Source organism: Cupressus sempervirens, chromosome 6 (assembly GCF_028749045.1).
Source record: "Cupressus sempervirens isolate cs-2001-9-10 chromosome 6, ASM2874904v1, whole genome shotgun sequence".
In the NCBI taxonomy this organism is placed as follows: Eukaryota; Viridiplantae; Streptophyta; class Pinopsida; order Cupressales; family Cupressaceae; genus Cupressus; species Cupressus sempervirens.
The window spans coordinates 101,421,020-101,493,108 of NC_143123.1; the positions used below are offsets into that span (position 1 = coordinate 101,421,020).

General features: G+C 31.7%; 1 protein-coding gene across 1 annotated transcript; it reads left to right on the forward strand.

Moving 5' to 3' along the window:
* Positions 1 to 27,438: 27,438 nt before the first annotated feature.
* LOC149551442 (uncharacterized) lies at positions 27,439 to 30,117 on the forward strand. The gene is made up of 2 exons (XM_089789689.1): positions 27,439 to 27,868; positions 28,519 to 30,117. The coding sequence occupies exon 1, from the start codon at positions 27,476 to 27,478 to the stop codon at positions 27,827 to 27,829; it is 354 nt and encodes a 117-aa protein (XP_089645815.1). The 5' UTR covers positions 27,439 to 27,475; the 3' UTR covers positions 27,830 to 27,868; positions 28,519 to 30,117.
* The last annotated feature ends 41,972 nt before the right edge of the window (positions 30,118 to 72,089 follow it).

Sequence of the window (72,089 nt, forward strand, 5' to 3'; positions counted from 1 at the left end):
AACTGAGTGTGACAGAAACTTACTACTGACATGTGACATAATTTTTGAAAAAAATGTCGTGTGATATTTCTCATGAAAGCGTGCGACAGAGTACCAATTTTGTGCAAAAAATAGTCAATTTTTGGTTTGAAGTTCGTTTCAATTTGTCAATCAGATAGTCATTTCAATTAGATAGCATTTCGTTTCAGTTCGTATCAGTAAACAACAAGGTTTGCAAACAGTAAGTGTTGTAACATGTCTCAAAACAATTGATCAAGGGTAAAAACAACCTTGTCAATACTCATTTGGGATATCAAGACGGCCTTCCTAACAACTCTTTATCAGAATGTTTATGTTGCAAGAACGTTAACACTGGTCAAAATATCGAAAACAATAGCCAAGCAATCTACCTTAGAGTCACGGTTCATTACTCAACAACTTGGCCCACACTTGATGCTCCTTTGCCTCACACCAAGTGGTTTCCCACAAGAGATATTGGCTTTGTCATGGAAGTGTCATAAGCACAACCAAGAGAACACATATGGTGAGTGTAAATCTTGAGGTGATCCGGGTAGTCCACTAGGATCGATCCTTGCACCAAGAAGTTGAGCGGCTAAAAAAAGGTAGTTACTAACTTAGAGTTTTTAGATCGGGCTTCCGTTCATAGTGTTCCTCTTGCTCCCAATTACAGGACACCTCACCTTGCGATGAGTAACCAATCTCGTGATCACAAGAGTACCTTAAGCATTCTTGCCTAGTGATATCCCTATAGTCAAAATCCCATAAGCAATCACACTAGGCGAAGACAAACACTACATCTACCAAAGTTTTGTGTCCTTGGTAGCCTTGAGTTTATAGTGGGTTGAAAGAGCCAGGTAATCGGCTTGTCTCCACTTGGGTCATTCCTCTTAGGTTGTCCGAGAGTAGGCCCTCTAAAGGATTCTAACTACACAAAGTAGATCAACTTTTGGAAGTAAAGATTTTTGGTTCACCACAAGGGTGAAGAGCATACTCTTTTATTCCAATCATTTTCTTCCAAACACACCAAGAAGATTCAGTTACCCCTTGCTTTTGAAACCAAATGGCAAGTCAAGATTTCTGATTCACCACAAGGGTGAAGATCATACTCTCCTATTACCAAAAGAATCCAATCACAAGTTTTATGTGCTTATGAAAAATGAACAATTAGTCAATGCCACACATGAAAACAAAAAAGCAAGAAATTTTGGGTTTTTATGCTTTGGGTAGCCCTGCAAACAATGTTAGTAGCCCTTGCGCATTTGAAGCTTTGACATGCGTTCTTTTTATGCAATGTTTCAATTTTTTTTCATAAGGATGGCAACCTGTAATCACAACTTGTTAGCACCAAAAGTTAGTGTGAAATAACATAAAAATCTGCAATAAAAAGTGGTGAGTTGCCTCAAAAATCCAATTTATCTTCCAACCAAGTGCATTCAAAGAAAATGCAAGTTAATCACAAATGCTCTCATTTTTACTTTTTGATTTTGACCTAGTCAACAAGATTGGACTTGTTTGATATGATTTTGTATCCAAAAATAAAAATAAAAAGAAGAGACCGCTATTAAAAATCAGAGAGCTTTCCAAAAATGCAAGAAATTTTAAAAAATCTCTTCATTTGAGCTCTAGAGATCAATTTTGTCAAAACAGGCCAAATTTATCAAATCGAGTTTTTGCTCCTTAATAGGACCTCAAAATTCAAAACACAAAGAAAGAACCCCCATTAGAATTAAAAACCCTTTCTGAAAATGTAGGTTTTTAAAAAAAAATCGCTGATTTGTGATCAAAAATGGCTTTTTATGAAAAAAAAAAGAAGAAAAACTCATAACTCTCAAAAATCACATCAAAATGCTCTAAAAATAGGATTGAGACGTTTTGAGCATATAACCAACCTGCAAAAAAAAATTCAGAACCAAAGTCCAAGCGGTTTAAAAGATATGATCAAATCTTTAAACCAACTAAGTTTTTGGCCTTCAAACCAATTTACTTATGGGTTGGCCTTAAAACCAAAGTGATAATTCTACAAAAGCATTTGATTAGATCCAATATGCTGTTGTAAAAAACCAGAGATGAAAAATAAAAGCAAATGGAGTTAGAAACTTGATTCAAGCCCCACGGTGGGTGCCAAACATGTACACTCGAAAGTGTCCCACTCTAAACCATTCTATCCAAATGATTCCATGAGTTGGAATGTTTGGATGCCGGCTTAGAGCTCCCTCTCCATGGAGTGAAAGAGAGTATATTTCAAGAATAAGAAAGCTCTCAGATGAGCCTTAGAGATACTCTTCTTGCTAGTAAACCATGCAATGGGAGGTTCCAAAGACAAGATGCAAGAATGCAAATGTCTCAAGGAGTTCCTCAAGAATGCAATGCAACTAAAGATTAAGCTAGAATGAATATGAAAATTGCAGCTATTCTAAGAATTGATGAGAGTGTTACAATCCAAATATTAAGCTATGTGAGATAGATTATTGCAAAATAGAAGCCAAACTAACATGCAACATGAATCTAAGCTAAAATGCCATGGTATGAGAGAATGTAGACAAGAAATAGAAGTTTTCCACAAAGCTCCAAAGAAACCTATTAGAAAACCTATAGCATAAAAATATTCAAAATGAGGATTGGATTGAGGGGGGAAGCTCTCTCCCTTTTAAAGATGTATGGACGGTAGAGATCAAGATAAAGATGGTGGATGATCAACGGTGGAATTCAAAAATAGGAGTGACCCATGTGCACACAAAAGTCAACCAATAGAATATAAGTTGACTTGTCATATAAGACAAAAGTCACAAAGCCTTTTCTTTTAATTGCAAAATAGAAAAAGGACTTTATGTGTGCACTTTAAGTGGGTTAGAAGAATGGGGTCTTTTATTTAAGTAAAAGGGGACATGTTCTTTTAATCAAATAATGAACTTAGGATAGCATAGTCAAACTATAGGTTATAATCAAATAAATTGATTATTAGCAATTTGGTCTAGGTAAATGATTGAATTAATTTAGCCAAAATGTTGAAAAGGGGGCTAATAGTCTAGATGACCATTTTTAGGTGATTACAGTAGTCATGCGTAGAGGTAGGTTCTCCCATTTTAGGAATAAGGGCTATGCAAATCAGGTTGGTTATATATTTCATAATGCCCATTTTAAAGAAAAGGCCTACAATCGTAAAAACTTCTTCTCCTATAATTTTTGAGTACTCTTGAAAAAAGGCAAGTGGAAAACCATCAAGACCCAAAGATTTGAATGCTTGGAAGGAGAAATCATCATCTTTAACTTCTTCTATTTTGACCCAAGAAGTTAGTATTGCATTGTATTAAACATTAGAGATATGGGCATACACCCAAGGAAGTCCTTATTGTCTTTCATTCCTTGATCATGAGCCCTATTTAAAATGAATAAATTGAACATCTTAGTGTTGATATCTTCCTATTCTATGACCTTCACATGATTAGCAAAAACAAGAGATATTATACAATTTCTACTTCTGTACTTCAAAGTAGTTTGGTAAAAGAAACTAGTATTTTTGTCTCCTTCCTTTAGCCATCAAACTTGGGATTTCTATTTCCAAAAGGTCTCCTCTTGAATAGAGAGGGTAATCCATTGGTCTCTAAGGGACACTTCCTCTATGCTTAGGACTATTTCAAGATGATTATTTTCTTGTAAAACATAAAAAATTTCCAACTTTCCCTCTATGACCTTTTTTTATCAAAGATGTTTCCAAAAGAGACCTTGTTCAATAATTTGACTTTATCCCTCAACTCCCTTAGCTTCATCTCAATGTTAATCATCAGGGAGGACTTAGCAAACTTATCCCAACAAGAACAAATTAGGTCCCTAATATTGTGATTAGACAACCATATATTTTCAAATCTAATGAGGTCTACCACTATTTTAGTAACTTTTCACTCTAAGAGGGGAGCATTACATTTTGTTCCAGTACAAATTTTAGCTTCTAGAAAAAATAAAATCATAAAAAATAATCTAATTAGAAGAGAGAAAAACTTTGTCAAACCAAACCTAGATAAGGCCAAAACCTTGTCTCTTATTAAATCATAGTAAACTAGCCCCCCTTTGATCAAGATAATACTTATCCTTGATAATACTACACCATCTACTCTGGGAGCACAAAAATTTCCAACCAATCTTAGCTAGGAGGGAATTATTCAAATACCTAATTCTTCTAATGTTCAATCCCCCCATTGACATATGTTGTCAAACTTTCTCCCAACTGACTAAACTTATTCGGTGCTTGTCCTTTATTCTAGACCATAGGAAATTTCTTTGAATTTTTTCAATAATATCTTTATACCTTCATAAGAGTTTAAAGAGACAAATAAAATACATAGGGATGCCTTGTAATGAGGCCAAAATAAGCTGAAGTTTTCTTGCGTTGCTCTAAATTTTACCTTTCCAGCATGCAAGCTTCCTCTGTAAGCATTCCACGAGCCCCTTCAAATATTGCAAAGTTTCTTCTTTCACTATGAGAGGGAGACCAAGATAGGTATCTAGTAAGCACACCTCCTAGCATTCCATAATTCTAATAACTTTTCTCCTTAGGTCCTTGTTTTTATTAAAGAAATTGTATTGCCTACCCCTAGTTTACTTTTCATATTATATTGCCAAATTCTTTTAGGCCAACTTATGGTTATGATTGATGATTAGTTGTACTTGGTTACCCAATTTATTTGGATTTTATTTCATACTTAGATAACTTGTGTGATGACTTACTTGATACTCAGTTATTTTGTGTGTGCATGAGTTTTCTTTCAATGATGGTGCTTGTATACAATGATTTTAGTTATTTCATGATGATAGTTAGATGGATGATTTATATGGCAATTTTTATGGATACTTATCCCATACTTGCATGTGTATGGTGAACATGTATGATTTACCTTATATTTTGCATTTTTGATGTGTTTGAGGGAGGGAGTCATAGTAACCTACTAGTCAAGATCTATGCAATGCACCACTCCTATCCATTGTGTGTTTAGTTTACATTTATATGTATATGTACATGCTCAAATTTTATGCAGATTCCAAGTATTGGGCATCGACTTCCCTGAATTGGTAGGATGAGCATGCCTTATTGTAGTATCTCAATGCTAAAAGAGGAGAAAGAATTCTTGAGTCCAAATCCTAACCCTAAGATAATTGTCCTAGAAAGCAAGACAAGTATCTGAGTTATTTACCCTTTTGAATTAATGATTTTGACCCTTCAGATTAATTTAGTCCTCTATCCTTTATTATGAGTTTTCTTATTTAGATTTGTGAGTCTATTGTAATTTTTAGTTATAATTAAATCAAATAAAAGATTATTAAATGATTTAATTTAATGAAAATTTTATAAAGAAAAATCAATATTTAATTATATTTAATATTGAGAAATTAACTAAATAAAAGAATTAAATTTAAAAGATTTAATTAAAGTTCTAATTTTGGTTTAATTATATTTATTTAATTTAATAATAACTTATTTAGGAGTTCTATTTTTATAATAAAATCTAAATATTATTATTAGTTAAATTAATAAATAATTTATTAAAGGCATCTTGTGATTTAATAAAAGAGAGAGAATAAATTTAATAAAGTTTATTTATTTAAAATACCAAAAGTTGCACATGAAATTAAAATAAAATAAAATAATAAATAAAGAGGGTTCACATGATTTCAAAACTAAAATCCTAAAGGGAGAAGGTTCTTTATTAAGAAATCAGAGCTCATTTCTACACACATAGGTTTGGAGGAGCATATTTTGGAGAAAGAGGATTTCCAAAAGAACAGGAATTTATTGAGAGCTCTGAGCATTTGGTCGGTTAGCATCAAATTAAGGTAGGATCTTGTTGAGCTCTATGTAGTAATTTACTCTTTGAAATCTCTTTATCTTCTTTTTGTTTGAATAGATCAATTTTTTGAACTTAATTTGGGTTGAAACCCTTGTGTTGGAATTTAACATTCATGAAAATATTTATGCAAGAATTTGAGATTGGAAACCCTTGTTTGATAAATTTGGGGATTCATAATTTGATTGTTTGGATTTAGGATGGGGCTTGAAAAAGAATTTTAGAAATTAAATTTTACAACTTGGATACTTTCTATTTGTTTTCCTATCAGACCTATAATATTTATTACCATAGTAATTAAAAAGTACTATGGTAATTTTATTATGATAATTTTATTGTGTTTTACTATCAATGAATATTTTATATAAAAAAATATTTTTGTATGGGGAGCAATTGTTTTATTTATAAAAAATAAAATTGGAAGGGGAAATTGGGGGTCATAAACTCCCCCTCCCCCCCTCTCATGTTGCATCACTTCCAACTATGAAGACAGCCAAGGTTATTGACAAGAGCTATAGCTACTATGACAACTAAGGCTACCTAAGTAGCTAGAGCTATTGTATGCAGCATAGCCATTAGCTTTTAAAATTTTATGTATGCAATTCATTTTTTGGTTATGTTTTAAAAAAATATTTAATGAATTTTTATTAAATAAAGCTTAATATTTTTAATTTAATTTTGACTGGTAAATGGCCAAAACTTGTTAATTATATTAGTTTAATAAAAATAAACATACATTAAAGTATCTAATTTGTAACATGCACTAGGAGGAAAGAACAGAGAAGAAAGCCTCCAATCTTGCTCGAGACTATACTCCTTTATTATTACAAGATTAAAAGGGGCATACCCCAGTCTCCAAATAATAGTTTTTTTTTATATACAATATAATTTCTTGGGTTCCTTCTCTCAACATTTTCCAGTAATAATGATCTTAATACCGATGTTCTTTTATTATCAAGTTACTAGGGTGTAAGTGACAAAGACATTCTAGTCTTAATTTTCTTGAAAAAAGTTCTACTTCTGTAGTTTTGGATAGAGTGAAAACATGTACTTATCTCCTAAAAAAGTAAAACACCTCAAATATAATGCTAGTTTTGTTAGTGAATAATATCAAAGTTAATATCCCTAGTTTCCTTACTAGGTATCCTTTTGTTTATTATATTCAACTTCTAATGTGGTGCAAGGTAGGAGAATCCCTAGAGGAGATGTCCAAGTCTCCAGCAATAACCACATAATGGAAACACAACACAAGATAATAAAAATGCAAGATCTATACCAAATCACAACTCTTTATTTATAAAATAAATGTATACATGCAATATACCTAGCTGTAAGGCCTTCTAGGTTAGGGCTAAATGCAATAGTAAATACAATAACAGTTTTGTAAGATCCCAGAAGATCCAACTCACAACACTAATCCTAGCTAGTTTAGATCTACACTTTGGTAGAAACCTCCAAGGAAGATCTCAACTTCCGCTCATAAGCCCACCAAGCAATCTCTTTTTTTTCCAAGACAAAACTACTAGCTCTTCAAAGTTCACTCCTCCACTTCATATCCTTCTCCAAGTTGGATGATCATTATCTATAAAGACTCCACAAGGCTCCTTACTTATGCTAGCAATTATAAATTAACTAAAACCCCTTGCATTAAATGCATATTTTAGCCACAAGTCAACTTACAACAAACATTAAATACAAAATGTTAACTATCGCATTAACCCAAAGTTAATTGGTGATAACCACACAAAAATACTTAGGACAAGCCCTAAGTTTACAACATATATTAAATGCACATAGAAGAGATAACCAAGATCACTCATAGGTCCACATAAACTCTCAGATCAATCCACATCATGATTACATGCCAAATGCACCAAGAACTCTAGTTGGCACCAACAAACTATCAAGTGTTAGCAAACTCCCAAGCATTGCCTAGTAACCAACACATGTTGAGAAACCAATAGATGCCAAGAAGCCAACACATGATGAGCACAATATTGAGTACCAAGAAATAGCATTTGTCAAGCTCTTTAATGAATGAGCCCCTTTAATGACCAAGTACCTCGACTAACACTACTTTTAATAATGACTGAGCACCACTTCTTTGGTGATCAAATCCACAACTCCAGAGCCAAATACCCCCAACATGCAAGATCAAAAGAAAGCCTAGGATGCTCTTGCATTAGACACCCCAGATTTGAAAAGATGTTCTAGAAGTTGGAAGAACATCTTCTGGGATTCAACACATAAATCCCAAACTGGTTCTTCACATACATGTCCTCCAAGTTTTCAACTTGCACATTGTTTCCCTTATTTTTCTTCTTCTTTTTCACATAGATCATAGTTGTTCCATAGTTCTTCTTTCCATGATGATCTTCAACCTTCTTAGAATTTGACAACTCAATTTGACTACCAATACTTAGGTTTCTCCTACCAAGCTCTTCATTCTACAAAGGAATAAGGGAAAATTTCTTGCCACCTTTCTCAATAGTAAGCTCACATTCCTGACACAATCATGCACAACCCTACAATAGCACTACCAATGTCTACCAAGTAACACATGATAACTATTGATATCCGCAATATCACACAACACTTAATCCTTATACTACCCAATTTGAAAATCAACAAGGCATTTCTCGTAACTTCCAAAGAATGCTCAACTTGCAACTAGCCAATCCTATAAGGATAAGGCTATTTCACTCTCTTCAAACCAAGTTTGTGAACCATCTCCTTAGCAAAAAGGTTATCAGTACTACCACCATCAATAATCACCTTGCAGACTTTGCTGCCAGACTCACAACAAGTCCTCAACGTACTAGTCCTCTGAAAAGAATCCAATGTTCTCTAACCCACCAATACTCATTGAGCCAACAAATTCTCTCCTTGCTCAGGTTGACTATCTTGGAATTCAACCTCATTCACAACAACAACTATCCTACCAATCAAACAATCAAAAGATTTATGTGTTTCTTTGCCACATTTAAAATAATTACCTCTAAATAAATTGCCACCTATCCTCCTTTACTGATTGATAGGTTTTGGTTCACCTTCTGCACTTAGTTTAGCTTGTGCCAAGCTATCTTACTTCTCCTTTCCTCAAGGATGACCGTGATGTTTCCTCTTCAGCTTCTCTTCTACTCTCAAAAAATACTAATAAGAATCCTCCACCAAAGAAATATTTAGCATACAACTTCATCTTGAATATTGAATCTTAAACCCTTAATGGAGCAAGCTACCTTCTCCTTTGACAATTCTCTATGCCTAGACCAAATAGTCAACTTGTACAACTCCTTAGCATAATCCTTCATAGTCATAGCTTTTTGTTTTAGATTATGTAACCTCTTAAACAACTCAAGTTCATAATTAGTAGGAATGAACTTAGCCTTTAGGTTAGTCACCATTAATCTCCATCTAGAGTTCTTCATTTCACCTTCCTCCTCTCTATCTCTTTCTAATTCCTTCCACAAAAGAGTAGGATGTCCCTTCAACTTAATTTGTGCCAACCTCACTATGAGTGGATCCTTAATATCCTTAAGCTCAAATTCTTCCAATTCACTAATCCAATCAATCAGGTCTTTAGGATTCAAAGTACCTAAGAATTAGAAATCTCCATCTTATGCTTTAGCTTCAACTAAGATCTAGGTCGAGCAAACTAACGAGTCCTAATTCCAATATGTTTCTCCATATGATTAGTTCTATTCTCACCACTCAATCCAAAAACTTCAAAGTATTCAAAAACTTCCTCATAACTACCTTCAGTACCCACATGCCTATGTAAGCTACATAAAGCACTGATGATTTCACCAATCATGTCACTCTTCATCAATGTAATCTCTGATTTGACCTCTACTCTCATCTTCTCTAAGATCCGTTCTTCCATAGCATCACTAAGATCATCAATCATCCTAGGGTCCAATCTTCTTAGAAGCATCTTCCAAGATTTTTGTAAGCCCTAAGCAATAGATCCACAAATCTAGAAGATTAATTGGCTCCACCAAGTCAACCTTCTCCAACCCACAATCCTAGTGCAAGCTGCCTCAACTTTGGCAGTCTATCTACATGCTCAAGAACAACCTTTTCTCTAATACCACTTGATGCAGTGCAAGGCAAGATAATCCTCAAAGGAGATGTCCTAGTCCCTAGCAATAACCACATAGTGGGAATACAACACAAGATAACAACAATGCAAGATTTGATACCAAATCAGAACTCTTTATTTATAAAATGGTTGTTTATGTGCAATATGCCCAATTGTAAGGTCTTCTAGGTTAGGGCCAAATATAATAGCAAATACAATAACGGTCCTGCAATATCCCACAAGATACAACTCACAACACTAATCCTAGCTAGTCTAGATCTTCACTTTGATGGAAACCTCCAAGTAAGATCTCAACTTGTTCTTGCAAGCCCACCAAGCAATCTCCTTATTTTCCAAGCCACAACTACTAGCTCTTCAAAGTTTTCTCCTCCACTTCATCTCCTTCTCCAAGATAGATAAGTATTATCTCTAAAGACTCCACAAGACTCCTTATTTATACCAAATTAAGCCACAAGTCAGGATAGAAATTAAAAATTACATAAAACCACTTGCATTAAATGCATATTTAAGCCACAATTCAGCTAACAAAAAACATTAAATATAAACTGTCAACCCTTGTGTTAACCTAAAGTCAACATGTAATAACCACACAAAAATACTTAGGACAAGCCCCATGTTTACAACACATATTAAATGCACTTTGAAGAGATAACCAAGACCACTCATAGATCTACACAAACTCTTAGATCAGTCCACATCATGATCACATGCCAAATGCACCAAGAAATCCAATTGGCACACACACACAGCTAAATGTTAGCAAATTTCCAAGCATTGCTGAGTAACCAACACATGTTGAGTGGCCAACACATGTCAAGCAACCAATACATGGAAAGAACAATAGTGAGTGCTAAGAAATAGTATGTAATGAGCTCCTCAGTGATTGAGCCCCTTCAATCACTGAGTACCTCTTCTAACACTACTTTTAACAATGACTGAGCACAAATCCTTTGGTGACTGTGTCCACAACTCAAAAGCTAAATACCCCCAACATGTAGGATCACAAGAAAGCCTAGGATGCTCCTACATCAACTCCATGGTATATATTTTGTGTTTTTGCATTTATTTGTATGAAAGACCTTACTGAAGCTATAATTTAATTCCACCTATGCTTCTTGCATATTCCTTTTAGTCTCTTAGATTAGTGTCTAAAACTTAGTCAAAAATTATGAATCCCTATCCAATAGTTTGAATTGATAAACTTCTCCTTAGAGCTATGATCAATTAAACCCTTGGTTTCAACTAAATAGTCTACAAAGCTAAATTGAACCCAAGCTATTTGGAATGTCTCAGTTGTTGCATTTATTATTACAGTGTATGATTGGATTTAGTTGATAATTAAACTAACATTTAATTTATGAATTTAATCCCTTTAACTTTTGTCTGATGCTTCCTCTTCTTAATTGAATATGTCTTTTCTCGATTCTAATTCTGGTTATCCCCAATTTGAGGAATTAAGTTAGCAAATACTACTCCAAGCTAATCAAGGTTTCATTTTGATCTTAATTAGCTTCTAACATTCCAATCTTATATAAACTTATGCTTCAAAATATAATCAATCTAGAGGATGTCTGGGAGTCATCTTTATCCAAAGAAAACATTATATTGATATAAGGCATTTTATCTATGATTATGTGAGGATTAAAAAATAATTATTTTATATACTTAATTACATTATTAATTCCTATTTAAAACCATCATTCAAGTCTACTAAGGTGAGATTCATTTCTAAACCATCTTAACATAACATTGCTGAGATATTAGGTAAACCCTTAACTAGGGATCAATATGAGATGAACAAAAAGGAATAAAATTGAGACACACTGAGATAGATCATAAACATGGTTATATTATATATTGGTTGATAATTACATATCCGGCTAGTGAAAGAAGATAACAATACCCCAATGAACCAATACTAAATTTACAGGGCTAGGTATTACATCTATGATTAGAGGCCTGGTAATCCTTGAGAAGTTAGAGCGTGGGATACAAAATTTTTGATATCATTCTTCAAGAGACATAATACTAGACTCCAAAAGAAGCTATACAAAAATCCTTATGCTACACAAAACTAACATCAAGATAACCATCAAAATATCCAATTTACACTACATAAATCAAAGGACTATACCTCATCCCTCTTTACATAGACCATGATGATTTATGACACCTCCTTGATATTTGACACTAGGTATCCAAGTGGAAACACGTACATCATCTTCTATTTTCTATATTTGAACAAATTTGGGAGGATAAAATCCAAATTTTTCAATATATCAAATTCAACCTTTGGTTCAATATAGTATAGATTCAACTAATTTTTAAGCCATTTCATATTCTACTCCTTTGCTATCCCCCTCTAGCACAAAAGAAAGTTAATGTTGGCCTCCATCTTCAGCCAAGCTTGATAAAATAAGACATTATCTATAATTGTCAAAACAAGGCACCTATAGACCTTTTCTTTACCTAGACTACTAGGCATGTGACTCATGTAAACTTTAGGAAGAGGAATCATCTATTGATTGATGCTAAAGATAGCATGCTCTAAGCTCTCTAACCAAGTAGCATAAAAAAAATTTGACAGAAACTAATGATTTTTGCATGCTCTATATTTTCCCTATCCAAGCAAGCTATAAAAGACCATATTATCAAGTTGTTGGTGTGCTAAGTGAAATAATAATTGAAGACTCTCTCTCCTAAGAATTTATTTATTACAACCCTAGATAAATCATCCATTGGGTTCAAGATTATGTTCCAACTTTCCAGCTTGACGTTACCCCTAAAAGCCAACATTCCAATTTCCACAGCATGGAAAACAATAACTATAGCCTCCATGCTAACTCTAATACCTACCTAGAAAACTATGAAATAAAGCAACACATAATGAGCTAAGATAATAACACCTCATTTTTAGAGCTAATCAGGACTGAAAGCTCTAGAAAGCTTGATACTTCAATGATTAAAATAACCCTACTAATAGATCTTTCCCACTAAGATTATCTATATAATACAATATTTGTACTCATTCTTAATTAATCTCCTAATTATCATCTATTCAAATAATTTAAATTATATTATAATTAACTTACCTAATTTTAATGAATACTAATAAGTCTTTTTTAATGGATTTTGACACATTAATATATCCTCACCATTTGCTCCTTTGTTTGTCAGATAGTCTGCTTTTTGATTGCCCTCTTGGTATATATGTTGTATTTTTGTTCTTTCAATAAGATCAAATAATTTTAGAACTCACTCTAGTTTCAAAATCAATACTGAATTTGGGGCATTCCTTTTCCTTAGGGCATTGAGCACAATTTGGGAATCCCCTTCTATTATTAGTTTTTTGATACCTAGATCTATACTTAGTTGAAGTCCCTCCTAAAGGGTTTCTAATTTTGCTAAGTTATTGTAATAATCCCCATAGATTTGGCTCTTTTAATGATCCATTTTCTAGAGTCCATATTAATAATGCACCCTATTCCCAAATTCCCCCTAGAAGCTCTATCAATGTTCAATTTTGACCATCCTCTTAGAGGCAGTTCCCATTCACATTTTCCCCTTGCCTCTTAGTTGTCATTTTTATATAATTTTTGTAGATTGATCAATTTACTCTAATTTATTTTCATCTTACTATCCTATTCTATTAATGATCCTTCCTCTTTTACTATTTTTTCTTAAATGTGTATTCATTACCTCTACTATACTTGCTTCTATTTTGTTTATTAATCTTGTAACGTTTATTTCCCCCTCTCTAATAATCTGTCCATTCTTTCTTTCCAGATCTCCCAAATAAGGATGGATGGGTTGATGTTATAGATTTTTTGTAATTGTTATAGTAGTTACCATTTTTCCAACCTATCAAGTTTCTTTCAAGGTTACTTGCTAGAGGAAATGTCCAACTAGCTTTTTGTCGAAGCCATTCCCAACATTCTTCTATATATGAACATTGAAATAATAGGTTTTTAGTAGACTCACTATCTTTATTGCATAAATAGCATCTTAAGGCTCCTTCTATACCTATTTTCCTAAGCATTTTTGTTGTCAATAACCTTTTCTGAAGGATTGCTCAGAGGAAAATTCCTACTTTAGGTAGGTGAGCAGTGTCCTACCTCAGTTTGAGGGGAATATTAATTGCTTCCCATCTTTGAGACTGAATAATTAGATTGTATCCTTTTATGACACTTTATATACCATCTTTAGAGGCTCCCTATATAAGTTTGTCCCTTCTATCCATTTGATTAACCTTTCTCTTTCAAAGAATTCCTTCCAAAATCTCCTTTTCTTCAGGGTCTAGTTCTAAGTTTTAAAATGATTTTCATGTCCATATTTCTTTCCCATTTTCCACCTTGAAATGCTTATAATTTCTTACTTTATTCCCCCATAATTTTATTAATATATTTTTAAAATTTGATAGAATACTTAAGCTATCCAAGGAGGGAAGACCATCCCATGAATCTTCCTAGAACAATGCTTCTTCTCCCCTACCTATATCCCAAGTCATATATTTAATAATCAGATATAGACATCTTACTATGAAATTCCAACTCTCAAAATCTTTGAGTATATTACACATTTTGAAAAGAGAAGTGAGATCTGCTTCATTTAAGTACTTAGTATATAGTAATTTTATCCATTTTTTATCCCATTCTTGATATATTTACCATACCAATTTTGCTCCTAGAGCTTCATTTTTCCAATTAAGGTTTTTAATATCCAACCACACTAGCTCCTTGGGTTTGCATATTTTTTCTAATTTAATGAGTGTCATTTTCTTATGATCTTTTATATCGTTCTAGAAAACGCTTCTGAGCTTTCCTTCTAGCATTTTATATACTTTTTAAGGTAGCCAGAGGCATGACAATTGATAAGTTGGTAGTTCTGAAAGTACTACTTTAATTTTTTCTACTTTGCCTATTTATGTTAGCCACTTTCCTTTCCAATTGCCAATTTTCTTATCGATTCTTTCTAGGACATTATTCCAACCTTTATAATCAAGTTTAACATTTAGTTTTAATAAATTAGTTTAATTAATATATAATATTATTATTATATTATTATATTAATAACTATTTTTATTAACCAATAAATTTATATTATTTTATTAATAATTTAATTATTTTTTTTTTTTAAATAATATTTTTTTAAAGAATTAGTTTTATACTAATCGGTAACTTGTGTTATTTAGAAAAAATTGAAGAAATTATTTCAATGAATTTTTAATTCTACTATGTAATAGTTTATTATATACAAAAACTTGGTTTTCATATCTAGATGATTTTAGGGAATTTGTTGAGTGTTTGAGGTTCTTGTGGACTTGAAAACCTTAGAAAATCTAATACTTGAGAAATGAAAAATATAACTCTTTTTCTAAATCAAAATCATTTGTTTTCAAAATCAAACAAATTATGAAACTACACTTGTCACTAGTACATTAGAGGTCAAATTTCAACCCAATTTTTTGACCAACTCAGGTTCAAATAACAAAATCAAAAACTTTGTTTGTTACTTTTTTTCATCTTTTCATCTCCATGCTCTATCAGATCTATTGGCACTGAGCATCTGGTGTGAAAATGACACGTGAAATATGCAGTGTTAATTAAGGAAATAGTGCTTGATGGAATAGCCAAATAATTCCATATAAAAATTTATCATTTATCTCCAAGAAGCTAGTTGTGTACATCAAATCTATGTTTTCTATGTTGAGGAGCTATCGAGCAGAGATGTTTTAAGGTTAAATGTTTGATTAGAGAAAATAGGGATTCCATCAAGAAGAAGATCGTGCAAAATAATAAGATAGTGGAAAGCAATTTTATCATTCATTTACTTCTATAGTTAATGCCTACCTTGCAAGTGTTCTTGATTTCTTCAATTTAAACATTAATCGCTTCTATAGTCAATGCATGTCTTGCAAGTGTGCTTAATTTCTTCAATTTAAGAGAAGATCTGGGTACTAGGAAGAGAAAGGTACAACAACCAATCTTCAAGTATGGTTTCATAATTTATTATGTTATGATTTATTAGGTTATTGTGTCAACATTTTAAGTTGTTGAATTTTATTGTGTATATCATTGTACAAATTTAGCTTTGTCCACTTATCTACTGAATCCTTCCATTGCAAGCATTCTTAATTCCTTCAAGTCAAGCGTAGATTTGCACACAATGAGAAACAACCTACAACCACATATCTTCAAGTATGATTTCATGATTGATTTCTATTTTGGAGGTGAGAACACCAATAGAATGTTTGACTCAAAAAGCCTTTATACAACACCATTAATTTTCTCTCCTTTTGTGTGTGTATGTGAATTTTTTAATCTAGAGGAGCTACAGGTGGGTAGAGTAGATGGAGAAAGATATTTTCAGATTTCAAATAGCTAAATGAGTAGGACTTAGTTACTCTACACTAGTGTGTAGCACTTTTCATTTTATTCTTAAAGAGAGATCTACAAAGAATTCTTATTCAAACTTTAATACCTTCTCTTGACAAATACCTTATAAGACTAGGGAACTCAGATCTTCTAGTCCAATTTATTATACTCTAAATGAAAGATACATGTTCTCTTTTGTATCTCATTTCCAATATAAGCTTCTATATTGAATTCTACTTCTATATCTTATGTTTTTAGAAAAATTTATAACTTATGTTTATTCTAAAATATGTGGCAACACAAAAGTAGCATTAATATGATGGAAGATTGTTGGAAGCATGAATGCTAATGATATTCCTATGGGGGATTATTGTAGATATGTTACATCCATGATAGAATTTGTCATTGATGTCAACATAGTTGTTTTCTATGGTATTGGATAGAAGAACAATGAAAAGATCAAGTTGGTATGGATGGCTAGTTGAGTATTCTCACTATCTGAGGTTATGGAAGATACTTTTGAGTATCTAGTATATGTAGTTAACATTAGAAGATAAATGATAAGTTTGGCAGAATTTATGTAGGTTTTCAAGATATCTATTTTGAGATAGAGTTTACAGTTGCATGTTTGGGTAAACTTGTTATATCTCTTAGCAGAATTGTTATTCTAAGAATCAATGTTGAGGATGTGTAGAAGACATATTGATGATGACATGGTGAAGCTTGCTCATCATAATATTGTGTGTACAAAAAATAATTCAAGTTGTAAGATAGAAGATTAATGTTATTGCTAAGTGTAACAAGTTCTTAATGTGGTCCTATAATAATTAATTGAGAAGGTCGAATAGCCAAATCATGGAATTGTTTTATTCTTGGTATAAAGGAAGGATATTTTTCTTTATCATATATTGATGGAAGATGTACGGATGTACCAAAGAGTGGACTTGGTATAAAGGAAGGAAATTTTCCTTTATTATATATGGATGGAAGATGTATGGATGTATCAAAGAGAAGTGATTGTAAGCAATAGAGAGAGCAGAATGAAAAGTTGAGTAGAATAGATCAAAATTGAAGGAAACTTCATTACCGAGGTTTTATTGTGATTCAAGGTTTGATATTTGGATCCAAGGTTTGTGGCCTAGTCTACAAGGTCTAATAATCATTGGTTCGGTTGACAAAGCAAAGAAATGAACAACATAACAGTAAATTGCATGTTTGATTAGTAAGCTCTTCTTTTAGTTGAAAATCCATGTTTGGGTAGTGGGCTCTTCTTGCATACATTGTGACAACACAAGCATAGTAAATATGTCTAAGAATCTAATGTTGCATTCAAAGACCAAGAACATTTCTATCAAATATCACATGTTTAGAGAGAAAGCTGGAGAAGAGGAAATCAGATTGGAGTATGTGAGCACTAAAAAGAAAATTGTAGATATATTTTCTAAGCTTCTTCCCAAAGAGACTTCTAAGTATTTGTGAGGTATGGTAGGGGTTATGCTCCTCCCTACATTAGAGTAGAAGTGCAAGGATGCATCAATCTAGTGTAATAGAGAACTATTGTTGTTTGGACTAAATGTTGATGCTTCCTATATGGGGAGTATTTTTGATGGATAGAGTCACCTAGGACTCTTGTTGGATGTTGTTTTGAACACTGTCTTTGAATGCTTGAGCTAGCGTGAACCAGTTGTTGTAGAGTTTGATGCAATAAAGTTGGTTGATGAAACCTTTGACATTGATGTCCATGGGGGAGAATATTGGCATGAAAAACATAGGAAGAAATGAGCACATTGAGGTATACCAATGGGGGAGAATGATTGATGAAGAGAATTTGAAAAGAAAGATTAGCAATCTTTTGTTGGTATTCTTGGAACTACATTTTTTTCATCTATGTTGCCATCAATGCCAAAGGGTGAGATCATTGGAAGATTGTTGGAAGCATGAATGATGATGATATTCCTATGGGGGAGTATTGTAGATATGTTACTATGATGATATGTTACATTCATGATTGAGTTTTTCATTGATGTGAATATAGCAGTTTTCTATGGTATATGATAGAAGAACAACAAAAAGATCAAGTTGGTATTGATCGCTAGTTGAGTATTCTCACTATTTGAGGTTATAGAAGATACTTTTGAGTATCTAGTATATGCATTTAATGTTGGATAAAGAAATGATAAGTCTGGAAGAAGTTATGTAAGTTTTGGTGATGTCTGTTCTAAGATAGAGTTTATATAGGCATGTTCTAGTAAACTCAGTAGAATTTTTATTATGAGAATCAAGGTTTAGGATGTGTAGAAGACATATTTTTGATGGCATTTTCAAGCTCTCTCATCATAATATTGCATGTACAAAAAGTTATTTAAGTTGCAAGGTGAATGATCAATGTTATCACTAAGTATAATTTGTTCTTAATGTGGTCCTATAATAATTAATTGAGAAGGTCTAACAACTGACTTAGGGAATTTTTTTATGGACTTGATATAAAGGAAGGACATTTTTCTTTATCATATATGGATGGAAGATGTACAGATATATCGAAGCGAAGTGATTGTAAGCAGCAGAGAAAGTAGAATGCGAAGTTGAGCAGAGCAGAGTAGAAGTGAACGAAACTTCATTGCCAAGGTTTTATTGTGTCATCCGAGGTTTGATATTTGGATTTGATGTTCATGACCTATTCTAAAAGGTCTAACACTAATTGGTTTGGTTGATAGAACAAAGAAAAGAAGAACATAACAGTAAATTTCATGTTTGAGTAGTGAGCTCTTCTTGTAGTTGAAATTACAAGTTTGGGTAGTGGGCTCTTCTTGCATACATTATACTACAACTTCTAATAGGATTGGCACAACTCCTAATAGGGTTGGAATCTCCTAATAGGGATTCAAAGTCTCCTAATAGGGAATCTATGTACTGAATGTTATAATAGACTCCTAATAGGGTCCATCCTCTAACAAGGAATATTTATGTTAGTAGAACATCTTATGGGCATCATTCCAACCGAGGTTTTCCCTCTAATCAAGGGTTTCCCTAGTTAACATATCTAGTGTAATTGTGTATATTCATCTTATTATGAGTTCTATTTACTTTGGTTGAATGGTTAAGTTTTTTTAGAGAAGATAAATATTTTAATTGCTGGATAACTGATTCACCCCCCACCCCAGTTATCTTGGTGGACTATTGTTTCTAACAAAATCTACACAAACTTCCCAATCTATAATATATGATAGTACAAAAGGAGCATAAAGTCCACTCACACATCCTAGTCTCTAATATATGGAAACACAAAAGGAACATAAATACACCAAGTGTTCAACTCTCCTATTAGAACTGTAGCTAGACCTAGTTTATGCTTCTAAAGATATGCCATGGAGATTTGAGATCTTAGTCCCAGGTGAGGATATCATTTCATAGATATTAGTTACAAAAATAACTATAAGTTCTCAATGGTATCTGTTAGATTCAAAGAACAAGAAAATATTCCCATAAAAGTACATCTTTACAAAAGTCTTATCCACATTTATAGAAATAATAGAAATACATCATTTTAAAAAAAACTAATTACACGCAAGCCTTAAAAGAAAGGTTTAATAATATGATCATCTCTATCTCCCCAAAAGTTGATTATGATATGAGCATTGTCCATAGTTTTTCAGCATATTTAGATTTCCCTTTTTTCTTCTCCCCTCCTATTATTGAGGAATTGTTCAACTAGCTACATACTCAACCCCCATTTCCTATTGATTTTGGTTTTCAATTGTGTCAGAATATGTTTGGGAATCTATGTTTTATATGGCTCCCCCTCCATCTTTACCATTTGATGATGTTGAAATGGAAGTGGAAGAATTTTTAGTTTCTTCCAAACAAATAGAAATAGAATAAACTTGGTCATCCTTTTTGAAGTTTTGATATGGCTCGTTATGTGATATTTTTTGAATTGTGATACTTATATTTAAGTTCATATGTTCTATATTAATGCTGCAATGTAGTCCAAGTTTTACAACACTTCTAATTTGAAGATTATTTATATATAATTTTGTTTAAAATATGTTGGAGTTTAAAATATACTAGATACACCTGATTTTTATGGGCTTCTTCCGTACAAAAAATAAGAAGTTGGATAGGGTTTGCATTATTTTTGAATTGTTGGATCATTTTTTGGCATAGTACTAATGTTAAGAGTAGTAAAGTGGATACTAGTGTTTTTAAGGTTAATATTAGGGAGTTAAATGTTAAGATATTTTCTTATGTTCTATATGTCTAGAAAAGGGATTGGTTAGATAGTAGGGCGTAACTTCTGGTTGGTCTCTAGCCCTCTATACCATGGGGTCAACCACCTCTTTTGGCTACTATATAAATACATTAAACACAAAATATTATCTTTAACAAATTCAAATGTCCCTTTGTAATCAAATAAATATTTTTTTCTTAATACATTGAAATTTAAATTTTTTTTAAACAAAATATATTATCTATCTTTTTTAATTGAGATAATTTTTTATCTCATTTTTTAATAGGTAAGAACTAAGTTGCTTAGCAACCTTGTTACTTAATGAAAAATTATTATTATTATATTTAATTTTAAATTGATAGAAATTTAATATATATATTTTTAAATAATTATGAAAAGGTTCAAATTTAATATAATGTTCAATTTTTTAAAATCATCTTAAGTAAAACATTTTATTTATTATATTTTGTTATAAGTTTTAAAAAATCAAATGAAATTACATACATACATACATATATGCATACATATATACATCATGTATAGATACATGTGTATGTGTGTGTGTGTATGTATATTGTGTGTGTATGTATGTATATATATATATATATATGTATGTATATATATATATATGTATGTATATATATATATATATGTATGTATATATATATATATATATATATGTATGTATATATATATATATATGTATGTATATATATATATGTATGTATATATATATATATGTATGTATAGATATATATGTACGTACATATATATATATGTACGTATATATATATAGGTATATATATATGTATATATATATATGTGTATATATATATACACATATACATATATACAAAATCACATTTATATATACATATATACATACACGTACATGCCCGCACATGTACGTGCGCACAAGCACATGCACACACATGCATGTGCACCTGCACATACACACGCACACAGACACAGACGCATGTGCATGTCCATGCACACACCCATGCGCGCACGCACACACACACACATGTCATGTTTATGCAATATATTAAAATTATGTTTTCCCTCGCATTGTCATGCCCATTCGGATCTCATTTATAACAAGTTATGTTATGTGCAAATTTATCCTCTTCTCTTCTTTGTGTAAAGTAAGCAAGTGATTGTGACTCTTTATTCTTGATTTTGGGTTTTATTTTCTGTTTATTTGTAAAATCAATGATGACCCATACCTCATCATTTGTTGCATTTTATTCCTTACAAATTATCTGTTATATGAGCTAGAGTTTGGTTGAAGAAAGGTAGGGATTTTAACTTTTAATGAATTTTACTTTAGTGGGCTCAAATAATGCATATTGAATGGACTTGAAAGCCAAATGAAGAAAAAAATATGTAAAAAAATAAACACAACATGGTATTTATTGTTATTCACCACAATTTATGGCTATGTCCACACTAATAAGATTATTGTAGTGATTAATAGAATTTGATTACAATGATGCAAAAACTTCATATATATAGATATAAATTACATAAAGGCTCATTGATTTGAAGAGTCACATAATTGGAGGGAATCCAATTGTGACTATTGACATTCACATTAATCATCTCCCACCTAAAGGTCAACTAATGCTACAACTAATAATCCAATATGCTACTTAATAGTCTCTTTATCTATTCTTCACAAGTCCAAGTGAAGTACTAGCACATTCAAACTTTAGTTTGACTACAGCCTTTGTGAATATATTTTTCTAATTGATCTTTAGATCAATCTTTACAATTCTCAACTTGCCTTCTTCAACTACATGAACAAGAAAGTGAGCATGCATGCCAATATTCTTAGAGCAATGTTGTGATGATTGATTGTGATGATAAAATGGCACTATGACTATCACAAAATAATGTATAATCACTTTTCTAAAATTTCAAGCCACCAAAAAATTGTTAAAGCCAAATAATTCTTCTTGCCCCCTCGGAAAGAGCCAGATACTCGGCATCAACTAAAGAAAGAGAAATAGAATGTTACAACTTGTAAGCCCAAAAATTAACAGCTCCAACAAAAATGAAGTTTTAACCAGTGGTAGACCTATGTTTATCTAAATCTCTAAATCAATGAACTCTTGTAGATGATCTTTATCACCTCCAAATTAAGCATAACACATAATTTGAAGTGCCTTTTAGATATCATAATATCCATTTAACAACTTCCCAATGAGCCTTTCTAGGATTTCTCATAAATCTACTCATAACTCCCAACACATGAGCAATATCAGTGTGAGTAGAAACCATGGCATACATAATGCTACTAACTACAAATTTATAAGGAATTTTATCCATTAGTTCCTCTTCTTCTTCATTTTTTGGGCACAATTTAGAGCTTAAATAGAAATGACCAGAAAATAGAAGAGATGTAACTTTTTCCATGAGTCATGCCAAACCTCTCAATAAATTTATTGATATATTGCTTTTGAAATAACATGATTTCTCTCTTTTTTCTATCTCTTGTGATTGGCATGCCAATAATCTTCTTCACTTCCCCTAATTCTTTCATTGCAAACTTCATTTCCAATTTCTCCTTTAACTCATGAAAATTTCTTTTACTTGTGCCATCTACTAACATCTTCTTAGCATAAAGAAGAGGAATGAAATCATTAGGAAGTTTATTTAAGTAGACAGATGGATCTAATTCATACCTTGTGAAATTTTGGTTAGCCATAAAGTGATTAAATTTCAAGTACCATTGTCTTAAGTCTTGCTTTAGCCTAGGCAAGATGTGATTAAGTTTATAATATCTTGATACTCATTTCCTTTCTTGATGAGTCCTTTAAGCTAATCTATATACAATCCCTCTTGTACATCACCATGTAGAAGTCTAGTCTTGGCATCAAGATGCTCAACTCAAGTTCTCATGTAGCGGCAAATCCCAAAATTTTTTGGATAGTTATTATCTTGATAACCAGTGAGAAGATTTCATTGAAGTCTATTCTCTTTTCTTGCTAAAGCTCCTTTAGCTCTAACCTTTCCTTTAAGTGTTCTCTACCTTCCTCTTCTTGTCTCAACTAGTATATGCACTTGTTCTTGAGTAGTCTTCAATTATGTGGGAGAGTAACAAAATCCCAAGTTTGATTCTTGATTAAAGAATCCATCTCCTCATGCATTGTTATGTAGTGCATGCCCCTAGTCTACATTTTTCTAGTTACATTCCTGATATCATTGCCAAACTCTTTTAGGCCAAGTTTTATGTTTGATAATTAGTAGCATTATCTTGAGATTATCGATTGTTGTTTTACACTTAGTTTATTATATGATGAGATTACTTGGTACTCTATATTTCATGCATGTATGATGATTATTCAATGTTTTTAGTTATCAATGATGATTAGTTACATGGTTTATTATCACATGCGCTTTCTTATGGATACTTACCCCATACTGCATGTGTAAGGTGTGTGTGTTTGTTTTCTTTATGTATGGTGTTTCTGATGTGGTTAAGGAAGGGAGTCGTAGTCACCTACTAGTCGGGATCTACACGATGCACCACTTCCTACCATTGTCTGTTTAGCTTAAAATATTGTGTTTGTGCATGCGTGGATTTTATGCAGGTTGCAGGTACTGGGTATCAACTTCTCTGAATTGCCAGGATGAGTGTACCCTATCGCATTATCTCAATGGTAAGAGAGGGGAGATAAACTCTTAAGTCCAAATCCTAAACCCTTTAGCCAATTGTCCTAATTGATAATTAGGACAAGTATCTAAGTTAAGTACCCTCTGAATGCATAAAATGATGTAATTTCGTGATTATAAACCCTTTTGTTTGATTTAGTACGTGTTTTTCTATGATGGGTTTTCGTATGTTGCTTTATGAGTTCTTGATGTATTTTCTATTAATTAAGTCTAATTAAAAAGATTAATTAATGATTTAATTTAATAGAAAATTATTATGATATTTTAATATTTAATTATATTTAATTAATTAAATAAAAAGAATTGAATTAGGAGATAAAAGTTTTATGTATAATTTTAGAATGTGATAATATTTATTTAATTTAATAATAATATATTTAGAGTTCATTTTTAAATAAATGCTAAATATTATTATTAATTGAATTAATAAATATTTTATCAATTAAAGTTTCTTAAATAAATTAAAAGTGGAAAAGATATTAAATTATTAAAGGTTTCTAGATCGCATGATCTAAGCATGAGTTTAAATATGAGAAATTAATTAAAAAGATAAAATAAGTGAAAATAATAATGTTATTTTAATTTCATAAAGTGCACATGAGATTAAAGTAATAAATTAATTTAAAATAGAAGTCAGGTGGAATATTAAATAAAGTTATTTAATAATTCAACTTAATGTGCATGAAAAGATGAATGCAAAATAAAAGAAAAGATAACAAAAGTTAATTTTGAGTTAACTCAGTTGAGCAAAGAGTCTTCTCGGGTGAACGCACAATTAGTGCCCCGATTTGAGGAAAAAACTTCTTATCACAACTTTGGGGTTCATTTTTGGGGGGACACGAATTTGGATGGGAATTTTTGGGAGACAACTTTTGGAAGTGAATTTCAGAAGGCTAATTTCAAAGAAAGATTCTCGGAAGAAGGTTATTGAAGAGGAGCGAATTCTCTTACATTTCTTGGGGATTGCATAATAGCATCAGGATCAGGTAGGGTCTTGTGTTTTGATCATCGATTAAATACGCAATTATCCTTTCCTGTCTTCTTCGTGCTTGTGGATTGTATATCCAAATTCTCTATGATGAAAGCTTAAATATTTCAATAGTGTAAATTATTAAATGCTTGTCATTATATTCAGCATACATAAAAATTAGAAGAGTGATCAGGAATTCTTATTTGATAGATTAATGAAATCTAAATTTAATCGGGGAAGGGTTAAATTCTAAACTTATAAATGAAAATTGTAGATTTTACATGTGGTTCAACATCATGGGATCTTTAAGGAATGCAACCTATTAAGTATGTTATTGCTTCCGCTACTTTGTGTTTGATGTGTATGTTATACTTTTTTTTTTTTTTTAAAATGTTTAGCAAACTTAGTAAAACTTTAGGTTAATTCTTTTGGATCCCTTGGCGAGGCGTTACATGCTAGTTGTCATTTATCATTGCTTGAATCCTTGAGAAAATCTTTATACATTGTTGATTCTAAGAATTTTGAAACCAACAAGGAAAGATCTTCCTCTTTAGTGAACAATAACTCATAATCAAAGAACATAGCAGGCATCTGTCTTTCCTTCGTACATCTTCATTGTTGGGGTTCTATGTTCTCTATTTGATCTTGGACTAACTCAAATGGAGAACCAATGATTATGTGAAAAGTCTTAATTGATAGGGTGATGGATTTTTTGCTAATTTTAGTTTAGACTAGTAGTGCATCAAAATTTTAAAACTATAACTAATAAGTGTAACTACATCTAATTTTGTAAAGGTTAAATTCTTATGTTTTTATCAAATTTTACATCAAGTTTTCTTACATAAGGTTACTCTTTATGTAAAATTCTAGAATTCACTTCTTTAAATATCCACAAGTTTACATCTTCTTACATGATAGTTCTCCATGTCATAATGAAGATATAATTCATGCAAAATTTATGAGTAACATATTTTCATCACATGATAGATTTCAAATTGCAAAATCCTTTGTTTTTCATTTACCACACCTTCATAAGAAGGTAAGCACCATTTGTTGAATAATTGATTATAGTTAGAACAATTAATATATTTATAATTAAAATATTCATTATAAGTATTGTAATAATATTTAGTTACATATAATTTAAGTATATTAAATTTATTAATCTAATTTTAAAATAAAACTAATTATTTATTATTAACTTAAGTATAAATGATAAATTTAAAAAAAAAATTAGTAATACTAAAAAACTATATATTTTAAAATTATTTATTTTAAATTATAAAATAGTATAGAAAGTTAAATTTCATTAAAATATTAATATGTATATGGTGGCTAATACTAAAAAAACATAATATCATGTAAATTACTTAGGACATGTGAGCAAACAACATATAACAACCAAGATAATCACTATAATATTGGATATCATTTAGGATTACATGTAACCTACATAATCATCAGTTACAAATATTAGGTTAAAAAAATACTAATCAAAAAATAATCCTATAAACCATAATAAATGAAGACTTCAAATGTTACATTATCTTAAAGCTGGGAAACAATGAAAAATATATTGAATTCAAATATATTAAATAAAACAATTAATAACATTTAAAATTTCTTACGTTTACTATTGAAAATGAGTTAAAATGTGTGATATGATGTTTGATGTAGTGGTCATGAAACCTTAGTGATAAGCGTTAGACTAGCAAAAATATTTATTGATAATATTTCCAATTTTCCATATCTGATTTTAAAAAGTGCAAGTTAAGACACTCCACTATTAAATTATTTCCTCATACCTATTACCTATTATTAAAACTTTTTTTAATTGATTTCTAAACTATAGACATCTTCCAAAAACAATGTTTGCATTTAAAGTTGAAATTCAATTAAGAAGAAAGCTAGATTATGAAATGGATCTTAGAATTAATTCAAATTGCCTTATACAAGTAAAATTAAAAAAAATTAAAATCGAAATTCATCATTTCCAATCCAAAAAAGGAAAAGGCGATTGTAACAAAATAACCAAATTAGCTGCAGCTACGAGGAAACAGATGCGCATGTTTAAAGCGGCGCTCAACAAAAGTTTGTCTGATCATGGAAATCGACAATTCTTAATCGTAAATGACACGCGTTTTCCCAGTAAAACACTCAATTTAACTGTGTCAATAATTTTTTTACTTTCCTCTTCTCTTAAAATTTTGGCTATAAATTCCCTTCCCCACTCCTTTTGCCTTGTCCTGCATTTTCTGCTGCTTTTGTTGTGAAGATTTGTCCGCCATGGCCAAATACAAGAAGCTTCTTTTTCTGTTCATCACGATGCTGCTGTTTTCAGTTGTGTGGAGCTGCGCAAAGTCAAATGCGCCGCTTACAAAGGAGCCTTCAAATGCATATTTGCCGATTTTCCCCAATTCGCCATTAGCGATCCTCATTCCGTACTGGTTACTGTCGCTGATCGTCATTTTCTACGCGTTCTTTCTTGTGCTGACCCAGCCTTTGCGCGCTTCGCCTAGGTCATTTTCGCTGCTCGTCAATCTGCACGGCTTATTTTCGTTGTTGATCCTTGTGGACGTCTGCACAATCATTGTCCATTTGTTCTGGTCGCGAGTTCGAGCCCGGGTGTTCTCCTCTTAAGGCATCTCATCATCGCTGCATTGTTCCTAAAGTGTCCAGGTAAGCTGTCACTGCTCTACTTCGAAAGGTTTAAGCACTGTTTTATGGCAAGCTTGCGTATTTTCCATCTAGTTTGAAATATTTAAGCACAGTTTGATAAATACTAGTGTCGCTGCGCTAGTTTGAAGTTTTCAAACATAGCTTTATGGTTAATTTATGTATTTTCTTTTTCATCTAGTTTCGAAGATTTAAATATAGTTTATAAATACTGTCGCTGCACTAGTTTGAAAGGGTTGAACACAGTTTTATTGTAGATTTATGTACTTTTCCTTCCTCATCTAGTTTGAAAAGGTTTGAACTCGTCGCTTTATAGTAAATTTATGTATTTTCCCTTTTTCGTTAGTTCGAAAGCTTTAAACAGAGCTATATAAATACTGGCACTGCGCTATTCTGAGAGGCTTGAACACAGTTTTATAAATTTATGCATTTTTTTCGTCAACTATGAATGTTTTACATACAGTTTTATAATACTGACACACCGCTATTTTGAAAGGTTTAAGCACAGCTTTATGGTAAGTTATGTAAATTTCATTTGGTTCGAAAGCTTTGACCACGGTTTTATAATAACTTCATGTAGTTTCATCTAATTTGAAGGTTTAAAAACATTTTACAGATAATTTATACTTTATTCTTGTTTATTATCTGTGCAGGAGATGATTTGCTATGAAGTGCCCTAAACATTGTTTAGTCGCCGTATTTTGTTGTCTTTGAGCGTTTTTTTTCGCTTCAGAATTCAGAAGGTCCACACTTTTTTACCTTAAAATCCATACAATAGCACAATAAAAGTAAAGTTGTCTCAGGGTGTTAAATTTCTGTAATAGTCCCAACTAAAAAGGAGATGAGCTCTGTTATTACATTGACTGCATTGTTAGTGGAGTTTTCGCCCCAAAGATATTCCGCAAGTGAATCTATCAAGATTGTATAAGATTTTTGTAATTGAAAAAAGTTAATAAACACAAAATTAAATAGTAAAAACAAAATTATAAACAAACTTATTTATTATCTGAACACAATTTCGGTAGCTATTGAAATTGATAATAAGCTTTTCAAAGATCAAAATTTGAATAAGTCGGATTAAGTCAAATGGATTTTCTATAGAAATTTTAGAATATGAAGGTGGATAATTTGCGCTATTTGACCTACTTTTCCGATAGAGCCAACTCCTGGTTGATAAAGTTTGCCTGAATCAATAAAAAGTGGATGAAATAAATTAGAACAGTTTTTCCCTATTATTAGTAGGCGGCGAATATATTTTCATAGTGAAATTTTACGTAAGAGACATCCTAGTACTGCCATGTGAAAGCAGCTGCACTTGTCTCGGTTTACGATTATACACTTAGCTACCATTCTTAAAATTGTTAAGATGATTTGTTATTATTATTAGTAGCGGCGTTTGTGGTTGCAGTGAGCAGCTCTGAAAATCTCAGTCAAAATTCAAGGGAAGCAGATGCAGTGAGAAAGGGGAAAACATCGGGATCTTCGATTGTACGAAATTATCCTCATGACTATTCTTCTTCTCGAACTTCTCAGACCGTTATGCTTCTTCCAGCGGATGAATTTGCGTTTTGCCTTTTTTTGCGTAATGCTATGTGAAAACAGCTGCACTTGTCTCAGTTTAATATTATACATTTGTTTGCCATTGTTAATATTGTTAAGATGATTTGTTATTATTATTAGTTGCGGCATTTCTGGTTGCATTGAGCAGCTTTGAAAATCTAAGTCAAAATTCAAGGGAAACAGATGCAGTGAGGAAGGGGAAATATTGGGCGCCCCGATCGTACGAAATTATGTGTGGCTTAGTTACTTGCGAACTTATCCTCATGACTATTCTTCTTCTCGAACCTCTCAGACTACCATGCTTCTTCCAGGGGATGAATTTGTTTGTTGCCTTTTTTATTGTGCTTGCTTTGAAGCTTCTACAGCCACCACAACTCATCATCTGCGGCATTTGATGCGTTACAAGCTAGCTATCATATGAGCTAGGTTTTGAAGAAAGCTAGGGTTTTGAGGGTTTTAATCTTTAATGAAGTTAATTAGTGACCGCGAATAATGCATACTTCAGTTTTTTTGGAAGCCAGGAATACAACAAATTTGAGTAGAACTCAAACCCTGAACGTCGAATAGAAGTCTCACAGCTTACCCAGCTGTATTGAGGGGCATCTCCCACATATTTCAGTTTTTGGAATCCCAATTTTATTCCTTAACATTGCTGTCTATATAATAATTTATTTATTTTGTTTGTTTAACTTTAAGATCAGCAGTTTGTAAAGATAAGTCTTTAATTTTAAGTTTAATTTTTTTCAAAACTGAATTCAATCTTGTAACAAATATTGGTTTTAAAATTTTCTGTTAATTTTCAATTGAATATTTTTCTCAATATTTTATGAATTTCTTAAATTATCAAAATATTTTATATATTCTTATTGTACAATAAGAAAAATATATCTTAAATCTCTTAAACAATCATAATCTTTTGATATTTTCTCATTTCACAAGAGCACAAAGAATATGCTTACTTTTGATGCTTCTCTTTTTTCAATCTAGGTGTTCAAGTGACCCTTTTCAGTTAATATTAAAATTTCAGCTCAAAAATTTGTAATGTAGCATATATAAACAAGAAAGTTCTCACAACTTATTCCTATCAAGTTGGATTTAGGTAGTTACTAGAATATTTAGTAATGAGCAAAGATCCTAAAGTGCCACAATTGGAAATGGAAAAAGAAAACTATTTATTAATATTCTATTTATGTCAAAATCGAATACCTCCACAAAATGTGATTCGCTTGTTAAAGTAGTTTTATAAGATTATAGATAAAAAGTTATATAAAGTTATATAAAGTTAACTCTAAATTTTAAAAACTCAGCAATTTTTTTACAAAATCAATAATTTTTTAAAATTATTTTTTCTTTCAAAAAGATCAAATAATTAAAAGGCAATAAATAATGAAGGGTTTATATTTTATGTAATAATGTGATTGAAAAATATTTCATAAATCATTATAGAAGCTTACCTTGTTTCCTTGATCCTTTTGAGAAAATGGTTCTTCTCTTCCCCTCTATTAATTGACATAGTTACATCTATGTATCTTTCCCTCTTCTTTTATATCACTTTCAATGCATCTACATCCCTCTCCCTAGATATGCTTCTACCTATATCTTCCCCTCTCTCTTTTATTCTCCTACCCACTTCACTCCTTTTCTCATCTCATTAAGATCTCTTTGCCTTTAGAGATTTGTGCATCTAGGTGGTCTCTCTCTCTCTCTCTCCTATGAACTAGATATGATGAAATATCATACTAGATGGTCTCAAGATCCATCTTGAAAACATTTTTCAATCTTTCTTGATCTTTTCCTCTTTATATGTGTCTCAAGATACATCCTCTATATCTATCCATCTTTAAAGAGATATATAAATGGATTTATGATAAGTGCAAAAATATGTAAAAAGGGAAGGATGGTAAGAGGAGATATATTTAAAAATGAAGAGATGGGGAAAGAGAAATGAGGCCTTTAAATGTATGACTGGGGGAAATATAGAGATAGAGTTACAAAGGGATAAAGATGTAGAAAAACAAAGGGAAAGGGATGAATATAAGTTTAGAAAAAAAATATCACATTTTTCCTCCCTCTGATCATACCTATTTATTACTTAGATCTATATCTACTGGCTACTTTCTTTTTGACCCTTGCCCCTCTATCTCTATCTCCCTATAGATCTATCTTCATGTCTATATCTCTTATTCACTTCCATCGATTCTAATTAATCAATTATTTTTTATCTAGATCTATCTCTTCCCCCATCTCCTTGTGTCTTTCTTTCTTCCTATCCATATGTATTTATATCTCTCCGTATAAATCTATTTTCATCTATACATAATTAATCTATCTCTCCCCTCTTTCTCTCTCAACCTCTCCTATAAACATATTCACATCATATTGTTTGTCTCTATTGTTAGGGCCATAGCATACATTTTGCACTCAAAGACCTCTTTAGATTTCTCTATTGTCTTCTTTTTAACCTCCCAATCAAAGTCTCATAATACATGTCTCTCTGAATCCCCCTCTATCCATCTCACTACCCATTCTTTTTTACAAGTCCATCTCTCTCTCCCCTATATATGTCTCACTCATAACCCCTTACATGTCTTCCTTTATGAAGGATTTCATTGTCTTCACTCTCTCTCCTTTCGTATGACCTCTCTCTATCTCCCACACACTTTCTTACTGTCTCTGTGCATGCGCACATGTGTGTCTATGTGTCTATATATATATATATATATATATATATACATACATATGTATGTATATATATATACATACATATGTATGTATATGTATATACATATGTATGTATATGTATATGTATATACATATGTATGTATATGTATATACATACATACATATGTATGTATATGTATATACATACATACATATGTATATATATACATATACATACATATGTGTATATATATATATACATATGTATGTATGTATATATATATATATACATATGTATGTATGTATATACATATACATACATATGTATGTATGTATATACATATACATACATATGTATGTATGTATATACATATACATACATATGTATGTATGTATATGTATATATACATACATATGTATGTATGTATGTATGTATACATACATAGTATGTATGTATACATACATAGTATGTATGTATACATATATATATATATATATATATACATATATATATACATATATATACATATACATATACATATACATACATACACACACACACATATATACATATGTGCATATATATATATGTGTGTGTGTGTGTATATATATCTATCTCTCTCTCTCTTTCTATATATATATATGTATACATATATATACATACATACATATACATACACACACACATAATTATATACATATGTATATATGTGTGTGTGTGTGTGTGTGTATGTATATATCTATATATATACATATATATATATATATACATATATATATATATGTGTGTGTGTGTGTGTGTGTGTGTATAAATAAATACACACACACACACCTCCCTCCCCCCCCCCCCCCCCCCTCTCACTCTCTCCAAAAGTCTTCTCTCTCTATTGTGTCTTTTTTGAGAGAGAAAATAGATAGATGAGATGTAGAGAAACATGAAAAGAGGAAATAATATAAGAGAATGAGATAGGGTGAGATATAGATAAATTTGGAAGGTAGAGATAGGGAGATAGAAACAAGATCTTTGTGCATAGATGAAAGAGATAAAGAGAGATAAACAAGATATTTGTGCATAAGAGAGAGGGATAGAGATGGATAGAGACATAGATAAACAAAGGGGAATGATATCTCTCTTTCTCTCTCTGGACAATAAAAAAAGATGTAACTAGATAGAATTAGTCAATAATTTTTCTTGTGGATAATTTAAAATATAAAATTTAGATGAAAATATAATCAAAGTGTATATCTAAGAAAGTGTAACATGAGAAATGATAAAGTCTATGAGAGTTAGGTATAGATAGCTCAAGAGGGACAAAGGTGGGTAGAGAGGGTGAGAGAGAGGATATATGTAAAGAAATGTAAAGGGTTTGGAAGAGAGAGATGGGGTTGAGAGGATGGAAGAAAAGATAAAGGAATGGAGAGTACATGAGAGAATAAGGTAGGTGGAGAGGGCATATATAAAGAGATGTAAATGGTTTGGAAGAGAGATTTTGGAATGAGAGTATGAAGGGAAGGATGGAGTGAGAGAGAGTAATAGAGAGAATAATAATGAAGGGAACTGAGAAATTAACAAGGGAGATAGAGACAAATGTATATAGACAATTCTAGATCTTTAGGCAAAGAAAAAGGTAGAGGAAGGAGTTATAAATAGGTAAAAATATAAGTAAAGATTTTTTTGGGAGCGATAGAAAAAAGGAAGGATTGAAATAGATATATTTACAAAAAGAGATAGATAAAGAGGTAAAAAGTGAAGGGGTAAAAGCACAAACCTATGTCACCTTTTATAAAGCAAAAGGATATCAAAACTTGAGCAATTCAATTTTAAGGATAGAAAAGGGGCATTTGTGTTTAGAATTTCAAGATGATGTAAGGTAATGAAATGTGTAAAATTGGATATAGTTTATGCATGTAATTATTGTTTCTTAAATTGATTGAAAATTTTATCATGTTTTTTATTTTTAAAGTCTTTTTTCTTTTTTCTTTTTTTAAACTGAAAATATAGAGTTTCATTCCCGCTAAACAAATATATGCAAATGATCATATTTCAGTTTGATTTTGTAATATTTTATAGTTAATATATATACCTTTTGGAAAAAAGAATAAAAATTGATTTTGGATTTATATTTTTCAAATTATAAGTGGTCAAAGTTGAACTTATCAGAAATTGACAGTTTTTTTTTTCCCGCAAAGCATTTTCTATCAAATCTACATTTTTTTTTAAAATTACATTTTCTCTAAGATGACTCTCTCATCTAAAGGTAAAGATGTTATTTTCAAAAACATGATTTAATATTTTTTTCCTTTTTTTAAACTAATATCTTTTTGAATATTAAAATACCTAATTGTGATATTTTAAAATTATAACTATTCAAAATACTATAAAATTTATATGACCATAATCCTAACTCTAATATCCACAAAATTTTATTTTAAGTTTTTGAACAAACTTTACTTTATATGGAGAAACAAGCCTTGAAAGTGAAAATTTTGGAGAAATTGCATTTTTTTCTTTTGTGGCTACCACTTAGGAGACCACATAGATAGTTATGGCTGAAACCCTTTTGGCCATAACTGGTTTGATCGGAATAGTTTTGGCCATAACCCCTATCAGCCCAACCCAACCGCTAGTGGTCACAGTGGTGGTTTCATATAAAATATTATTCTTTTCCACTTTATAATAAATATATTAAATAGTGAAATATAAAGGAGCATTTTTAGAAGTAAATATTTCTTAAAGTTGTATTTATCAATTGTTTTGTGGAGTTTAATGACAACTGCAAAGGATCGTCAATATGGTATTTTTTTTCACCTAGTTATTTTTATACTCTATATTGAAGCATTCAATTATATTTCTAGTGGAATCTAAATTAAAATATTATTTTGTAGATCAAAGTATTCAATGTGTAATAAAAAGGCTAGATCAAGGAAATAGGATAGAATAAGAGATGACAAAATGAAAGTTCATACTAAGCATGATAAAAACCAACCTATTGAAGTTCATGAGGAAGATGAGACTCATGAAGAGAACACAATTCATGAAGAGAATGAGATTGAAGAAGAGAGAAAAATTGGTAGTTCTAATGATAGAAAAAATTATTCCTGGCATAGGAAATTTGATGAGGAACTACTTTTTAGTCAAATTTCATCTAACATATGGTAAATGAGAACACTATTAAAAAGAATTATGAAAACATGTGAGATGAATATTTGAAAAATAAAAGTATATTTGGAAACGCACAATTATTTGTCAAGTTATTTAGGAGAAAAGATATGAGGACTATTTTGAAGTTGTAAGGTGTTGATAACAGGAAAAACTATGTGCATAATATTAATAAAACAATAGTTGAAAATTTAAAAACTACTTATAACAAAATTGACAACACAACTCGAGGAGGCAATTTTAGCACTGGACTTAGAGTGTTGATGACTACTATATCTAGTAGAAAGTTGACACATAGAAAACAAGTAAATGCAATTTTTTATTCACTACATATATCTAGCAGAATTGTTCAAATATACATTAGGAGGAGAAATATGCTAGATGAAAACATTGAGATTAATTGGGTCAATATTTTCAGATTTCATCGAAAACACAAATTTTTTTAAGATGTATAAAGACTAGTTATTGTATTTTGGACCATGCATCCTCTCATGTTTCTTCCAATAAATATGATACTATAAAAATTAAAGATCAAGAGACAAGGGTGAAAATTGAATATCCAAAACATTTTATAGGTACAACAAAAAGTGAATTATTTCGAACATTCAAGCAAGAATTTTCAAATGTGAAAATATGTTAGAGAATATTTGAGATCCTATGTCCTTCTTTTATATGCATAAATATGATACGCGATAATTGATGTTGTTTAAACCATGTTGAATTTGGTCTACATTTACAATCATATAAAAAAGTTATGGCAGTACTTGATCCAAATTTGGTCATCCCTAGTAGTATGACATAGTCCTCCTTAGTAGTATAATACAATTTGTGAAGTCTATATTTTGTGATAAATTGGAGATAAATTGGAATATTTGGATGAGTTCAAAGTACAATGCATCAAAAATTAATGTGGAGATTGTGGAGATTTATAGAAATTTCCACTAAAAATTGAGAATATTAATGAACTGACACTAGTTTCATGGATGACATATGAATATGAGACATGCCAAAATAAGACAAGACTGAGGAATTCAATCCAAAAAAATTATATTGAAGAAAAGTGAATTGTGGTATGATGAGTTTATGACCAAGTTTCCTTCATTGATATATCCACATATCCAACATTGTCATGGTGCATGATGGCAAGGTAAACAATTTCATGATTCAAAAACTTATTTTCCACCTAGTTATATTCTTTCAATTGTAGATTTCTATGAGAACAACTATATATTCTCACCTCAAATAGGGCTTCAAGGGAAATATTATCAAGGGCAATATTATCATTCTAAACAAGTTGCAATATTTGTGCAAGTAACTTATAGATATGCACAATTTGAGATGGATGAGATAAAAAGTTCAAAGGAAAGTGAATGCATTATTATTGAAGATCTTCATTTCTATATTAGTGATGATAGAGTTCATGATAGGAGTTACGTGGCTCATTATTTTTCAATGTTCACTGACGAACTTAGAAATCGTGGAATAAGTGTTTCAGAGCACTAGATTTGGTCTGATGGTTTTGGAGGTTAGTGTACATATGTATGTTTTTATTAAACTTATATCAATTTGTTCACGTATTTCAATTTCATGCATATATTTATTTTTAATCTCATTAGATGTATACAAAAAAAATTAAATCTTCAAAAACATTTAATTGGTTAGCCATGCAACATGCTAGAAGCAATGTTAGGTTTCAATGAACTTCTTTGAATGTGGACATGGAAAAGGGGAGCATGATGGAGCAAGAGCATATATGCACTCTAAAAACATGAACTTGTGGGTACATATGCAATTAGTGTGTTCTTGATACTTATAACATATATCTTCTCTAGATCTAGACATATATATATATATATAGGATATAGAGTGCAAATGGAATTTTTGAATGGTACAAAGATCATTTTGCTACTCGAGATACTAAATACGATAAGCACTATTTTTGGGAAGTAAAAGGTTTTACACACACACACACACACACATATAGATTTAGTGTATTTTGAATTATATATATGCATGTTACACATTCAAGTAGGATATAGAGTGCGAATATAATTTTTGAATGGTACAAAGATCATTTTGCTATTCGAGATACTGAATACAATAAGCACTATTTTTGGTAAGTAAAAGGTTTTACACACACACACACAAATATACATACATACATACATACATACATATGTACATATATATAGATATATACACACACACACACACACACACACACACACACACACATAGATATATATATATATATATATATATGTTCTTAAAATTCAAGTTTTTAGTCATATTTATTCTAAAATGTGACAATTATTTTCTATATTTATAACAAATATAGATTGATCTAATCCTTGCAATTTCCACATGATTTCTGGTATTAGAATTCTACATTAAGAGGTGACAACTAAACACCACAAACCTCCAATGATTAAAGTAAGAGAGAAACCATGTTTTTGTGATGACTGCATTAAAGAAGTCCAATGAGTGTATGTGAAAATATTGCTAATGGATATGTTTCACATTGGGATTTGAAGGAGATAGTCAAGAGGTCTCCTTTTCAAGATGTTGACATTGATATTGACATTCATGATATTGTATATTTAGGTGATTATGACTGTGTTTCTAATTATTTAGGATAGGTTTGTGCGTGTGTGTGTGTGTGTGTGTGTGTGTGTGTGTGTGTGTGTGTGTGTGTGTGTGTGTGTGTGTGTGTGTGTTTCATTAAAATAAATTTATATACTTAATTTTCTACTTTAACAGCATCTATTTTTATGTCCATGTAGGAGATATTTTTTTTGTCCAAGCATTAGCAAATAATGTAGAAAATGTAGATTATTATCTTCTAAGATGTACAAAAGAGAAACACAAGTTGCTAAAAGAAATTATTGATGTTAACGGACAATCATATCCAATTGGATCAATTGTTGTTGAAGGAACATATTATCAACAAACAAGGATAACTGATAGTGGTATTGAATACATGCCTAGAGAAAAAAAAATTACACTACAATAAACATGTTATAGCAACAAATTTTCAATTTCACAAAATATAAAGAAGATGAAGTCACAAAAATCAAAAGTGGAAACTATCTATTGAAGATCATGGAAAGATTCTAGTGATAATTAAAAACAAAAGGATACTAACAATACAATGTTTGTGGAGCTCTAGTTCAGGTATTTGTACTTATTTTCTATATATCTCTCATACTTTCATATTACTTGTACAAATGATTTTGGATATATATTTTATAAAGTTTTATACATTGGATCATGGATCTTATATATATGCTAAATTATTCATGTGTTGTTATTTATAGTTTGTGTGTGCATTATCTATAGTTTGATGTATATATGTCTTTTGGAAGATGCAATTTAAGCTTTAATAGTTTATATTTTTATGTATGCTATCCTAGGAAAACCTCTTAGGGTCTTCCCTTAAGACACCCTCTTAGGACCTCCCCTTGTTACCTCCCCTTAAGAAAACCTCTTAGATTATTCCCTTTAGACATCCTCTTAGGACCTCCCCATAGAAGCTCCCCTTAAGACAAGCTTTTAGGACCTCCTCTTAAGAAAACCCCTTCTGAAATCCCCATAGGACCTCCCTTTAATGCATCCCCTTAAGACCTCCCCTTAAGACATCATCTTATGAAATCCCCTTAGGAACTCCCCTTAAGACAACCTCTACCTCTTAGGATCTCCCCTTAAGACAATCCCTGAAGACATCTGATTAGGACCTTCCCTTAAGGCATCCCATTAAGACCTCTCCTTAGGACCACCCCTTAAGATAACCTCTTAGGACCTCCCCTTAAGAGAACCCCTTAAGACATCCCCTTAGGACCTCCCCTTAGGAACACCCCTTAAGACAACCTCTTAGGATCTCCCCTGAAGACAACCCCTTAAGAAACCCCCTTAGGACCTCCCCCCAAGACTTCCCTTAAGACAACCTCTTAAGACCATTTACTGATTAAATGTTCTTGTCTATTCTTTAGTGTTATTCTTTATGTTCACATGTATTTATTTCTGATTAAATGTACTCTTATCTATTATATAGTGTATTACATTCTTTACATTTGTATGTATTCTTTACTGTATTCTTTTTGGTCTTATATGTATTGACTTTAGTGATTAAATATCAAGTAACACATTTATTCTTTATTGTACTCTTTATGTTCTTATGTACACATGTTCTTATTTATGATCTTACCTATTCTTTAATCTACACTCTTATGTATATTTTAAGACCTCCCCATAAGACATGCCATTTTATAGTTAATTAAACTTAAATTAAGACATACATATATACAAAATGAACATGTGTAACATGTGAACATAAACATGAACATAATATGTACATCTATAAACTAACACATCTATGAAATACCATTTACATATATATAATAAAATGTCTCTAGAATGCCATATCAAATGTATCCAAAAATGTACCCATGTAAGACATGAACATAACATGTACACCTAAAAAATAAAACATATATAAAATAATGTACCCATGTAAAATGTATCCAAATAACACGCACACACACACACACACACACACACACACGTCTCCATATCAATGAAATAGACATCTAAAATAAGACAAGCTTGCCACATATACATGTAGATCAACCACATCCTACTCTTGATCCCTAACCCCAAAAGGCTCGATGATCTAGGTCTAAACCCTATGTCAAATGTAATAAATTTGATTTAAATCTAGAGTTATAAAATTATGTAAGAACATTATATCACATGTAATATAAAATATACATAAATTTTAACATACCTATGACTCATGCTATGTGGGATCTTTCGAAGTCTGAAGGTCTCAAAAATGTAACATATTGTCAATAAGACCCTATAGCACATATGTATGTATAGAAGTTAGATTGAATCAAGATTATATGTCTATAAATGTAGAGCTAAGATACAAGTATATATGATAAAGATCTATATCTACACATGCATATATACATATAAACATACTTGCACAAATAAAAATAAAATTGAAAATTTTAGAAATTATGGTAAATCATGGTAAATTCTAAAAGAAGCAATTCTAGAAATCATGGTAAATCAAGAGGAAAGTCAAAGGGAAAGATTTCTTAATCTAGAGAACCAAGAGATTGTTGGTACTATGGGAAGCTAGGGCACAAAAAGAAAGATTGTTGGACTTGAAAGAAAAATGAAGGAGATAAACCAAAAGGGAAATGGGAGGCAAATGTGCTAATTAACAAATCTGAAGTGGATGCTTTGCTTCTTTCTTTAGAAAGTGTTCATTATTCTTGGGTTTTAGATTCTAGTGCTTCATTTCATGCTACATCTCATAGAGGTTCTTTTATTTATTATGTCCAAGGGGATCTTGGGCTTGTTTATTTAGGGATAATGAACCCTATTAGATTTTTGGAAAGGAAAGAATTAAGATTAATTTGTAGAATGGGAATCGTTGACTACTACATGAGGTAAGACATGTTCCAAAATTGAGTAGGAATTTAATTTCACTAAGGAAACTCGACGATGAAGGTTGTGTAGATACTTTTAATGACAAAAATTGGAAGGTTTCAAAAGTCTTTGTATTAGAAAAAGGTCTGAAAGTAGGCACCTTCTATCTTTGTACAAGTTATGTTATTCCTTTTACTTTAATTATTTTAGAGAAAAATGAATGTTTAGGAATAGTTATTGTAGTTAAGGTAGGAGAACAAATAGATGTTGTAGATTTTGATAAAGCATTGTGGCACTATAGACTTGGGCACATGAGTAAGAAAGGTATAAAGTTATTTCATTCAAATAAATTTTTCCTGGGTCTGAAAATTTTCCATATGGATTTCTATGAAATTTGTATATATGGAAAACAAAAGAGAGTGAGTTTTGTGAAGAGGGAAGGAAAACAAAAATGATAAATTAGAGCTTGTACATACAAATATATGGTGACCAACTCACGTATCTTCCCTTTGTGGCTCTCATTATTATGTTACATTTATTGATGATGCAACTCGAAAAGTATGAGTATATTTCCTTAGATATAAATTTGATGTATTTCAAACTTTTAAGAAATAGAAATGCTTCATTGAAAATGAGATTAGTAAGAAATTAAAATGTCTGAGATCTGATAATTGTAGTGAGTATTGTAGTCATGAATTTCAATATTATTGCTCCACTACTAGTTTTTATAGACTTAAAACTCTTTCAATGACTCCATAGGAAAATAAATTGGTTGAATGCATGAACGGGACAATAATGGAGCATGCAAGGAGCATAAGATTTCATGTTGGATTTCCCTTAAACATGTGGGATGAGGCTTTCAATACTATTTTATATTTTCAATTAATAGAGGTCCCTCTACACCTTTGGACTATGGTATTCCAAAGGAAGCATGGATAGGTAAGAATGGGATTTATTTATTTTCGAAGAACATTTGGTTGTGAAGCATTTGCACATATTCTCAATATAGAACCAAGCTCAAAGTGTAGTCAAAGAAATGTATATTTTTTGGATATGGTATTAATGAATTTGGTTGTAGGCTTTGGGATTTTGAAAACCATAAAACTGTAAGAAGGGATGTCAAATTCAATGAGAAAGTGTTGTACAAAGATCTATTACAAAAACATAAGAAGAAAGAAGATGATTATGTAGTATTGGATGATATTCCAATAATTTCTCATGATCTGCAACAACAACAACAACAAAAAATACCACATACCCCAGTGAATGTTAGATGGTCAACAAGGCTAAGTAGACCTCCAAAAAAAAAATCTTCCTCTTTGTACTCTATTTTACTAATAGATGCTGGTGAACCTAGATGTTATGATGAAGCTATGTAGGTGGATACTAAGATTTAGTGGGAGTCTACAATGAGAGAAGAAATGGATTCCTTGTTAAAAAATAAGAATTGGAATTTATGTATGTTTCCTATGGGTAAAAGAGATTTATAGAATAAATTGGTTTATAGGTTGAAAGAAGAGGATGAAAGAAACAAAATATTTAAAGCCAAGTTAGTTGTAAAAGGATTTTCATAGAGAAAGGGCATTGATTTTGATGAGATATTTTCTCCTATTGTTAAAATTACTTCTATTCACACTATTTTAAGTATTGTGGCTGCTAAAAATTTGTATTCACATAAAGTTGATGTTAAAACAACCTTTCTTCATGGTGATTTGGATGAAAAGATATATATGGAACAACCACATGGATTTGAGTTCAAAGGTAAGGAGAACTTAGTGTGTAGATTGCAAAAAAAATTATATGGCTTGAAAGTAAGCACCTCTATAATGGCATATTAAATTTGATATTTTTATGCATGACCGTAGATATAGTAGGTGTTGTTCAGATCATTATGTTTATTTTAAGAGGTTGGATGATGAAAAATACATTGTTTAATGTTTATATGTTGATGATATTCTTGTAGTTGGGTCTAACATGGATCACATTAAGGTGCTAAAATGCCAGTTAGCACATTCATTTGCTATGAATGATTTGGGGGAAGCAAAATGAATCCTCAGTATGAAAATTTATAGAGATAGGAAGAACTAACAATTGACATTATCTAAGGCTGATTATATTGCAAACATGTTGCAACATTTCTCTATGGCGAATGATAAAGCTCTCAGAACATGTTTACCTAGTCATTTGAAGTTGAGTAAGGACAATGTATGCTATGGTATGTACACGACTAGATATTGCACATGTAGTGGTCATCATTAGTAAGTATATGAGTCATCTAGGGCTTTAGCATTGGAATGTGATTAAATGGATTCTCAAATATTTGAGGGGAACATCCAATAAGTGTTTACATTTTGGGGGCTCTACTATTGATTTATAGGGCTATGTTGACTCAAATTTGGCAAGGGATATTGATATCAAGCAAAGAACTATAGGTTACATATTTGATGTGTGTGAGGCAACAATGAGCTAAGTTTCTAGGTTATAGAAGGTGAATGCTTTATCTACTATAGAGGAAGAGTTTGTTATTGCTATAGAGATAGCCAAGGAGATGATATGGCTTCAATTATTCTTAAAAATATTGGGACACCCATAGAAGGATAATTATTTGTGTACAAATAGTCAAAGTGTCATTTATCTTATGAAGAATTCTTCTCTACATTCAAAGAAAAAATACATATAGTTGTAGTACCATTTCATTCGGTTAGTTTTGCATGATGGATAGTTAAAGCTAGATAAGATACATATACATGACAATCCAACATATATGTTTACAAAGGTAGTGAGAAGGGAGAAGTTGAACTCCTCTTCATCTTTGGTTGGTATTCTAGACTAAATGGAATAAAAGAACAACAGAGTCTAGGGTGGTTTGATCTAGTGTGATGCTCATCGAGTAGTGACATAGCTAAAGAATCAATCTCAAAGTGGGAGATTCTTTTCTAGTGTGGAACTTGATCAATCCCCAAGTGTTAGATTTTTAGTTTGTAGTGACTAATCAGGCAAGTACTCTACATAGTCTGGAATTCCTTTTTTTTTTATGGTCAACATGTTGTAACTGATTTTAACCTGAAAGTGGAAAAAATACTTGTATAAAAAGGTATTAGGGTTATGGATTTTCATAAGGTTGGATACAATAATTGCTTCTTGTGATAGTATGGAATTCTAAGGGATTATAGATTGTAATCACCCGATAGTAATAATATTGGACTCACTATTTGGTGGACATAGCCTAGGGATTCTAGGTGAACCATGTTAAATCTTCGTGTCTTATATTCTCTTCTATGTGATTTATTATTTTTAGATATTTTTAATATTTGCATGCAATTTTTATTTCTATCTATGGTAAATCCTAATAATAACTATATCTTCCTTCATATAAAATGAATGAAGAATTAGTCTTTTAAATATAATGTTTTGATGAAAAGAACATCAAGTATAAACAAGGATAAAGTGTATAGGATTGGTTTGTTTTACTAAAATGGGAAGAAATCCAAGGTATAGATCTAGGGAAAAGGGAGAGCTAGGTAGGAGTTATACAAAGATTTGTATGAAATCTTTGGGAGAGAGATGGATGATCCCATAATAGTGGGTGCCACCTTTGTAGCATGAATAAAATTAGAAACCGATTAAAATTTCTTATTTTCAATTGTTCACATGAACCATAATGTTCATGTGAACATTTAGGGTGACTGCAACAAGTTGGGTCACAATTCTGTAGAAGTCAGATCTGCAAAATTGTACTTCTTAGAAATGGGTACCCATTTCTAAACTTAAGCTTCGGGCACCCAAGCCAAATTTCAAAAATAAGTACCCGATATTCAAAAGCAGATCGGGTGCCCGAGGAGCTCAAATATCGAGTACCCAATTAATTTTAAAAATGGGGTACTCGATTTGGAAGACTTTATTTAAACCCCTTTTTTGGCATTTTTGAAGTCATTTTCATGACCTAAAAAATGGGAGCTCGATTAGAGATGCATATGGGAGCCCAATTTTCAACCTTACTGACCACCCCCTTGCTACTAGTTTTCGATATACCAGGTATTTTAATATGTTTTGTACTATTTTAATTTATTTTTTTCAATTTTCAATTTAATATGTTTGTTAATTTACTATTTTTTTCATTTATAATATACGTAAAATTGTAAATTTACATTGTTAATGAGTAGATGTTTAAATTTTTGTATTTGTTAATTAAAATATAGTTTCATAAATGTTTATTTAAAAAATTATTATTTTAGATATTTTGAAATGTATTTAATTTATATATTTATTACAATTTTGAATGATTAGATTAGATGTAAATTCATTGTTTAATCATGTAATTTTACAAATAAATATAACCTCGACCTAGAACCATATAACCTCAACCTTGTTTTAATTATAACCTTGACCTAAATGCACTGTTTAAACTATAATCTTGACCTAACCATATAGTTATGTACAATAAAACCCTAAACATATATAACTAAGTACTTAATCACATAACAGCTCACCAAGGGATCCAAACAAAAAACTTGGTATTTAAAATGATTTTACTTAAATTGTATTGTACTTTGTTTCATGGATCAAAAATAGATGATGTAAACTATTTTATAAATGTATATTCTTTCAGCCTTTCATACCCTGTGTCATGTACAGTGGATGATTGTGCATTTCGAATTAATTTTCCAAATGGCATTTAGAACAAATGTATATATTATTTAAATGGATTGAACTGAAGTAGATAATATTATTTCATGTGGATGTGTTATTTATTTTACTTTTAGAACTTATAATTATTTAAAAATAAAATGTAAATTTGCTCATTAAGGAATGCAATCTCTTATGCTTTTTTTATAAATGTAAATGATTGTATGTATGTTATTGCTTGCTTAGTAAAACTTTTGATTAGTTCTTTAGATCCCTTGGCTAGGTGTCATTTAGGATTAACTATAATATCAATTTGTATTGAATTTAACTCTAATCATAACCCTTACTATCATCTTAACCTTAATCTTAATTTGCTAAAACCTACACCAGGTAATATATGAATAATTAAATAACTTTGCTATCTTACCTTGAGTACTAATTTTATAAATGTCAAACCCTAAAATTGTAACATTATTTATGATTTAAACTAAATTATCCTAGAGGAGCATCATATCTACATCTACATGTCATGTACATGTGAATCTAAAAGCATTTGTACATATCTAATTACATCATTTATTACATAGGAAGGATTTAAAATTTTCATTATATATATTATCCATGCATATCATATCAAAAGAATCATATAGAGATATGTCATTTATGATATGTCCATCATAGATAATCAAGAAGGGTACTTGGATAAATTGATATATATTTAACACTATATATTATAAGAAAAGAAAAACACCATATATAGGAGCATCTCATGTACATAAACTAAAAAAAATTGCCATGACACATGTAATGAGATCAAATAATATTTTTAAGATTCATCACATATAAGTTATCAACATGTATAGAGGTGATATAATCAAAATATCAAAAATGAGTGATATCAAAGCATTATATCTTAATATTTAACACTAAAATAAACTAACCCCTAGGTAACCCTAAACCAAATTGAATATATCAAACTAGATTGAAAGGTAACCCTGGCCCTTAACTAATTAATATTATACTTATAAACCAAATTGAATTAAACCATGATCATAAACCTAATTATATATCCCAACTTAATAGTAGAAACCTTGAATTTAACCTTAAATCCTTTCCCCAATCATGAACCAAATTGAACCATTACCCTAAGATTGAAGCAAGTTAAACATTGACCTTAAGACTAAACCAAATCACCCTAAACTAGAACTCAATAATATATTCAACACTTTAAAACAAAATTCAAACCTAACTTTTTTGAAGTAATGTTGGTTTTTAATCTAAAAGCTCTAACTATAATTCTATATCTAAAACCAAATTTAGCACTTTAAAACTTAATTCTATTTATTAATTCTTGTCCTAATTGAAACCTAAGCATGTAAACCTAATTAAATAGTACAAACCAAATTGAACCCTAATCCTAAAACTAATTAAACATTGATATCAAGGTCTCAAAATGATACATCATAAAAAAATTAGAAGAGACTTGAACGAATTAGGCATCTAATTAAGTAACCCTCCCTCACCATCAAGAGGTGGAGGTGTCTACATCAGTGTGAGTAGGAGCCCAGACTACACCCTTGGATGCCTAAGAATATATCTAAATAAGTGAATAACTTGTCTTTTCACTGGATGCCTAAACCTTTATATACTAAGTGAGTATTCATCATGTAATATCTGATTAGGAGGGTATTGAAGCACTCTCACACCCCAATCCCTAACTAGATAATTATGTTAGGGTGGACTAATTTCTATTTATCCTGGGTTGGAAGTGCTTAAAATTTTTTTTTGGAGACTGGAGATTCCCCTATTTGTTTCCTATTTTCCTATATGGGTAGCCTAAATGTTTATTGCCTTAGTAGAATGGAGGCCACATAATAAAATATTGCCTTATTCTATAAAAAGAAATACCCACCCCCTAGTGATATATAGTAAGATCTTTTTCCTAATTTTACTATCAATTTTTTTGGTTAGAAGACAATGATTTAGAAGATAGGGATAAAATAAGAACCATCATTCCTAGAATGAAGATGTATTATTCCTTGATAAACCCATTTTTTATCATAAATCAGTTCCTCAATCCAAAAAATTAGTAATCAGAAATCCCTAGGCCAAGTAATCAATAGAGGGCTCATAAAATTGATCAAGTGATCAATGGAGGGCTCATAAAATCCCTAGGTCAAGTAATCAATGGAGTGCTCATAAAATTGATCCCCAAGGGGAGATAAGAATCTCAAATAAAATTAGAGACAGGGCACTCCTAAATACATATCATACAAAATTATCGCCAAGGTCTTAGCCTCTAGACTAGAAGATATCCTACCCAAGATCATTAACCCTACACAAAAGTGTTTTGTTAAGGATATTTATGTGTATTGGAGAACTTGATAACCTATTGAAAGACTTTAAATTGGGAAACATTTTGAGGATAGAGTGTAGGCATGCTCAAGTAATTGATTATGAAAATGTCTCCAAAAGGGTGGAATGGAGTTTCACTATGATCATTGTAGGGCCCATTTACCGTTGCACCAAAAGCCATGACTATTAGTGAACATGGAACACCACATAATTAACCACCTGTGGGCAGGGGAGCACGTCACATCACCCAACAATCTCCCCCTCGATGCACATACCAGGTGCTTACGCAGGTCGGGAAGGCACCGAGGAGATTTGAACCCATGACCAGGCCAAAACCAGGCTTTGATACCACTTGGTGGTTTTGTGGGACTTGCTACTATATAAGCAGCCACAAGGGTAGTTGTTGTATAGAGAGTAAGAGTGACAAGGAGAAGACAAAAGGCAAGAGTCGAGCGGGACAAGGCTTGACAGGTTAGCCAAGGGAGCATTTGTGAAGGTTGGAAGCATGGCATGGGATGTGTGGATTCATGCTTGTTCACATAGTTTACTCGGTTATGGAAATGGCATTTTTTGCTGAATAATACATGGTGATGGATGCTTTTGGAGGCTGGGTTTTTCCCTCAATGAGGGTTTCCCAAGGTATATCTTGTGTCACATTTTGTGGGTATGTTGTCTATTCTCTTGCATGTGGATTTTAATTCCGTGTTAATTTTAGATCTATTATGGGTTATGTGGAAATGGTTATATTATTTGTTGCCAAGTTTCCTTACAATTGGTATCAGAGCCTGGTTTTGGCCTGGTCATGGGTTCAAATCTCCCCGGTGCCTTCCCGACCCGCGTAAGCACCTGGTATGCGCGTTGAGGGGGAGATTGTTGGGTGATGTGACACCCTCCCCTGCCCACAGGTGGTTAATTATGTGGTGTTCCATGTTGACTAATAGTCATGGCTTTTGGTGCAATGGTAAATGGGCCCTACAATTGGTATCAGAGCTATGGTTTTATTATTGTAACCCTAGATTGAATCCATGGGAATGCATGAGAGGATAAAAGAAAGGGCAAGATATATGAATGATTTATTACAGATTTGAGGGTTTTGGGTTTGCTGTTATGATGGGATATTAAAAGATTTGGGCATGTGAAATTGTTGGACAAAAAGATTTTTTCAGATGTTTCATTTAAATGAGGGTTTTGGGGGGTAGCTTGCAGAAATGACCTCCTGGGTAAAAATAGACCTCACCATTGGATCCAGGTCGACATTTCCATAAATTTTGATATATAATATGCCCTAGTTTGGCCATGTTCAGAGGAAATGAAAGAGTTTTTTAGTTTCAGCCCGTGATGGCCGTCAAATTTAATCCCGTCGGAATTTTTGTCACTGGAAAAAAATTAAAAATGAAAAATCGTACTGAAAATGGTAAAAAGACTGTCTTCGTAAAATGGCCATAACATTCTCTCAGAATATCAGATTTCAGAGTTCTTATAGGCGTTGGAAAGCTAATTCAGAGCACTACAAGATGGTGTAGGTTTCGTTCTATGATTTTTAAGATTTTGTCAGATTTTAAGAGCCCTAAAGTCAGATGTTATTTATTTTGAGCATGGATTAGGGCATAACTTGGGCATACTGAGTCAGATTTTGGACTTCAAGTAGTCAACGGAAAGCTCTTGGAGAGCTCTACACATTGGTTTAGATTTGGTGCAGGTTTGGCATGATTTATTTATTGATATATTGATCTAAACAGTTTATAGGTATATTTTGACTATGGTAACATTGTGAGTTTATGGCATTGGAAATTTAAGATTTGATGTCATTGTTTACTCAGTTCATATTTTAGATTGGTCTCATGATGATATGGTTATCAATGTTTGGATTTGGATATACATGATGACTTATTGGGTCTATAAGTTTTGCAGTGTTGTAAGTGGTCTATACTTATAGGTTGCATTTATAGCTTGGTTATGGGTTATTTTTGCCCATTGATCTTTCATTATTGATGCATATTCAAATTGGTGGCTTGGATTTGGGTTGTCTATGCCCTAAGTCACATGATTTTATCTTCATGTAGAAGGGATGAGATGTTGTTACTAGGTACAGTCATGGTGGAGGATTGTGGTTGACTATGCTGACAGGTTAGACATATTAAGAGCCAGATGCTCGGTTCATGGATGTGATCATGGTGTCATGAATTTTGGCATGACATGATTGGTTATACAGGCACATCCTTGATGTTCATTAGCTTGGATTTTCTTATTTGGTTATGGTGGTATATCTTCTTGGTTGAGGATCATGGTTATTTGGTTTCTTTTGAGGAGCTCATGATGTGCACTTTGAGTTCTTTGATGGTTTGATGGTTTGGTTGATTCTCATGGTTAGAGGATGGGTTTTTCATCATTATGCCATGGATAGCTTGGATACACAGTTTAGTGAGAGCTTGTGACAGTGATGGGGTGATAGTGTAGGATTAGTTCCTAGTTTGGTTTATATCTTCTTGGTTTGGAGAGGATGGATTTTATGATGCCATAGGTGACTTGGTACCACGATTGAGTGGGAGTTGTTGGCATTGATATATTTATTGAGTGTTTGTAGATGTTGGAGGTTTGTCTTAGATCCTGTTGCTGCAGAAGCATCTTCAACATTTGCATGGTGCACTTATCTTCATGGTATGAAGATGGTTAGATCTTGAGGACTCATGGAGTTCTTGGTTATCTTCATGGTCTATGGAGATGGTTCTTCCTAGTATGTGGAGATGGTTTTCTTCATGGTGTATAGAGATGGTTGCATCTTGAGGACTCATAGGGTTCTTGGCAAAGGTGTGGTTTATGCTTTTATTTGGCATGTTATCCTTGGTGTGAGGATGGTTTCATTATTATGTCATGGTATACTCTTGATATGCGTTTAGAGTTGTGACATGTTATGGTGTGTTCATATGGATCATATTATCTCTTTAGTTGAGATGGTAAGATCATGTTGTCATGTTTATGTTCCTGAGGCCATGGTTGGAACTTTGACATTGATCTTGGTTTAGTTTCTTGGTATTGAGTACACTGATCATAAGCTGGATACTTCATGATATTGCTATGTTGCATTTGGAGTTGGCATAGATTGATTGATTACAGGTGCTCATGGATACTTAGAGACGGTGGTGACGCTGATTTCTCTTGGATTAGAGAAGTATTTGTTGGGACGGTTGATGGTTTCAACAGGAAGTCCGAGGGGCAGTCACCTGATATGGACTTGAGAGGAGATTTTTCTTAGATGAGTCTTGGTTGGAGACTTGGGTATCTTGATGAGCATTCTCATTCCCCACTCTTGGTCTACTCGGCAGTTTTCTACTTGAGAGGTATAGCCCATTTTTTCTCTCAGTTGCATTATATTTATACTTGTCTTTCATGGATATGGATCTTGGGCTATGGTACATGACTTAGTTCTAGAGGGTTCATTTGAGAGATGGTTTAGCATTGGTTATCTCCATGTGCATATGTTTTTATGCTGGTTGAGTTTGGGAGATGGTTATATATTGGGCATTTTCCTTGGATTAGGAATGGTTATTCCTTGGTTTAGGAATGGTTTTATGAGTTTGATCTTCTTGTGAGAGGCTTACATCCATGATTAGTTATATGGTATGGTTTGGGTTTTGTTGAGGCTTCTTGTTGGGGTTTTATGGAGGAGATCATTCTTGCACAGTTTACATCTAGAGGTGTGTGTAGAAGGACATGATACAGGTTATGATTTGCATAGTTTCTCTAGTCTTGGTTGTCTTCTTGGATGTTCAATTTTTCCTACATTGGATTTGAGATTGGTTAAAGATTGTGATCACTGGTTTGTGCTCATGTATGTCATATGAGAGATGACATGGTTATTACTTTATCTCTTTCCTCTGTTGGTTGTGGAGAACTTGGAGACTATTGGAGACTTGTTATGAGAGTTATTCTTGCAGGATATTGGTTTATGTATTGTGGATGTCCTTGATACTACATGAATTCACTTCTTTGAGATGTTGTTGAGTGGATTGGTTATAGATTTGACATTATCTTTTGCAGTGGGAGCTTCTTGGTATATATGTGGCAGGTATTGCTCTTGAGGCTTGTGATTGCAGGTTATAGATTGGATATGTCGGTGATATGAGATTCACTTGTTATACCTTTGAGGTATGGATAGTTGGATGGGTTTGGCACTTTGCTGTGGGTGCTATTTCAGCTATGGATATTTTGACAACTACAGATACATGTGATTACCTTTGGATCAGGTTTTTGTGCTCAAAATTTTAGTTGGTACAAGATTTTATGATCTTCTAATGCGACAGGTTGGGTGGCTTTCTCTTTGGATGGCTTCTATGTATGTCCAGTGGGAGTGGCATAATAGGAGGTGAGATCATTCATGTTCAAGATGCTAGATACTTTGATTTTGTTGTGGGTACCAGGATGGAGCACTCGGTGTATTTTGATCCATTATGGTGGATGTGCTAGGAGGGATTGTTCCCTTGTTCATTTCTATGGCTACGGATTGACCCTATGCAATGTATACAACAAGTGGGAGATTGTTGAGATAATGGGTGTTGCACACATTGCATAATATTGTTATATTTTATTATTTTATTTTATTATGTAATGTTGCATCTAGATGGATGTGCAACATGTAAAGATTCCCATAGAATATTCTTGATAAGTTGTATTGTAACATTGTAAAAATATTTTATGTAATTATTTAATATTGGGAAAAAGAATTAAATGCCCAATATTAAATATGGGGTCAGTGGGTTAGGTAGCACATGGTTTTTTAGCACATGGTTTATGTAATACCACTTGGTGGTTTTGTGGGACTTGCTACTATATAAGTAGACACAAGGTTAGTTGTTGTATAGAGAGTAAGAGTGACAAGGAGAAGACAAAAGGCAAGAGTCGAGCGGGACAAGGCTTGACAGGTTAGCCAAGGGAGCATTTGTGAAGGTTGGAAGCATGGCATGGGATGTGTGGATTCATGCTTGTTCACATAGTTTACTTGGTTGTGGCTATGGCCATGAAGGCTTCCATGGTTGTATGGCAATGGCATTTTTTGTTGAATAATACATGGTGATGGATGCTTTTGGAGGCTGGGTTTTTCCATCAATGAGGGTTTCCCAGGGTATATCTTGTGTCACATTTTGTGGGTATGTTGTCTATTCTCTTGCATGTGGATTTTAATTCCGTATTAATTTTAGATCTATTATGGGTTATGTGGAAATGGTTATATTATTTGTTACCAAGTTTCCTTACAATCATGTTGCAAGCCTAGTATTCCATCCAATATTATGTCAAATGGTGTCCTCTCTTATGATTGGTGTGAGGGTTTTAGTAAAGAAATTAATGGGGTTAGATCATAATTTTTAGGACTCTCTAGATCAATTATGAAAGGGTGTCCTCTTGCATCCTCTTTATTCTTTATTGTTGTTGACTCATTACATTATCTCCTTAGAGATAACCAGTTGTCTCTAAAAGTTAGAGGATCTACTCTCCAAATAATTAATAAGTATCTAACATATAGTTTGTTGATAATATTTGTATTCTTTTAAAGCTAGAATAGTGCAACACGAGTCATTTAATGATCAAATTGGACCTCTCTTTTTTGTATCGGGTAGTAAGATTTATGTCTCTACATCTATCTTATTGGGGCTAAATATTGAGTCCCCTACCTTGTGTAGTAAATATGGTATTGGATGGAGATTTCATAATTAAATGGTTAGGTACCTAGGGATTCCATTTGTAGTAAACCCTAAAATATAAATGAAATGTCTCTTTATATCAACAAGAAAATCTTTGGAAAACTCAACAACTAGAACTCTAATTATCTCACTTTGGTTGGTAGAATTCAAGTATGTTAATAGATTCTCTCCTCATATTAGGTGTAAGTTTCTCTTCTTCCTGATCATTTTATTTAAATCAGTTTGGTCTTCTATATAAATTTATTAGGAACATTTTATGGTTACATGGAAAAGGAAATATGAAGAATCGTGCTACTAGGAGTAGTTCACATAAAGAAAGGAGATTAGTAAGTTGGAATGAAAACTTTAAGAAAGTTCAAGGGATTACTCTAGCAATAAAATGGATAGCCAAAGCTTCATAAGGTAATGAATTATGGATTATGATTAGAATTGGGATTATTATATGGTTAGGGATAGGGTTCACATGTATTAGTTCATTACCTGACATGATCTACACTTATAGTTTGCCTTATAAAGCGCATAATATTTAGGATTCAAACTACAATCATAAATATTTTTTAATCAAATCATAATTCTATCTCTAAGCTTTCATCCTAATTGTAACCTTAACTCTCATCCTAACGCCATCTATTATATATCCTATAAACAATAGGACCATAATAAATATATGAAACCTAAATATAATTCTAACTAAAAACCATAATCCTAGGTAAGTTCCCTAACATTAAAGGACCATAATCATTATAATAATCTTAAGCTTAGCCATCATGAAAACCGTTAACATAAAAAAATTATAAACCATAACCTTGTCATAATCTTAACTTTGTTTCATCCGAGATGAACATATAATCCATAATGAGCTCATACAATCCCCCAGTGTCACAAAATAAGTTTACATGAAAGAAAAATTAGCTTGGTGGCTCCTATTTTAAGAAAAGAAACCTTGAACTAACCTAGATATATTTTTTTGGACTATTATTTTATGATTAGACTTAAAAAATTTGGCATTTAATGTTTAATTTTACTTAAGTGTTTAACTTTATTTATTTAATTGATATGATTTTGATAAAGATATGTGCATTTATATAGATCTAGTTGATAAATTTTAGATTTAAATTTTATTAAATAGTAATTTTGTCATGTATTATGTTGTGATGTATTTTTGTCATGTTTTATGTTTTATGTTGTTTAAACATATATGCATATTATATTTGATGGACCCACTGCCACCCCCTCCCTCTCCCATACCCATGCCTCCACCCCCTCCATCTCCACCTCCACCTCTACCTCCACCTCCACACACACCTCCACCACCCACCACAGATGAGCTCTACGAGACCATGAGGCGTAACCTCAATGACCCCATGCATGATATAGAGGTTATCCGACATGAGAGGCAACCCCCCCCCACCTACTACATCTTTCAGATAGCATGCAAAGCATGATTGACTCCATCCATCATTTTGATTCAGACATTGATTCATTTAGATCTTGGAGGGAAAGCATGTGTGCCTTCTACTTTGATAGCTTATCATACAGAGAGGTTTATAACCTACATATAGGTAAAGGGAATTTTCAACATTATTTTGTAAACCCTAAGATGGGTGAAGAAATTAATGATAAGAAGTCTCACATTTCCATTAGGTGGTGTACACATCCACGTATAGCAGCACATTTTTGGGAGTGGTGGTGGATGGTATTTGACCATCCACCACACGCTAACCATGAGGTGCCCATGTACTTCCTTAGGAATTTATGGGCTGAGTTTGAGTTGGGTTTGAAACCCAACTATTTTGCTATGAAAGCATTTCAGAGGGTTGGTAGAAGGATGCCTCAAGACAAGCCTGGGGCAAAGTTGAGTGATAGTATGAGAAACCATAGGCGAGTTGAGCCCCTTGTACCTCTTCTTGTGCCTGTTGTGCCTGCTCCTCACCATCATCAAGCAGTTTCATCTAATTTTACCCATTTGAGTGCCCTTTCGAGAAATTTAGTACAGCAGTTGACGCAGGCAGTACATGTTTGTACTAGCTATGGAGGCATATGCATAGGCCCCTAGAGCGATCCTGGTGTAGCACACGATGGCCATTATGCTAAGGATGCAAGTTTTGATGATGATGTATACGCTGCCCGTGGTGATGGTAGTGACGAGATAGACATGTCATCATTTGTTGACTTCATGTAGCAAGGAGAGCCTACAGAGAGTCAAGAGTAGCAGGTAAAATTTTAATTTTAATATAAATATAAAGTACACATAATTATTTACTTTCTACATACATGTGTAATTGTATTAACTATATTAATTTATACTTTTGAAATAACAGAGGATGGATGATACTGTTCCTCCTAGGAGGTAGTATAGTCTTTTTTCAAGACCTACAAACATTGACGTCCCTTATATGGTATGCACTTTGAATTACAATGTAAAAATGTACATTCAAATTCAAATTTAATAATATGTGCTCATATGTTATTTTTATCTAATTTGTAGGGATTTTCTGCATCTACATAGATTGATGTTAGTACAAGTCCTACTCCACTTACCACTGAGGCACAGCCTCAAATACATGCGGTATGAACTTTTGACTAAAGACAAATAATTTGTATTATTTTTATGGATGTACATTATTATTAACTTATAATCTGAACAATTTTGATTCACATGTATATATATTTTATGTGTTTTTATTTTATGAACAAAAGCCATATCATACTCATCCATACAGGCCTCAGTATAGTCTATTTTTGACTCCATCTTATGATTATCATGCTAGCATACCTGTAGACACATCTGTGACATTGGCTACCACTTAGGTATGATATATATATTATATATAAATGTTAAATTCATAGTGTATAAAAAATGTAGTGTATAAATTATGTACTTTGTAATTATTCATGTATATTTAATTTTGACTAAACATTTATGTATCCATAATTTTAGGACTATGTCACCATGAGTTTTGCTGAGAGCACAAGACTTAGCCAAATGGAGGTACCTACATCATCATTTGAGGTCAATATTGTGATTTATGTACATAATGTATAGTTCATTATGCTCTGAAATCAAATTTAAAAAATGTATGTATTGTAAATTACAGGACCTCACCATTGCTGCATTTGGTACTTTTGACAGTGTGCCTCCTCATGTTACTGGGGGACACCCATCTCACATGGTATTTATTTTATTATTTAGTGAATATTTAATTTATTTGCAAGCTAGAGTTTGAGACCCATTTCAATTAAGCATGTACATGATGAGATGTGCCTCATGTTACACAGGGTGATCCATCTACCTCACAGGGTGTTCGACATGACGAGATGGCTCATATTACACATCATGATCCATCTGAGTCCTCTTCACATAGAGTAAAGAGGACATTCGATCAAATATATTAGGTCTTGTTGGCACCTATAGATTGTATTTTTATGATGTATATTATTTATGATGTATACGCTTTGTGTTAGGATAGTTAAAACTATATGTTAGACCATGTACTATTTTTTTATGACTTCTTATCATGCTTGTGTATGTAGTATATATTATTATGTTTCACCATGTTTTAAGTATATTCAAACAATTTTCTTTATTCTGACATATTTTATTCATGAACATATGACACATTTTGTAAGTATATATGCAAGATGAACAATAATTTTAACTATCTATAGAGCATTATTGGATAAATATCACATCAAATTTATGCATTGAGATTCATACAAATAAAATTGACCTACTAGATTAAAAAATGTATTGATAACGTACCTAACAAGGTATCATAAGTGATCTTAATGTGTTGTTTGGTAATGTAAGATTCATTATCACCTAATAAGACCTATTATGTGGTAGTAAACATATGAATACCTATCATAACCTATAACAAACATAATGACCTATTAAGACTCCTATGTCCCCTTAAGATACACATGTATGGATAACGTACCTAACAATGTATCATAAGTGATGTTAATGTGTTGTTTGCTAATGTAAGACCCATTATCACCTAATAAGACCTAGTATGTGGTAGTAAACATATGAATACCTATCATAACCTATAACAAATATAATGACCTATTAGGACTCCCATTTCCCCTTAAGACACACATGTATGGATAACGTACCTAACAATGTATCATAAGTGATATCACTATGTTGTTTAGTAATGTAAGAGTCATTATTACCTAGTAAGAACTATTATGTGGTAGTAAAAATATTAATACCTATCATAACCTATAATAGACATAATGATCTATTAGGACTCCTATGTCCCGTTAAGACACACATGTATGGATAACATACCTAACAATGTATCATAAGTGATCTTAATGTGTTGTTTGGTAATGTAAGACTCATTATCACCTAATAATACCTATTATGTGCTAGTAAACATATTAAGACTTATTAAAATATATAGAAATTATTATGACCCATTAGGACTCCTATTTCCCCTTAAGACACACGTGTATGGATAACGTACCTAACAATGTATCATAAGTGATCTTAATGTGTTGTTTGGTAATGTAAGATATAATCAATACAATGAATACAATGAGTAATGATCTAACATATAATCAATACAATGAGTAATGATCTTTAAATTATCATGTGCAAGTGACTTTTTTTTAAATATTACAATCAATAGTAATTTGAAACTTCAAACAAACATTAATTTAAATATGCTTGAATGTAAAAGTAATGGAACAAAATAGGAGGTCATTACTTAAATTGACAATTAATTTATAATTTATCAAGTGCATACCTTTAACTTTCAAATAGAAGTAAACTCTCATTTTTGAATTAGTTTGTACAAAATATTTCACAATATATGTAAGACAATATCAATGATATATTTATAGTTCAGTGAACTCAAAACATAAAATTGGTTCAACACATCTCTTCAAATGAGGTCCTGTAAAAAAAAAATGTAAAAAAAAAACACATATGTTAATAAACACATAAATTAATATTTAAGGTATTTGAACTATGTAAATATATGTGTAATTTGTATGTACTTACTATGTGAAATTGCACAAGATGTTGATGTTCGATCCACTTTAACATTTAAATTTGCATAAATTGTAATTGAGACCTGAATAAGAGGTATATGAGTTCTCTAAATTAGTATTGACAACACAAACATACATGTAATTAAATTATATAAGTACATATATATAAATAATACAATAATGAAAAAACTTACATGTGTTTGATTTAAATGTAGTCATCCCACTATACCATCTACATCCTCTCTCTTTTGCAATGCATCTATGATTGTCTTGTGCTCATTCATTGAAATTTTCCATAATACCTTATTGGCGAGTCTCCCTTTGTATCTTTCTAATTTGATATTTGTTGCCACAACCAAATGAGAATAGTGTAAAATCTTCTTTTCAGTTTGGTAGTCTTCAAATGCTGGCAACCATTTCTTCTTGTTAGGTATCTATGTAGCTAGGTGAGAGCTACAATGACAAACCCAATTGGATACTCAAAACATCATCTACTTGATGACATGTCAATTTTTTCTTAGGTTCCATACATCTAGCTAGCCAATACTTAGTCTATTCATCATTATCACTAGGTGCAATAACAACATAAACATGTCCTACAAGATAAGATAAAGTATAGAAACACTTTAATCACATGAGCATACATATGCAAACTATATAAATTGAAGCATGAGATCACAAAAAAATCTAATTAAATTATGCATACCAGGTTCTATGAGGTCTAAAATACGATCATAGTCTTTTGATGCAAAAGTAACATTTTGGCCTTCATTTACTATATCATCTTCAAAATATGTGTTAGTAGGTGCTAATGATCTTTGTTGCCAATCTTCAACCCATTCAGTATTCTCACATTCTTCCCATTCACCTGCAAGACAAAATTGACAAAAACAAGCAAGCTCCCTAGTCCATATAGTCCATGTGTTAGAATCTAAACTCCTAAATGAATGCCATTTAGTTCACCCACTAATTGTATCATAGTCATATGTTTAAGGGATATTATTTTCTTCAACTAGGTAGAAGAAATGTTTGATTGTAGAGTTCTTACTTGATCCCATGTATAAATATTTGTTACACCATTCGACAATCTCATGTGCATTTTTGAATTTAGCTTTTTCCTCAAATTTTAATTTCTCTCTACTAAGGGCTCTCTTCACACATGCACTAGCACCATCATGTTCTCCTTTACCATGTCTAGCCTCAAAAAAACTCCACACATGTTGGATGTTAGTTTTCCTATGTGTCCTACTCAACCAATAGAATGTTCTAGCATTCTTGAATTGTCCTGTACAATTATCTGACCATATCCAATGTTGCGTCATTTGAATTTGTCTCTCTTTTAAATTATCATGAACGAACTTGAGACAATATTGGGCAAACTCAGATGAATGGAGTTTATTATCACTTAAGTAAAAATGGTACTCACTTAATATTTTTAAATCCTCCTTTGTATTATCAAGTGCATGCCTATAAACTATATGAACATAAATTGTTACTTTCATTGAATTGTAATATTGCGGTTGTACCTCTTCTTGCAATGCAAGCGTGTAGTTCTCTATAAAGTCAACAACTAAAAGTATAGTACCAATTGGAAATGTATTCTTACATATGCAAAATTATCCATCAAGCCATCTAGAATATTGAGAGCTTTTAACATATTTTGGTATGATCACACTCTTAAACTCATCCATAAATGCATGACAACTAACTTTATTTGTAACTAGATCACACCTTCCAATCTTCCCACCCTTCAATGGATATTCAATAGTTTTGAATCTTTTTACCTCAATTCATTGTTGTCCAAAAGTAGTTAAATCATTTTCATGCAAACATTCATCTAACAAAGAAATATTGCTGCACATATCAAATGTACTAGAAAGACATGCATTGAAAACAAAGTATTGATCATTAGGTGGCTTACAAAACAAACCTGATATGAAATCTTTTATACTTTGATGTGGTATTTTTATACCACATTCTTGTAACATTTCTTTACTATGCATGGTACCATGTATAGATTGAAATACATCATAATGGTAAAAAAATTAAACATGAGTTTTACAACAACATGTGATTCTTTCCTTGTTAATCCTTACATACCATGGTTTACACTTTTCAAAATATCTTTGACTAATGGTAATATTTAATACCTTACCATCTACAAATTTTTTAAACAATTGAGTTTGAGTCATGTCCAAAAGGTGTTTAAGATGTGGATCATGTATTTTTTACCCAATTCTCAATTTAAGAACATCTCTTGAATTAGATGATACTCTTGTATTATCATGCCAAAAAATTTCAATCAAACTTTTGACTTCACTAGTAAGTTTCATATCACATCTCGGGAGTCTACCAAGTCCATAAAATATTTTTTGGATCACATTCAAAGTTAAGCCTTCTTTTTACAACTCTTTCTAAAGTCTTACGATTCACATTAAGATATCCACTTATGTTGCTAATCAATCTTTTGTCAGATGTTGATTTGTTAACTAAAGCTATTGTTATTGCTCATTGTGCTCAATTCTTATCTTTAGATCGACTTCTCTTTCTGATAACATCAAACGCATTAGCAATAGTAGATACAACTTGTTTTCAAGACTGATGTTTATTCTTTGATTTTTCATACAATCCCAACCTTCTCATTACTTTTCACATTTTAGCCATTTTAATTAGTTGCAACATTAGCTAACATTGAAACCCAAATTTCTTATTATAAAAAAATTGCCTATACAATCTATTAGCATGTGTCATAATTTGTCTCCATGAAACCAATCCCTCAAGATTATCTAACACATCATTAGGAATATAAAAATTATGTTCAAACACTTTACTATCATCCTGACATGTTTTTTCAGTAGTGGGTGTTTCTATGTCTACATTCATGCAATTTTTATTTTCAGACACTTTACTATTTTCACTATTATTTGGGATTTGAATATCATTTTCAAATTTTCTTGGTATTTCTTTCAGGACAAGCATTTCAATTGGAGTGTTTTGTGCATGATCGTTTGACAATTACTTCTCATGAAGAAAATCTAAATCTTTTAAATCGTAACCTGCTTCTAAAAAATCACCAATTTCATCCCGAGAGAAAATTTGAAGGTTTGGAGACACACCTATATTGAATGCATGATTTGAATGTGCACTTGAATTTTCTTCTATTGGGTTCTCTTGTTTGACCTCTTCATCCATCATGGTATCCTCAATGTTTTTCTCCTTTGAAACATTGTTCAAGTCTCTAATTCTCTATCTTCTCTCTCATTGACGTCGTGCTTCATTCTCTTTATCTGTTGTAATCTCCTCATTTGTCAAAACTTTTGCTTTCTTCTTTCTTTGTTGTTTTGATACCATGTTTGCACCAATTTTGAATTTTAATTAGTAGCTTGCAAATTGTATAAGAGGACAAGAAAACATAATAAGCATGACATAATTCATTGTTGCAGATCGAAACTGTTATTCAATCATTTCAATCATTGAAACTCGGTCTGTGGGGCAACTTTTGGGGCCCAACAGGTACATTAGAAATGGGTACCCAATTTCTTAAAAATAAAGCACCTAATTCTTTAAAAATCGAGTACCTATTTATAAATTGGGTACCCAATTTTAAAAAGAATTAGGTATCTAATTTTTAAACAATCAAGTACAATAGTTGAAAGTAATCGGGCACCCGATTTTTGAATTACAAATCGGGTGCTCGATTCTTGAGACATGAGCAAGAATTTGGTATGGCTCCTAACTTTTGCATTGGGTTTTGCCTTGAGGAAAGGCATGTAATATGCTTGGTCCCACCAAGCCATGCCTTTATGATCCTTTTTCTTCTAACGCATTTAATCGACAATTTTTGGAATAGTCATAATTTTTTTATAGTCGTTCCCATTGAATTTTTTGATGAGACAAAAACTCATTATAGGTCTTACTGTTCTGATTTCAAAAATGTAAATTTTATAGTGTTATTAGTTTATTTTCTATTTTTCCATTATTTATTAATCAAAACTATCTCCTAAATGTTGAAAAGTGACATTCACTAAAACTTTAATAACTTTTTCCTTTTATAATTTTTCTTAAATTAATTTATGTATCATCAATCTACATACAATTCTTTTGATGTTCAAAAAAAATTTGAAAAAAGTGAGATTTTGATCAAATTATGTGGTCCGTACATGAGAGGTTTTAAAATTTACCTTTATAGCCAATTAATAATTAATAATAAAAATATTGTTCAATAAAAAATTAAGGAAAAATATTGTCATCAATCTTAGGTTTATAAGGTAACTCACTTTAAAAAGATTTGCAAAAATTCATTTATTTGTGTCAAATTATGGTGTCCGTACACGAGCGTGGTATGGTCCTGAAACATGCATTTTGAAAAAGTGGTTTTTAAAGATCCATATCAAAAAAATAATCTATCATATGGGTACACAAATAAATTAGATATTCAAAAACTAGATTCTGAACACTAAAAATTTTATTTCTAGAGTTTTTTTATATTCAATCTCTAAATACCTCAAATTTTGACATCAATTGACAAAAAATTTCAAAAACAGTAAAAACACTTCCACTTTTTGGCCAAAAGTGAGACCCAACTTCTTGCACTGACCCTTTATGAAATGTTGATGTGAACACTCCTTTGATAAACATTCGTACAAACATAATTAAATATAATTAGTAGTGTTTGCATGAACATACACACAAAAAAGGTTCATGAGAACATATTAAAGCTATATGGTTTTCACTTTTTATATACCCTTTTCCATTTTCATTTTCACTTTTACGATGGAGGGAAAATTCTTTGAATGTTGGAGCGAATGTGTCGTGGGTATTGAGTGAGTTACATCTTTTTCATCAAGTTTTTGGTCATTACACTATTTTGGGTATGTTTATATGTGATTATTTGAATATTTTTATGTTGTTTAAGTTTTCAACAAATATTTTAGTGTTACTTTAATATTTTTATTTTTTATTAATGTTAATTAATTATACTAATTTTTTATTTATAATTTTTTATTTTGTTAATTATATATTACTGTTATTCAAATATATTAGGAACTACATTAGAAAATATTAGAAAAACATTAGTCTAGAATATTAGAATATATTAGAAAAATATTCAAAAATATTTAAAAATATTAAAAAAACATTACTCTAGAATCATAGAAAAATATTAGCATAAAATTAGGAAATAAAATTAGAAAAATAATAGTGTTATTAGAAAAATATTAGAAAAATATTAAAAAATACTAAAAATATTACTCTAGAATATTAGAAAATATTAGGGAAAATATTAGAAAATATTAGAAAATATTTTAAAAATTAGTCTAGAATATTAGAAAAATATTAGTATAACATTAGGAAATAAATTTAGAAAAATGTTAGTGTTATGAAAACAATATTAGGAAAAATATTATTAAAAATATTACAAAATACATTAGAAAATACACTTGAAAATTATTAGAAAATCATTAAAAAATATTAAAAAAGCATTAGTCTAAAATATTAGAAAAATATTAATTTAACCATAGGAAGAAAATTTAGAAAAATATTAATATAATATTAGAAAACATAAAATAATAATAATAAGTCTAAACCTAACCCTAATCCTAACCCTATATGTAACTCCAGTTCTGTAACCCTAACTCTAATCTTAATCTTAACCCTAACCATAAGCTAAACCCTAACTCTAACTTAAACTTTAACCCTAACTCTAACCCTAATTTTAACCCTAACCATAATCCTAACTCTATCTCTAACCCTAATGCTAACTCTATCACTAACTCTAACTCGAATGCTAACTCTAATTTTAACCCTAGCTCTAGCCCTAACTCTAATTGTAACCCTAACCCTAATGCTAACCCCAACTTTAACTATATCCCTATTGTTAACCCTAGAACTTTAATTCTAACTCTAATCCTAACTCTAATTTTACATAACACTAGCTCTAATTCTAATTGTAACTCAAACTAAAACCCTAACTCAAACCCTAATTCTAACCCTAACCCTACCCCTGATGCTCACTCTATCTCTAATCCTAATCCTAACCCTAACATTAATTGTAACCCTAACCATAACCCTAATCCTAACTCTATCTCTAACCCTAACCCTAACTCTAGCTCTAACTCTAACTCAAACCCTAACTTTAATTTTAACCCTAACTCTAATTGTAACCCTAACCCTAATGCTAACCCAAACTTTAACTGTAGCCCTATTGTTAACCCTAGAACTCTAATTCTAACTCTAACAGTAACTCTAATTTTAACCCAAACTCTAGCTCAAATTCTAATTCTAACTCAAACTCAAACCCTAACCCTTATCCTAACCTAACCCTAACCCTAACCCTAACCCTAACCCTAACATTAACCCTAATCCTATCTTTGATTCACCCCTATCCCTGACACTATATATGATCCTAGTTCTTTAACCCTAATTCTAAACTTAATTATAACTCTAACTCTAAATCTAGCTTGAACCCTAACTAGTTCTGACTCTAACATGAACCCTAATTATAACTCTAATTATAACCCTAACCCTAATACTAACCCAAAATTTAACTATAGCCCTATTCTTAATCCTAGAACTCTAATTCTAACTCTATCCCCAACACTAATTTTAACCCTAACTCAAATTGTAACCCTATCCCTAATGCTAAAGAAAACTTTAACTATATCCCTATTGTTAAACCCAGAAATCTAATTCTAACTCTAACCCTAGCTCTAATTTTAAACCTAACTCTAGCTATAATTATAATTCTAACTCAAACTCAAACTCAAACCCTAACTCTAACCCTAATCCTAATCCTAACTCTATCTCTAACCCTAACTCTAATCTTAATCCTATCTCTAATTCCACCCTTAACAGTAACCTTACATATAACCCTAGTTTTAAAACCCTAATTCTAATCTTAACCCTAACCCTAAGCCAACCCCTAACTCTAACTCTAACCCTAAGATCATATTCATAATTTCTCTCAAGCCTCATAGTCTCTTTCCTCACAAAACAAGCTATCTTTCTCATGTATGATATAGATGTGTAGATTAGATGATGTATGATTTGTATCTTCTAAATATAAATTTATTTCATAGACTACTATAAATTTAAAAATTTCTCTAGCTCAATCATAGAACCTTTCCACATGTTTGTATATGTGTATTTACAATATATATTAGCTTGATCATTGTAGATATGACTTTATACGATTAGCCTAAGGGTGATATGGCTCTTGTTGTAACTCCTATTAGTGGGCTTCATGGGGGGCCTTCTATTGTGGCTCATGTTGCAGCTCATGTTGTAGGTCCTCCCTCAACTCCTAGTGCATGTAGTGGCGTGGCTCCTGGTGCAGTTCTTAGTGTGGATCCTACTATGGCACTCCACACATTGATATTGATGCACTATTGTCATTTGTAGAGCAGGAGGTTACTAGATTAGAGTAGTACACACTCTACTTGAATGATGGTGTATATAAAGACATATATGTCACCATATGTAGAAGTTTATAGGATCTGACTACTAGATTTAGAGCACATCATTCTTTTACCCCTGATGTATTATTTTTGTATCTATGGAGCTTAGAACTAAGATATCAAGAGATGTGTCTTTTAAGGATGTCAAGAGGGTGGCCCCAAAAGATGTCATCAAACAAGATTATTTTTCCATTATATGAGGGTACCCAAGGTAGGGTGAGGGGCTATTAAGTGACAAGTTGCATAGACTGTGTTGTCACTAGTATGATCTATCCTTGTTTCTTATCCATGCATGGTCATTAACCTAATAATGGTTAGATTCATATTTAATTTGTAAAACAATTATATGTTGAGTTCGACATGGAACTCAATCTCAACTACTTAGATATTCTAGATTATTGCAGAGAAGGGCATGGTTGGATGACGGATTATGACCAGTGTGCAGTGCAAAGCATTTTCCACCTCTAGATGTTAGTTTGTTGGGTAGAGACTTCATCTAGTGATTCTAGTACTAGCTTCTATTGTAGATTGAGTTTTGATTGATTCACAAAGGGGATCAATTAATAGTATTAGACATATCGCATTTGTGGTTGCCAGTATCACATCTAACTCTCTTGGTCAATATATTTACAATTGATAGAATCATCCAGGTTGAGCATCTTCAAAGGCATCAAATAATACTTTAGGCACCTTCGCTAATGAGGAATATAGAGCTACTAGACTATGATTACTAGGTGATGTTCATGCTCTTTTTGGATAGTACACATATATGGATCTAGCACTATATTAGGACATGTTGCAGGGTATCAGTTATATCTCTGATACATAGGGGATACTAGTTCACTAGTGATGGACACCATTAGACTGCATGAGGGCCCCACAATTCCACAGACATGAACCACACCATTGACAATCGCCACACAACATAGCTGACAACATTCTACACCAGGATCACAACACTAGATGGCTTAGGCATACTAGTTGGAGATACTAGTTAGAGCATGAGATTATCATCGTTCATAGAAATGTTATTATGGGGCATTGATTCTAGACCATTACTTAGCCAGTTACACACACTACTTCACTTGTCATTACTAGCAGCTAGAGTTGTAGACTTTGGGATTGGCTTGGGTGCTTCAAGAGATTGTGACACTAAGGGTGCTTTAGTAGGTGTTGGAGATTTAGGAGATCTTGCTGATGTATTAGGATGGGATATTGAAATTAATACTAGAGGTGCATTGACACATGATATGATGGAGTGTGATTAGCATCCTCCAACTCCTAAGACCTAGGTACATATATAAATTTTTAAATTTAAAAATACAAAATTTAAAAATAGTTTAGATAGATATTAAAAAATAGTAATATATAATAATTAATTAAATTTTGCAAGCATAGATCACTGAGCACATTATTATGTCTAGTGTTGGGTCAGGGCATGTATGCTAGAGAGAGGATTCTACTAAGATACTAGTATTTCTCAACTACAAGTTTTAAATAGTTTGTAAAGTTACTTATGTTTCAAACTATATGCATTTGTATTCATGTACGCATGTATATATATGTTTAGATAGATCTAATGTATATATATTTTTAGGGCTTAGGTGTTGAACCATGGCTATAGGATGTACATGAAACTCGATCAGAGGGTCATTCTATTCGTATGCATCTTGAGGAGTACCTCCAAGAGTATTATATATATGTATATTTTGATGCATTTATATATTTAAGACTATGTATACATGTTTACATTGATCTCAAATTGGTTTTGACAAGTGATTGTCAACACACTTAAGTTATTTATTAGTTCAGGTCAAAAAAGTAGTACATGTCGAGCACAGTGTGTATATTATAGAGCATGCCAAGTCAATAGTGAGTGCCAAGCCACTCATATGCCGAGTAGATAGTGTATGCCAAGTGATTTAGGAGCCAAGTGAATAGTGGATGCTGAGTGATATAAATGTTAACAGTAGGGTAAAAGCATAGATCTGTGTCACCGTTTGTGATATCAAAACCAGTTTTGGTCAAATTTCATTTCTCTATCAAAACTCAATTTTATTCAAAAACTAAAAATACCCTTTTATAGATTTTAGATTCAATATCATCATTATATAAATTTTTGAGTGTTTTGATTAGTTATAATATGTTAGAATTTCAAAATATTATAAGTCAATATTTCAACATTTCAAAAGATGTTCACTTAGAAAAGGGAAAAAAATAGTAAATCATACCAAAAAAATAAAAAAATTATATTTATCTCTATAGCAAAGAGTCCTCTTCATGAATATGTAATTTTTTCTCAAGAAGGTGTAGATTTCATTGGGAAGTTTTGATGGCAGGAAAAAATTGTTGGTTCTAAGAAGGTCGAGCTTCAGTACTTATAAAAAAGAAAATATAGATAAAAAATAATTATTTCTTTTTTTGTGCACTAGATATACATGTCATCTATAAGATATTCTCAAATCAAAACAAAAAAAGATGATTTGCATTTTATTTTTTGATGGGAACTACACCCTATATTTTTTATAGTTAAAAAAGGGACTTCAAAATAAAAGAAATGAATAAATTCTTACTCAAAAAATTTTTAAAAAATGATAGGCATAAAGTTCACCCAATTCTACACATGTCATTAGTTTACATCATTTTCAAATTCTAAACACAAATACCATTTTTTTTGTCATTAATGTTGAATTTTCGCATTTTGATATCACGTTTCTTCATAAAAGGTGACACAGGTTTGTGCTTGTACCCAGTAGAAAGATTAGTGTATGTCGAGCATTGGAGACTTTAGGTGCTGAGTAAGATAGTTTTAACAAATTTGTTTATAATGGCACAAACAACTACATAAATCACTTTTGAGCTGACCTAAAAATGAATTATGGTATTTTGGAGATAAGGAAAAATCTTAAGTTGGATTCCCAATGTAATTACATGTAGGAAATCAAAAAAAGGAAAGGATTAAGTGGAAAAATGAATGAATCAAAGTCATGGATTCATAGCTAACCCTAAGTCACCTATGTCTTCTTAAGGAGGACAAACCCAAAACTTTCTATGAATGTGAAAGGACTGAAGAGAGTAGTTTGCATGCACAAACAGAGCATTCATGGTGGCTAGGAAGTTATGAAGTGAGACTACATTGCAGAAGTAGTTAGAGCAGAATAGAGGAAGGAAGAAAGCATATAGAAAAAGAAACAGTTGATTAAGAAGGATCAAGAAGAAATAATTTTAGAGATGATTTGTCATTAGGAAAACAAGTGCTAACCACAAGATCAATGCTAAGACATTTTAACGAGTGATTTCAGTAAAAATCTCTAAATAGAGTAGTCTTAACAAGTTTTATTGAAATCCTCTAACAAGGTGCTTACTTAATTGTGAGTTAAAGTCCTTTAGCAAGGCACACTTCTAACAAGGTGTTGAAATCTTCTAAAGCATGAGACCTAACAGTATTTGTAAGTCTTTAATAGGATAGACCTTTCATAGGCTAGATCATGTCTCATGATTAAAACATTGTAACCTTAATTGGATACACTTTATTACTACAGTAGTGAAGATTTGTGGGTGTCATCCCCATCTCAAATTTACCTTCTCATTGGAGAGTTTCTAAGTAATCATATCTGGTGTCATATGTGTGTGAATGTTTACTTACTTGCATGTTTTAGATGTACATGGTTGACATTTTATTTTAGTTTACTCACTGAATGCATGAGATGGATGTGTGGTGAAATTTTTATGGGTCTAAGTTTTAAGTATTGATTCACCACTCACCCTCCTCTTAGAAATTTACCTTTCCTATTGTAATTCTAACATATTGGTATCAAAGATTTGTTCTCTAAAAGAGAAGCTTTGAAGATTTGAGGAAAGATCTTGAAATGGAAGTCTACAAGTTGGGAAAGACTATTAAGAATCAGGAGATCGAAATACATCTCATTCTACATCAACTAAATCAAGAAAGAGAATATTTAAAGAAATCTTTAAAGAGAAGGAAAGAAATTACTATTGAGGAGAATGACACACAATACAAAGATATAGATACTACTAATCTATTTGTAGATAGAAACTCAAATGAATTTGATGCAACAATTATAGATTTAATGGAAAAGAATACAACCCAAGATAAGGAAATTAGAAATCTCTAAGTTAGAGCAAGAGTCACAAGCCATATTGCTATGTGAAGTAACTGAATAGAAGAAGAAAGCCAATAGACTGGAAGACAAATCATCAGAACTAACCAAGATATCCAACATGCAATTGGATACTCTGAGTCAAATGATAATTGAATGTCAAGGACATTGAGATAACAAAATTGAAGTAGCAGAATGAGCAATTATAGAGTGACCTAAAAAGGGAAAAGGAATTTGCTAAATGTTTCAATAAATGAAGTGAAGCGATCAAATACTTTGAGTAATTAATTAGATCCCCTAGATCTAATAATGGCACATCAGAACTAGGATACACAAGTATTGAAGAAAGAGAATCAACCAAAAGTGTTGAAGAAAGGAGCAACAAAGGTAAGAACTCCAAACCTACTTTTCATAACTGTGGTAAGATAGAACATACTACTAATGTGTGCACAAGCAAGACTACAAATCAAAATTTCAATCATGAGAGCATGGTTCACTATCATAAGTGCAACAAAAAAGGTCATTAGCCACATGAATGTAGAACAGAGACCATGCACACACAAAGATCTAAAGGATATTGCTACAACTATCAAAAGTATGGACATAGGGCTTTTGAGTGTAGATCCAAATCAATGTGGTCATCAAATAGGCAAGCAAAAGTAAGGAACAATGGTAACTCTTATAACTAGGATTATAATACAAGATATAGCTATCATTATTGTCAAGAATATGGACATGTTCCTAAGAATTGTATTAGGAAACACTTTAGAGGTGAGTACAAAAAGTGGTTGAGTCAAACCACATGTTTCATCTATTTGAAGACTGGTCACATCAATAAATATTGTCCAACTAGGTCAAAGGCACCAAGTTGTGAATTTGATAAAGGAAAAGGAAAGGTAGATGTTGAAAATATTAGAAATGAAATGAACAAGACATGGAAGAAGAAAGATGATTGTAGCACATCAAATGGAGAAGGGATCACTTCACCTAATGCATCAAGTGATCACACCTCATCAAAATAAGAAATCAAGAGGTATGTGGGACTAATATTTAAAGATTATATCATACATAAGTTCTAAAAGGACATAGTACTAAAAATACCACATTAGCATGAACAACGATCCAAGATGTTATTAGGAATCCAAGTAAATTCTTTAATTTTTTCATGTTACTGCCAAGAAAAAAAAGTTTTCTATATGTGCCAAGTGAAATGCTAGTTGATGTCAAGCTTGTAGCAGTTGCCGAGTGAATGAAATTTTAATGGATGTTGAGTGAGCTTGAAATTGGTCGATGTTGAGCTTACAACTATGTAAGAATTCAATATCTATTGCAGAGTTTCAAAGGGTATTTTATTGATTTTAGCTCATTTCACATCATTTCAAATTCAAGAAAGAGTGAGGAGAGAAGAATGCAATTTGGAAATCCATATAAAGTAATTTCTGAAGATTTTAGCAATGATTCTACACCAGTTCATTAGATCTTATAAGGTATTTATCAAGAGCTGAGCTATGCAATTTATATTTTTGTAAGCCCTAGTTTTACAAAATGGCTTCTAGTTCAAAGAATATAGAGGGAAAGGAGGTTTCAAATGTCCAACTAGTTAGTAATGAAGTTAAGCAATTGATTATCAAAGCTATTCCTGATATTGCTTACAAGAAAGACCCTTCTGGTGCATTATCCATAATACCATTGAATGTTTTAATCGTGCAAGATGTTAGGAAATGCTATAACTATAAAATAAGAAGCATTGGTGACATAGAGATCATGGAAGCATACAATAGAATATATGATGGTGTGTTGAAAGAAGAATTCAAAGTTGTTGAGAGGAAAGGGTTAAATCATGCCCTAGATTTACCAAATGTGTTCAAGATAGAATTGATTAAGATATGCTTAGCCAAATTCGTGAAGGTTCACTATGGTTGGATAATGGACCAATCAAAATTACTAAGAGTATAATCCATAGGGTTACTTGTTATCCAACCCTAGATTAGCCTAAGACACTGACAAGTGATTTGAAGGAGGTGATTAAGAAAAAAATTGGAGTTGTATGGCACAAGAGAGGCATTACAATTAACACAATCATTGATCCTCTAATAGACTTTTCTATAAGGGTTATATTACACAAGTTTTACCAATCTAGTAAATTAA

Excerpts from the sequence above, each read along its gene's own strand:
- LOC149551442 (XM_089789689.1), top strand. The coding sequence starts at position 27,476 with ATGGCCAAATACAAGAAGCTTCTTTTTCTGTTCATCACGATGCTGCTG.